Here is a 71,706-nt window from a genome sequence, read left to right as displayed (position 1 = left end):
AGCAGCTCCGGCTGAAGCAAAGTTCCCACTGCTCGTGGACCCCTTCCATCCGGTTATCTGCAAATGGTACCTCACTGCCCGGGAGACTGCTTCTATTCTGGGGTTACCTGAGAGGGTCTATCCACCTCCACAGCTCTAGCCTGATGACTTGAGGGTACTGTATCAGAATAAGGCATGAACCCCTTTTGAGATTTTACACAAAGTAACACTCTTAGAACCAGAGCTTAGCCCCTTAACACAGAAAGCACCACGGCCCACAAATGTTCCATTTGGTCTAACCGTAAGGTAACAAAGATAAAATATAATGAACTTATACACAGAATATTAGAGAAATAAATATCCAATACATACAATTTCATCAAGTTCCAGACCAAATTCAAAACATAGTTCATCAAATTCTTCGTCAGCTAGGAAAAAAAAAAAAGAGATTGCTAATTTTAATCTGTTCAGTACAAATGAAAATAGCATAGAAACTGCATTTTTTTAATCATCTTATACCAAGCATACTAAATATCAGGCATCAGATATCTCCATTTAAAAACAAAAAAAGCCTGACCAAAAAACATTTTTTAAGAAAACCAAAACTATTTTAAAAAGGGCTGATTCATCTAATATCAGCTACAGAATTAGCTTACCTGCACTAGGGAGTTTACACTTACTTGGAAGAAAAAAACTTGCTAAGCAGGGAGCCAATGTAAAGTAGGCTCCAAATCACAGATCCAACATAAAGGAATAACGTCATATAAATCCTATCATTTAAAATTCTCTGAGGTGGCCTGACAGTTGGCTTTGGAGCCAGATCCATCCAAGTTCGAATTCTGACTGTTCCACTTACCAGTGGAGAGCTTGGCACTTCATGTAAACTTTCTGATTCCTATGCCTCATCCATGAAGTAGCATTTTACAGCCCCTTATTTGTAGCATGCAACTGTTGGAAAGACTTAAATGAGTTCATGCAGATAATGGGCCCAGCATAGTGCCCTGAAACATAGTAGGTCTGCAACAATTAATAGTTCTCTTCCTTACTTTAAAGTTATATCCTACTTTGCTTTGCCACCTGATACAGCATTGTCAGGGTTTCCTTGTTACCAAAAACTGAACACAAACCATCATTACTAGTATATTCTAGTAAGAAGCTGATCTTAAGATTCCTGTTCCTGACATTAAACTTCAATTTAACAAACATTTATTGAGCACCTACTATGTGTCGGCACTGTACTAGGTGCCAGGGCTACAGAGATAAATAAAATACAATTCTTGCCTTAACTACTCTAGTAAACCAGATGTGTAAATACAGTTATGGTAAGTGCAAGGTACCGAGTTGGCACACAGAAAGCAATCAACTCCACTGACAGTCAGTGAAGGCTTCACAGAAAGGATGAATTTATTAGGCAGGGACTGTGGGGAATGAGACAACCGCATGGCAAATTTGGGACGTTCCATATGAATGAAGCGTGAGGTTCATGTCAGGAAGAGATATGATGAAAAAAGGAGAAAGAAGTCAGCTAATTAGGGCAGGAAATAACAGAGGCCCCCATGACCCCTGCCTCCTGGTACTCACACCGTTCACGTCTCAAACAACCACAAGAGTGAGCGGGGAAGCAAACTCCAGCTCAACCAAGCCGTGAGATGACTGCAGGCCCAGCTGACACAACAGCTTGACTGCAACCTGGAGGAAGACCCAGAGCCAGATCACCCAGCTATGCCACTCCTCCCTCAACTCCTCTCTCAGAAACTGTGTGCAATGATAAAGGCTTGCTGTTTTACCCTAAGTACTGGAGTAATTTGTTATGCAGCAACAGATAACTAACACAGACGTCAGTCCCTGGACGTAGAGTGCTGCCATAACAAAACACGGGAAAACATGGGGAAGGCTTTGGAATCAGGAGGAGGTGGGCTTTGAGAGTGTAAATGAAAACCTAAAGCGCCTTGACAAAGCTGTTAACAGAAGCCTCAGTCTCTGATAAGGATGCAGGTGAGGATATGAAGGAAAGTGAGGAAGTGTTACTGGAAACTGATAGAAGGGGTATCCTTTTTATGTAGAGGCAAAGTTTAGCAACACTGTTGCCTACAGTTATGGGGACTGGGGAAAAGGTACCTACTCAACCAGGTGACTTAACTAACGTTTCCAACCAGTGCTGAAAGTGTCGCCTGGTTTAGACTGTGAGAGAACAGATAAACTAAAGGAAAGACTATTAAACAAAAAGGAGCCAGGACCTAATGGTTTTAAGAATCCTCAGCCTCCCCAGATGTAAAAAAAAAAATGCTAAGAAATGGTTCTGAAGAACCTAGGGGGAGGACAGGAATAAAGAGGCAGATGTAGGTAATAGACTTGAGGATATGGTGGGGGGGAAGGGTAAGCTGGGACAAAGTGAGAGAGTGGCATGGACATATATACACTACCAAATGTAAAATAGATAGCTAGCGGGAAGCAGCCGCATAGCACAGGGAGATCAGCTTGGTGCTTTGTGACCACCTAGAGGGGTGGGATAGGGAGGGTGGGAGGGAGGCTCAAGAGGGAGGGGATATGGGGATACATGTATACGTATAGCTGATTCACTGTTATAAAGCAGAAACCAACACACCATTGTAAAGCAATTATACTCCAATAAAGATGTTAAAAAAAAATGACTTCTGATCAAAGAGCAAATCCAGAGCATTTCCAGGGAAACGTGGTCGAAAGATGAATCAAGGACATGATTGTAAAATCTTAAGACGCAGTAAAATCAAAGGCACTATTCATTCAGACAAAAGGCGCTACATATAAAGAAAATAAGGGCGTGCCTCACAAATTTATTCGGTCACACAGCTGAGCTTAAATAAGAGCCCTGTATCAGCAGAAGCCCAAGGTACAAAACAGCTTATTTCAGAGATCTGTGGGCGGTGTGTCTTTTGACTAATGAAGTGGAAACCAGCAAAACTGACCAAAGACCCAGAAAGTTTAACAACAACAACAAAAAACATATGCAGAAACATGGCAAGCTGGAGCTGAAAGGGACAGAGACGGGACAAAATGAAGTCTTTGAGCCCCCAAAATTCTCTCAGTGGAAAGTAGACCAAGAAAACTAATGAGCTGTAAAGCACGTGCTTTCTTTCACCAAAAAATAAAATAATGAGGATCACCCAGAGAGTGGAACCAAGAGCCTAGAAATTAGGGCAGAACCATGGACAGTGATCCCAGGCCTGGAGACCTGACCAAAACATGCAACACTTGCCAGCTCGGCTTCAGAACTGCCATAGACTAGTAACTCCTTCGGGTCTCCCATCTTCCCCATTCGAAGAAGAATGTCCTATGCCTGTGCCACCACTGTATGTTAGGTGCAGGTGGGGCAGATAACCTGTCTCTTTAGTCTCTCAGGCCAAGAGTAATTCTACTCAATCAGCTCTACTTAAGGAACTACACCCGAAGAGCCCCATCCACAACTGGACCCGATTTAGCTGATGAGGCTCTGGTTTCTGAGCTGCTTCTGTAATGGGATGACACTTCCGGGGGCCTTGGGAGGGCGTGTATGTGGCATGTGGGAGGAACATGAATCACTGGGGGCCAGGGGGCAGACTGCAGTAGTCAGTCCCCAAGATGGCCTCCAAGAACACCTGCCTCCTGGAGTTCACACCTTTGTAGTCTCCACCCGCACGGTGCCAGAGGTGGTCTGTGTGACCTAGAGAATACGGCAAGGGATGGTGTATCCCTTACGAGATTTAGTAAAAACTGGGGCTTCTATCTTGAACACTCTCTCAACTACCTGCTCTCTTGGACCTCTCACTCTGGGACAAACAAGCCGCCATGTTGCAAGCAGTCCTATGGAGAGGTCCAGGTGGGAGGCACTGAAATCCCTGACCAAAACTCAGCAAGGAACTCAAGCCTGCCAAAAAGCACTTGAGTGAACCTGGAATTGGACTCTCCAGCCCCAGTTAGGCCTTGAGATGACTAGAGTCCTGACACTTTTACTACAACCAGGTGAGAGGCAGAACCACCCAGCTAAGCCACTTCCCAATCCTTGGGCCTCAGAAACATATAACAAATGACTGTTGTTTTAAGCTGCTAAATTTGGGGGTAATTAATTATGCAGTAATACATAACTAAATGGTTACTTAACAAATCGTGCAGAATCATTAAAATACACTGAATCCTCTACTGAGTCCTAATTATCATACAATTTGTTTTATTCCTTTCAGCTGTATTTCATGCACTTAGACGAATCAACAATGAAATCGTGATCAATGATTCCCTCTAACAAAATGACACACCTAAGTAACTATATCTTCAAGGTTCATGATATACACAGGTGGCTCTGGCCGCATTGCCAGCAATTACACCAAGGCAGAACAGGGCCAGAATTGAAGAACAGTGAAAACAAACCAGTTAACAAAAAAACGAGTGGCAAGAGGAAACATCTGAGCAGAAAGGCAATAAAAAAGGTAGACTAAGGAGACAAAACTGCCCCAGAGGAGCAAAATGAACAGAATCAAAGCAGCCTGAAAAATATCCTTTGCTTATCTTTGATAAGCAAGTAAGTGGTGAAAGGCAATGACTGATGAAACAATGGAATTTAGGACAGACAAAAAGAAAGCCCTAGAGGGACTGAAAACAAAAGAGGGAATGGGGATAGAAAAGAGGGAATGAGACGTTACCTGAAAACAAGGAAAAAAGAGGAAGACAGAAAAGGGGGGAGGGGGTAAGAAACAAGGCGGATCCACATCGCTTGCAAACGGGATGCTTCGCCAAACATGTTTTTCCAACTTTGACCTCAACCTAATTTACATTTAAAAGATTTCAAGAAAGAACATGTGAAATATAAACTAATGATAAGTATTATCTCTGACCCATCTGAAGTACACCTCAACATCAATCTTCCTGACTGAAATTTTAATGAGTCAGTAGTCCACAGATAATTATGGGTAATCAAGCTTACCTGATCTCTCTCAATATGGAAAAGGGGAAAAGGCATCTAGAGAATATATTAAAACATCAGATGACAGTAAACAGGTTATAAATCATCCTTTTTTAAAACCTGACTTATTTCTTACTTTCCCAGATATGGATACACAGGTGGGAACTGATCACAGATGTACTGAACAAATTTTTGCTACACACCATCTTGTGTAATTCAGGTATATCATACACAATTAGTGAGAATATGGTTTAGAAGGATGGATAAGAAATATAAAAAAGCATAGTATGAAATAAAAAGTATAGGGAATCAGAGCCCTGTTTAGAGGACAAGAGTATTACCTCTATTTTCAGGGACTTAGGGCAGAACCCTAGGGAGAATAACACTTTAAGAATACAACTGACCCTTGAACAAGGCAGGGATCAGGGGTTCCCAGCCCTCCACCAAGTCCATAATCTCTGCAACTTACAGTTGGCCCTCCTGGGTTCCACATGGGAGGATTCAACAACCATGGATTATGCAGTACCTTAGTATTTACTGTTGAAAATAATTCCTTCTATAAATGGACCCACCCAGTTCAAACCTGGATTGTTCAAGGGTCAACTGCACATAGTATCTAAAAATGCACCTTAAGAAACGTTTTAAAAAGCTAATTTTATTTTCACAGTAATATCTTACTGTAGGAAGCAGTATCTGTTAAACCGACTAGGCCTTTGTTATATTGAGCCCTAAAACCAAAAACAGCTCTCACAAACCAATTATCACTGCTGTCACACAAGCTGATGATATGGGACATGGCAGATGTCACTTCAACTGCTACATGTATAGGGTAACTGATAATCGTACTTAATATTTCTCCCTTTTTTTTTTAATGGTAGTGTTTTTAAAACTGAAGAGATGAAGCGTAGCCTGAAGACTAAGCCCACCAAGTAAAGACTCCTTGTCACTCTGGGCTCAGCCCACGTTACCACCCTATCTAATGCTGTTCTTAGCACAATATCTTTTTTGTTTCCCTGCTAGCACTTAACATTATCCGAAATCATCTTATTAATATGCTGGTTTTATTATCTGCCTGCTTCATCAGAATGTGAACGTGGACCTTATGTACCCTGTGCACCGCTGTGTTCCCAAAGTACTTAGAACAGTGCCTGGCACATAACAGGCGCTCAGTAAACGTAAATAAAACTAGGAAAGAAGGCCGCCCCCCCCCCCCACACACACCCTGTTGCTCACAAATGGAGTTCCCACAGCGCTCTTCTTATTGCACTTAATGAACTACACTCGGGAGGCAACCCGGAGCTTCATTCCTGTTCTATCCCCTGGCATCAGACACGCAGCAGGCGCTCGATATCGCTGAATGAATGACACAGCGAGCCCAGCACGTGCCGGTGATGCAACGGCACCCGCGGAGACACCGGTTCCCAGAGGCTACATCGGCCCATCAGGGCCGCCGGGGACTCTGTGCCCTCTCTATCCAGAACTCGAACGCCCAAGGCCAAAACCTGCGGGGCAGTATGAACGTTGCCACGATGCCTTTTTGCAGGGGGTCCCAGCCTCTGAGGAGGGGCGCAGAGCCCAGGCTGTGGGACGTGTACTCACTGTAGGTCCGGCCCAGAGCTCGGAAGAGCAAATCGCGCTTCAGGCTGACAGTCGGCATGGCGAGTCCGGCCCACTGCGCTTGCGCGGCGAGCTGGCCTCGGCGCGGCGAGCTGGCGGGCGCTTGGCGACCGAGGTGTGTAGGACCCGGCCCCTTTGGTCGGGCTGTCTTGAGTAGCGCCAGTCTTCTTCCAAAAGCTCCGCCTCTCTTTTCTCACCTGAAAGCAGGTAAATTGCCACCACTAACCTCAGTAAATCTAGTTTTGTTGGGTGAATAAATTAGAGGCTGAAAAGGGAGACAGACTCGGATAAAATGGGCTAGGATTTGATGGGCAATAAAATGAACAGCCCGCGAAAGCCCTCACGCCTCCAACACACTACGGACGGAGGACGCCAAGCTAAGGGGGCGGGGCGAGGGGAGAGTGCGTATGGGTACGGGACCTCGTGGTGGAGAATCAATCCACCTGGGAGGGGGCGAGCCTGTGAGTAGGCGGGGTCTGAGGCGGCCTGGAGAGAAGGATGTGCAAAACCAAGTAGTGGGAGCGAGAGAAACTGTTAGTAGATCTGCTTTTATCTCATTCCTCGATCTCCTACACCCTGCTACGTGTTACAACTGTGCTTTTTTGAACCTTACAGCAGCACCATTAGGGAGGCTTCCTTAGAAACGTCTTTTTGAAAGAGGAAACAGACTGACATTTACTCGTTGTTCTGTACGGGCAGATGCTGGGCTCAATCCTCTGCCAGCCTTAGCAGATCTCCTTCTAACAACCCTCAGTGTAATAGGCAGAATAACAACCCACAAATATATCAAGCCCTAATCCCCAGAACCTGAAAATGTTACCTTAAATGGAAACAGTCTTTTCAGATTAAGTTAAAGATTTCCAGATGGAGCGACTCTTCTGGATTATCAAAATGGGCCACTAATATGTATAAAATGGATAACTAATAAGAACCTGCTGTATAAAATAAATAAAATTCAAAAAAATAAAAAATAAATAAAATTAAAAAAAATAAAAACTACCAATTCAAAAAAAGGGGGGGCCTAAATGCAATCACATGTATCTTTATAAGAGGAAGTTAGAGGGAGATTTGAGAAAAACAGAAGAGGGAAGGCAGCGTAACCACTGGAGCAGAGATTGGAGTGATGCAGCCACAAACCAAGGAATGCCATCAACCACCAGAAACTGCAGAGGCACGGAAGGATTCTCTCCTAGCCTTCTAGAGCAGTCCTGTCGTGTCTCTGGATACACTGACTTGAGCTCAGTGAAACTGATTTTGGACTTCTGACCCCAGGAGCTGTGAGAGAATAAATTTCTTTGTTTTAAGCCACCAAGTTCGTGGAAATGTTACAGCAGCCATGGGGGACTAATACACCAGGATAGGTGCTACCATTATTCTCATTTTACAAATGGTAAAACTGAGGCCCACTCTGAGTCACCCAACTCAGAAGGCAGAGCTGACACAGTTCCATGAGGGAGCGTTGCCCTTATCCTCTCTATACTGTACAGTCAGGGCCCCAAGGCCATTCAGGTGAGGGGACATAGCTGGGAGGGATTTAGGTCTCTCTGACTGCCATTCAAGCAGTTTTTTACTATATTAACTTCCCTCTATAGCTGCAGGCAATCCCTCCCCAGTATGCAACATAATAGACTGGCAGAGGCCACGTCAATGGCAAATATCTCCAATGCCAAATAAAATTCTCTGCTCTCAAACTGGTACTCAGTGAAAAATGAATCAATGAATAAAGGACTTCCTGAATTATTGCATGCTGACCTTCTCTCCTTTGGGCACCCCAAGATGTTCTGTGGGCTTTAACCTCAGTTTCCTTACCTGTAAAGTAGAGATGATAATAATGTACATCTTAGAGAATTATTGTAAGGATTAGAAATAATACTCATAAATGACAATCATAGTTCTTGTGTCTTAAGTCCTGGAAATTGGGCATTGTCATTATTGTTATCTTCCTAGTCAGTTTCTTGCTATTCTCAGACTACCCAGAGGCATTCTGTTCCCATCTCCCAAGTGCCACAACTCACCCATCCTGCTTTTTATCCTTGCTCACGCACAGGTACCCTGTGCCTTCTCTATGACTAGCTAAACTGTTAGGATAATCTAATGGAAAAGGGAAAACTAGGCCACAAGTACTCATCACAAATGGCACTGGCTGACAGATAAGGAAGATATTTGGAAAATGTTGAAATAGTATATCACAAAATGTAGATACGTGCTTCTCTTGTCTAATTTTAGAGCCAGCCTGAGAGCAGGAATGAGATGGCAGCATTTCCTAGAACTGAAAGACGGGCTGGCCAATAAACATGAAAAAAGCTCTCCATACATTAGAAATTAGGAAGATGCAAATTAAAATTATAATGAAATACATTTTTATACCCACCAGATTGGTAAAAATGTGAAAGTCTGACAAAACCAGATGTTGGCAAGAACTTGGGAGTATAAATTGATACAACCAATTTGGAAAATTATGGCCTTACCTATCTAGAAAGGCAGAGCGTGTGTGTACCCTACTACCCAGCAATTAGGAACCCAGGAATACTCCCCAGAGAAACTCTTACCCATGTGCACTGGAAGACCAAATAAGAATGTTCTGTTACAATGTTCATTATAACAAAAAAGTGGAAACATCCCAATGTCTATCAATACTAAAACATGTAAACAATTATAAATTCATACAGTGAAGCACCATACAGCTATGAGAATGAATGAACTACAGCTGCATGTATAAACTTGGACAAAAAAATAAATAAACCACAAAAGTATATATACAGTATGGTGCGATTTATATAAAAATGAAAAATAGGATAACCTAAAGAGTATATTATTTAGGCATACATAAATAGATGGTGAAACTAAAGGAAAAGGAATGAGAAACACAAAATCTGAGACTAGTCAGTTCTAAGTGGGATAGAAGGGACGAAGCCTAGGGAGTTGAGATACCCAAAGGGTTTCAAAAATATTGGTAGTGTTCTGCTTTATCTAGTATACCTTTAAGGAAGTTAAGATGAAGATTGAGGAACAAGAGATAAATGTGGCCCTCTTTTTGCGGGGTGAAGGAGACAAACGCTTGGTGGCCTATAGCTGAGTAGAAACACAATCGGAATACTTCACATTTGATTTTGTTTCAAGTTTTTTTTTTTCAGAAGGGGCATTTTTAAGAGTTTTATTTAAATTAGAGTCTAATTTATGATTGTTTTTCTTTATAGATCCTGGGTTTTATGTTATGTTTTAATAGGTCTTTCACCACGCCAAGTTATTATTTTTTTCAATCACATATACTTCTTAGAGGACTTGAATGGATTCTTTTTTTTTCTCTCCATTTAAATCTCAGATCATTCTGAAATTTGTTTTGGTTTTGAGAGATGGTGAATTAACCAGCTTTATTTTGTTTTCAAACAGCTCTCTAGTGAGCCCAACAAAATTTATAAAATAAACTTCTTTTTCCCCAGAGATTTGAAATACCTTCTTTAGCACATATTAAATTTCCATATATATTTGGGTATATTGCTGAACTATCTATTCCATTGATAGTACAAAGCTATTTTAATTATTATAGCTTTATAATACATTTTAATATTTGAAAGTGTTCAATGCTTTTTTTCAAAAATTTCCTGACTATTCTCTCATGTTACTCTTTCTACATGAGCTTTGAATTCTGTCAGGTTCTGAAAAACATTCTTTTGATGTTTTACTAGGAATCAAATGTAATTTATGGGTTAATTTAGGAATTTTTCTATCCAAGATCCGCAGCCTCCATGCAAGTTTTTGAACACGTCAGGCAGTGGTCCACCTTAGATCCAGCAGTTTCCTCTGTTACAATGTTTTTGCCCCCAGACTCCTGCAGGGCCAGCTCCAACAAGTCTTCTCAGAAAGAAGTATCCCTGACTATACTATTCATTATGGTTATTAGATATAAATGTCTTTCCCTGATAAAACATAAATGTCATAGAGCAGAGACTTTTGTGTGCTAATATACGCCAAGAGCCTTAAACAGTGACTGGCACAGAGCAGAACCTAGATAAATATTTGAAGTTTTCTTTTAATGATAGATATCATATATTTATATAATTAATAATATATTATTATATATTATATCTATTGTATTATCTTTTCTTTTTTAAAATAGATACTTCAATAGAAAAATATGGGCAAAGAATAGTAACAAACAATTCAACCAATAGAAACAAAAAACAAAAAGTGAGGAGGGGAGGAGAAATGCAAATTAAAACAGTGAAAGCAGGGATATTTTCTCCAAGGAGACTGGCAAAGATTAAAGAAATAAATGATCCGCCCTCGTGCTGGCAAAGATTTGGAAAGCTGCCACTCATAGGCACACCTGTCAGGAATATAAACAGTAGCTTGACAATAAGAATCAAACTTTTAGATATGTATCCTCTTTGATCCTGAAATTCCACTCTTGGGATTATTCTAAGGAAGTAATCAAGGAAGTATTCTGTTTGTAATACAGAAAATTTGGAAACAACCTAAATGTACAACAATGTGGGACTTGATTAAATAAATTCTGATACCTCCATACAATAGAATACCATGCAAAATTAAAAATGATACTAAAATTTTTAACATGAAGAAACGTCTACAACATATTACATGAAAATCAGTTACTAAACAATATACTTAAAATGATTTTTTTAAATGCATGTATGTATGTGAGTGTGAAAAAAACTAAAACGGCTAGTATGGTATACACCAAAGTGCTAAGTGGTTATCTTTGGGTGGTGAGATAATTTTTGTCATTGTACCTTTTGTATTTTACAGAATTGTAATTAACAGGATTATTTCTATTGTGAGGAAAAACCAATCGTGTTTGGTTCTTCTCCTTGCCTAATCAAACGTTGGTAGACAACCTCACTCTTTCATCACCACATAGGTTGTGTAGACCTGTGGGATCATGTTTGCTTTTGTCTGTAAAACATGTAACGTAACACAGAGAAAGTTTCTGAAATGATTGGGCCACTTTCCTGTAATGCTTGTGGGTTAGGCAACAGTTGAGAAAGAGATGTTGTCAGATCTGAAATTCTTCCTACATAGATCCGGAAAATACAATGCTGTGTTTGATGACATCTCACACTAGAGCAACAAATAGTGGCAGCCTGGTCCATCAACAGATGAATGGATAAAGAAGATGTGAGATTGAGATACACACACACACACACACACACACACACACACACACACACAATGGAATACTACTCAGCCATTAAAGCAATGAAATTTTGCCATTTGCAACAACACAGATGAACTTGGAAGGTATTATGCTGTCAGACAAAGACTGTATATCACTTACATGTGGAATCTAAAAATTAAAACAAGTGGGTAGACCTTCAAAATGGCGGGAGTAAGACATGTAGATCACATTCCTCCCCACAAATACATCAGAATACATCTACATGTGGCACAACTCCTACAGAACACGTACTGAACGCTGGCAGAAAACCTCAGGCCTCCCAAAAGGCTAGAAACTCCCCACATTCCTGGGTAGGGCAAAAGAAAAAAGAAAAAAACAGAGACAAAAGAGTAGGGACGGGACTTGCACCAGTGGGAGGGAGCCGTGAAGGAGGAAAGGTTTCCACACTAGGAGCCCCTTCGCGGACGGGGACTGCGGGTGGACGGAGACTGCGGGTGGCGGAGAGGGGAAAGCTTCGCAGCCACGGAGGAGAGCACAGCCACAGGGGTGCGGAGGGCAAGGCGGAGAGATTCCCGCACAGAGGATCGCTGCCGACCGGCACTCACCAGCCCGAGAGGCTTGTCTGCTCACCCAGGGCTGGGGGTTGAGGCTCGGGCTTCAGTCAGAGCGCAGAGAGAGAACTGGGGTTGCAGGCGTGAACACAGCCTGCAGGGGGTTAGGGCGCCGCGGCTAGCCGGGAGGGAGTCCGGGGGAAAAGTCTGGACCTGCCAAAGAGGCAAGAGACTTTGTCTTCCCTCTTTGTTTCCTGGTGCGCGAGGAGAGGGGATTCAGAGCGCAGCTTAAAGGAGCTCCAGAGACAGGCGCGAGCCGTGGCTAAAAGCGCGGACCCCAGAGACGGGCATGAGACGCTAAGGCTGCTGCTGCCGCCACCAAGAAGCCTGTGTGCGAGCACAGGTCACTGTCCACACCCCCCTTCCGGGGGGCCTGTGCAGCCCGCCACTGCCAGGGCCCCGGGATCCAGGGACCTTCCCCGGGAGAACGCACGGCGCGCCTCAGGCTAGTGCAACGTCACGCCGGCCTCTGCCGCCGCAGGCCCGCCCCGCACTCCATGCCCCTCCCTCCCCCCCGGCCTGAGTGAGCCAGAGCCCCCGAATCAGCGGCTCCTTTAACCCCGTCCTGTCTGAGCGAAGAACAGATGCCCTCCGCCGACCTACACGCAAAGGCGGGGCCAAATCCAAAGCTGAGCCCCTGGGAGCTGTGAGGACAAAGAAGAGAAAGGGAACTCTCCCCCAGCAGCCTCAGGAGCAGCGGATTAAATCTCCACAATCAACTTGAGGTACCCAGCATCTCTGGAGTACCTGAATAGACAACAAAGCATCCCAGAACTGAGGAGGTGGACTTTGGGAGCAAAGATATATTAATTTTTTCCTTTTTCTCTTTTTGTGAGTGTGTATGTGTACGCTTCTTTGTGAGATTTTGTCTGTATAGCTTTGCTTTTTACCACTTGTCCCAGGGTCCTGTCTGTCTGGTTTTTTTGGGTTTTTTTTTTGGTTTTTGGTGGTTTTGTTTTTTTGTATAGTTTGTAGCGCTTGTTATCATAGGCGGATTTGTTTGTTTTTTGGTTTGTTTGCTCTCTTCTTTCTTTTTAAATTACTTTTCAATTTTTAAAAATTTATTACATATTTTTTATTTTAATAACTTTATTTTATATTATTTTATTTTATTTATTTATTTTTTCTCCCTTTTCTTATGAGCCGTGTGGCTGACAGGGTCTTGGTGCTCCAGTCGGGTGTCAGGCCTATGCCTCTGAGGTGGAAGAACCCAGTTCAGGACATTGGTCCACCAGAGACCACCCAGCCCCACGTAATATCAAATAGCGAAAGCTTTCCCAGAGATTGCCATCTTAACACTAAGACCCAGCTCCACCCAATGACCAGCAAGCTACAGTGCTGGACACCCCATGGCAAACAACTAGCAAGACAGGAAGGAACACAACCCCACCCGTTAGCAGAGAGGCTGCCTAAAATCATAATAAGGTTATAGACACCCCAAAACACACCACCAGACGCGGTCCTACCCACCAGAAACACAAGATCCAGCCTCATCCACCAGAACACAGGCACTAGTCCTCTCCACCAGGAAGCCTACACAACCCACTGAACCAACCTTAGCCACTAGGGGCAGACACCAAAAACAATGGGAACTGTGAACCTGCAGCCTGCGAAAAGGAGACCCCAAACACAGTAAGTTAAGCAAAATGAGAAGACACAGCAACACACAGCAGATGAAGGAGCAAGGTAAAAACCCACCAGACCTAACAAATGAAGAGGAAAGAGGCAGTCTACCTGAAAAAGAATTCAGAGTAATGATAGTAAAGATGATCTGAAATCTTGGAAATTGAATGCAGAAAATACAAGAAATGTTTAACAAGGACCTAGAAGAACTAAAGAGCAAACAAACAAAGATGAACAACACAATAAATGAAATTAAAAATTCTCTAGAAGGAATCAATAGCAGAATAACTGAGACAGAAGAACGGATAAGTGACGTGGAAGATAAAAGAGTGGAAATAACTACCACAGAGCAGAATAAAGAAAAAAGAATGAAAAGAATTGAGGACAGTCTCAAAGACCTCTGGGACAACATTAAAATTATAATTATAATTCGAATTATAGGGGTCCCAGAAGAAGAAGAGAAAAAAAAGGACTGAGAAAATATTTGAAGAGATTATAGTTGAAAACTTCCCTTATATGGGAAAGGAAAGAGTCAATCAAGTCCGGGAAGCACAGAGAGTCCCATACAGGATAAATCCAAGCAGAAACATGCCAAGACACATATTAACCAAACTATCAAAAATTAAATACAAAGAAAAAATATTAAAAGCAGCAAGGGAAAAGCAGCAACTAACATACAAGGGAATCCCCATAAGGTTAACAGCTGATCATTCAGCAGAAGCTCTGCAAGCCAGAAGGGAGTGTCAGGACATATTTAAAGTAGTGAAAGGGAAAAACCTACAACCACGATTACTCTACCCAACAAGGATCTCATTCAGATTCGACAGAGAAATTAAAACTCTTACAGACAAGCAAAAGCTAAGAGAATTCAGCAGCACCAAACCAGCTTTACAACAAATGCTAAAGGAACTTCTCTAGGCAGGAAACACAAGAGAAGGAAAAGACCTACAATAACAAACCCAAAACAATTAAGAAAATGGTAAGAGGAACATTCATATCAATAATTACCTTAAATGTAAATGGATTAAATGCTCCAACCAAAAGACATAGACTGACTGAATGGATACAAAAACAAGACCCATATATATGCTGTCTACAAGAGACCCACTTCAGACCTAGGGACACATACAGACTGAAAGTGAGGGGATGGAAAAAGATATTCCATGCAAATGGAAATCAAAAGAAAGCTGGAATAGCAATTCTCATATCAGATAAAATAGACTTTAAAATAAAGACTATTACAAGAGACAAAGAGGACACTACATAATGATCAAGGTATCAATCCAAGAAGAAGATATAACAATGGTAAATACTTATGCACCCAACATGGGAGCACCTAAATACATAAGGCAAATACTAACTGCCATAAAAGGGGAAATCAACAGTAACACAATCATAGTACGGTACTTTAACACCCCACTTTCACCAATGGACAGATCATCCAAAATAAAAATAAATAAGGAAACGCAAGCTTTAAATGATACATTAAGCAAGATGGACTTAATTTATATTTATAGGACATTCCATCCAAAATAACAAAATATACTTTCTTCTCAAGTGCTCATGGAACATCCTCCAGGATAGATCATATCTTGGGTCACAAATCAACCCTTAGTAAATTTAAGAAAATTGAAATCATATCAAGTATCTTTTCCAACCACAACACTATAAGACTAGATATAAGTTACAGGAAAATGTGTAAAAAATTCAAACACATGGAAGCTAAACAATACAATATTAACCAAGAGATCACTAAAGAAATCAAAGAGGAAATCAAATAATACCTATAAACAAATGACAATGAAAACACGACGAACCAAAACCTATGGGATGCAGCAAAATACGTTCTAAGAGGGAAGTTTATAGCTATACAAACCTACCTCAAGAAATAAGAAACATCTCAAATAAACAACCTCACCTTACACCTAAAACAATTAGAGAAAGAAGAACAAAAAAACCCCAAAGTTAGCAGAAGGAAAGAAATCATAAAGATCAGATCAGAAACAAATGAGAAAGAAATGAACGAAACAATAGCAACGATCAATAAAACTAAAAGCTGGTTCTTTGAGAAGATAAACAAAATTGACAAACCATTAGCCAGACTCATCAAGAGAAAAAGGGAGAAGACTCAAATCAATAGAATTAGAAATGAAAAAGGAGAAGTAACAACTGACACTGCAGAAATATAAAGGATTATGAGAGATTACTACAAGCAACTATATACCAATAAAATGGACAACCTGGAAGAAATGGACAAATTCTTAGAAAAGCACAAACTTCTGAGAATAAACCAGGAAAAAATAGAAGATATAAACAGACCAATCACAAGCACTGAAAAGGAAGGATTAAAAACCTTCCAACAAACAAAAGCCCAGGGCCAGATGGCTTCACAGGAGAATTCTATCAAACATTTAGAGAAGAGCTAACACCCATCCTTCTCAAACTCTTCCAAAATATAGCAGAGGGAGGAACACTCCCAAACTCGTTCTGCGACACCACCATCACCCTGATAGCAAAACCAGGCAAAGATGTCACAAAGAAAGAAAACTACAGGCCAATATCACTGATGAACATAGATGCAAAAATCCTCAACAAAATAGTAGCAAACAGAATCCACCAGCACATTAAAAGGATCATACACCATGATCAAGTGGGATTTATCCCAGGAATGCAAGGATTCTTCAATATACACAAATCAATCAATGTGATACACCATATTAACAAACTGAGGAAGAAAAACCATATGATCATCTCAAAAGATGCAGAAAAAGCTTTCGACAAATTCAGCACCCATTTATGATAAAAACCCTCCAGAAAGTAGGCATAGAGGGAACATACCTCAACATAATAAAGGCCATGTGTGACAAACCCACAGCCAACGTTGTTCTCAATGGTGAAAACCTGAAACCATTTCCACTAAGATCAGGAACAAGACAAGGTTGCCCACTCTCACCACTAGTATTCAACATAGTTTTGGAAGTTTTAGCCACAGCAATCAGAGAAGAAAAAGAAATAAAAGGAATCCAAATCGGAAAAGAAGAAGTAAAGCTGTCACTGTTTGCAGATGACATGATACTATACATAGAGAATCCTAAAGATGCCACCAGAAAACTACTAGAGCTAATCAATGAATTTGGTAAAGTAGTGGGATACAAAATTAATGCACAGAAATCTCTTGCATTCCTACACACTAAGGATGAAAAATCTGAAAGAGTAATTAAGGAAACACTCCCACTTACCACTGCAAAAAAAGAATAAAATACCTAGGAATAAACCTACCTAAGGAGACAAAAGACCTGTATGCAGAAAACTATAGAACACTGATGAAAGAAATTAAAGATGATACAAACAGATGGATAGATATACCATGTTCTTGGATTGGAAGAAGCAACATTGTGAAAATGTCTATACTACCTAAAGCAATCTACAGATTCAATGCAATCCCTATCAAACTACCAATGGCATTTTCCACAGAACTAGAACAAAAAATTTCACAATTTGTATGGAAACACAAAAGACCCTGAATAGCCAAAGCAATCTGGAGAACGAAAAACGCAGCTGGAAGAATCAGGCTCCCAGACTTCAGACTATCATACAAAGCTACAGTAATCAAGACAGTATGGTACAGGTACAAAAACAGAAATACAGATCAATGGAACAGGATAGAAAGCCCAGAGATAAACCCACTCACATATGGCCACCTTATTTATTTTGTTGTTGTTGTTGTTTGTTTTTTTGCGGTACACGGGCCTCTCACTGTTGTGGCCTCTCCCGTTGCGGAGCACAGGCTCCGGATGCGCAGGCTCAGTGGCCATGGCTCACGGGCCCAGCCACTCCACAGCATGTGGGATCCTCCTGGACCGGGACACGAACCCGTGTCCCCTGCATCGGTAGGCGGACTCTCAACCACTGCGCCACCAGGGAAACCCTGGTCACCTTGTTTTTGATAAAGGAAGCAAGAATGTACAATGGAGAAAAGACAGCCTCTTCAATAAGTGGTGCTGTGAAAACTGGACAGCTACATGTAAAAGAATGAAATTAGAACACTCCCTAACACCGTACACAAAAATAAATTTAAACTGGATTACAGACGTAAATGTAAGGCAAGATACTTTAAAACTCTTAGAGGAAAACATAGGCAGAACACTCTAGACATAAATCACAGCAAGATCCTTTTTGACCCACATCCTAGAGAAATGGAAATAAAAACAAAAGTAAACAAATGGGATCTAATGAAACTTAAAAGCTTTTGCACAACAAAGGAAACCATAAACAAGATGAAAAGACAACCCTCAGAATGGGAGAAAATATTTGCAAATGAAGCAACTGACAAAGGATTAATCTCCGAAATTTATAAGCAGCTCATGCAGCTCAGTAACAAAAAAACAAACAACCCAATCCAAAAGTGGTCAGAAGACCTAAATAGATTTCTCCAAAGAAGATATACCGATTGACAACAAACACATGAAAGAATGCTCAACATCACTAATCATTAGAGAAATGCACATCAAAACTACAATGAGATATCACCTCACACCAGTCAGAATGGCCATCATCAAAATATCTACAAACAATAGGTGCTGGTCTAGAGGGTGTGTGAAAAAGGGAAGTCTCTTGCACTGTTGGTGGGAATGTAAATTGATACAGTCACTATGGAGAATAGTATGGAGGTTCCTTAAAAAACTAAAAATAGAACTACCATACGACCCAGCAATCCCACTACTGGGCATATACCCTGAGAAAACCGTAATTCAAAAAGAGTCATGTACCGCAATGTTCATTGCAGCACTATTTACAATAGCCAGGACATAAGCAACTTAAGTGTCCATCGACAGAAGAATGGATAAAGAAGATGTAGCATGTATATACAATGGAATATTACTCAGTCATAAAATAAACGAAATTGAGTTATTTGTAGTGAGGTGGATGGACCCAGAGACTGTCATACAGAGTGAAGTAAGTCAGAAAGAGCAAAACAGATACCATATGCTAACACATATATATGGAATCTAAAAAAAAAAAAAGTTATAAAGAATCTAGGGGCAGGACAGGAATAAAGACGTAGACATAGAGAATGGGCTTGAGGACATGGGGAGGGGGAAGTGTAAGCTGGTACGAAGTGAGAGAGTGGCATGGACTTATGTATACTACGAAATGTAGAATAGATACCTAGTGGGAAGCAGCCGCATAGCACAGGGAGATCAGCTCGGTGCTTTGTAACCACCTAGAGGGGTGAGATAGGGAGGGTGGGAGGGAGGTGCAAGAGGGAGGAGATATGGGAACATATGTATATGTATAACTGATTCACTTTGTTATAAAGCAGAAACTAACACACCATTGTAAAACAATTATACTCCAATAAAGCTGTTAAATAAATAAATAAAATAAAATGAGTGACTATAACAAAAAAGAGACAAACTCACAGACATAGAAAACAAATTAGCGGTTACCAGTGGGGAAGAGGGAACGGGGGGGGCAACATAGGGGTAGGGGATTAAGAGGTACAAACTATTATGTATAAAATAAATAAGCTACAAAGATATATTGTACAGCACAAGGAATATAGCCAATATTTTATAATAACTATAAATGGAGTATAACCTTTAAAAATTGTGAATCACTATGTTGTACATTGGAAACTTATATAACATTGTACATCAACTATACCTCGATAAAAATAGAAACATATGGGCTTCTCTGGTGGCGCAGTGGTTGAGAGTCCGCCTGCCGATGCAGGGGACACAGGTTCGTGCCCCAGTCCGGGAAGATCCCACACGCCGTGGAGCGGCTGGGCCCGTGAGCCATGGCCGCTGAGCCTGCGCGTCTGGAGCCTGTGCTCCGCAACGGGAGAGGCCACAACAGTGAGAGGCCAGCATACCGCAAAAAAAAAAAAAAAAAAAGAAACATATGCAAAAATTCTGATTAGGGAAAAAAGAATAAAGTGGTAAGCTTTTATGTCTGTAATTTCTTCTCCTAAAACAAACATTGTCCACTTCCTCATCCATAAAGTGAGGGTAGGACCTCTCTGGATGGTTTGGGGATAAAGTATGTGGAAACAATTTGAAACACGCTAAGTACTTTTGAATATTAGACATTTATATTCCAGGTAACAATCCAAGTGATCGGAGACTATTAATTCGCTCTAGTATTAAGCTTAGTAAAAGTGGGGTTGCTGTTGCAAACTGAGGTGATAGATGATACAATTTACAATAACTGACTTTGTTGTAATTGCTATGTATCCAAAACGAGTTCTGTTCTGGCTGAAATCTTTTATGCGTTTCCTGTAAGTCTCCTGGGGCATTCTAATCCCTTTGTAGATTACCCTGAAATTTTTAGGACTACATTAGAGTTTGGACTTTATCTTAAAAAAGATTTTAAGCAGAGAAATGACACGATTGACTTGGTATTTTGGAAAGGTCACTTTGGGTACATTGTGGAGAAGGGATTAGGGGTGGTAGTTCAAGGGGCAAAACTCAAGGCACAGAAATCACTTAGGAGGTTGCAATAATCCAGAGGAGAAATGATAGCAGCCAGGCTGGGGAAATGGCATCTGTTGGGGAAAAAAGTAATAATAATAGATCCGAGGAATCAACAGGTCATATACCAAGTAACCATAAACAACCAGAAAGATACAAACGTGAGTGAAAGCCCGTCCATTGGATTGGACCTTCTTGGAAACTGGAAGTAAATGATGGAGCCTGCTTTGCCACGCCTCCAAGGACACTGCTGTTTGAGTTGCTGAGTGCTTCATTCAAGAGCCTGTCCTGGACCCAGGTTGGTTGCAGTAGGCATTCCCAGTCACTTTCCCCTAGTTTTTCCCTTGTTTGGGTTGCTGGGGCCCCAGGTAGGTTCCCAGGCTGGGTGCAAACAAAAGGGGAGAGAGGTTCATGGGAAGGGAAAGGACATTTCATAAATATTAGTGATTACCGTAATAATTTCTCAGAGTAATTGTTCATAGTATTATAATTGTTTAAAAGAGCAGCTATGGAAGCACCTGTTTTGTAGAGCAAATAACAAATATTAACGTTAACTAATGGAAAGGTAAAAATTGAACCTCAATGAAGCTTTCAAAGGAGAATGTGAAAAGAAAGCATAGTATATAGAGTCTGAGAACTTGTATGTGCCTATAGCAACAAGAAAACACAGAGGAAAGGTAAACTTCGGACCATTATCATGGTGGCTACAAAGTCTCACTCTCTTGGGAAAGACTCCTGAAACTTTGCCCAGAACAAACATACTCCAGCCCTGTCAGATTGATAACATAGTTCATTGAGAAGAAAGTAAGAAAACAGAGGGGCCTGGGCAAATTTCTTGAACTTTGTTCAGAAGAGCCTTGAGAATAGAATTGCGTGAAGGACATTCCATCAAAATTACCATAGTGATGGTCCTCTATTTGACTTTAACCCGAGCCAGTCACTCTCAATGAATTATGGTAACTGTGATGGTTGGGTTCACAGTTTATGTGGTGTGTGTGTGAATGAGAGAGAAATATTATCTTTATGACTAATGCATCTTATGAAAACCAGAACAGTGACCTTTGTCCTAAACTGTCCCCTTTAAGGCCTCTCAATCTAGAGAGAATGCTGTTTCCTTTTAAACTTAACGATAGGAACATTGTAACTTAAACTACAGTAAAATAGAAAAACGTCATCTTCTTGTTAGTAGGAGTTAGCTATGGTAAAATGCACAGGAAACAAAATAAAAAGAGGAAGTGATTTTTAGTTATTCATTTCCAAGGATAGGCTTTTGTAATCTATAAGGCAATCTAAACTATCACCTTCTCATTCCTTAATTAGAGCTGAGAAGTGGAAAGAGGAACCACATTCGATCGCCGGAATCTCAGATCTTCAAGCCGGACAGTGTTGATTTCCTATCACCATGGCCACTTCAGGACTTAACCATGGCAGAGGTGATTTATAAATTTTTGTCGAATTATTGAAAAGTTATGCATGTTTTATTCACTCATATGTACCCAAAGCCAAGCACATAGTATATGACTGGTAAATATCGATATTTGTTGACTGAATGAATACCTAACCCCAACGCAAACCATGACAAAGTTGGTCCTCTGCATTCTTCTACCAGAGGTTCAGTGACCGGTTCCTCTGTTTCAATATCCCCTTCCTCCCTCGTGGTATCATTTGAGGAAGAGCTTAGTACGGCAGTTACTTGCTCAGGCTCTGGAAACAGACAAGCCTATTTTTAAAAAACAGAAACTTAGTTTTACTACCTACTAGGTGAACAATTAACTTGACCTCTAGCCTCACTATCTTTACTGGTAAAGGAATAATAGTACCTACCCTGGAGAGTTGCTGTGAGGCTTAAATCAAACACAGCACAGAAAGCATGTAGCCCAGTACCTGGTAGATGGTAAGCACTGAGTAAAGCGTATATATCACATATAGTTTTTTAACTGCAACCCTGTTTAAACTTTGTATTTCTCCAAATATTAGCCTACCCACCACCACCAAAAAAAAAAAAAAAAAAAAAAAGTGGTTTCCAACCTGGGTTTTGCTGATCCCTCAGAGGTTCTGTAACTGTTTGATATCAGTTTCACTTTGCTAAAGATACACCTTGGGAAGGAGGAAGATACTGAGAAGGTGGGAGTCAGGATCCCCATTCATTTCCAACAAGAGCAGTTTCACTTTGATTTCTTTTATAAATTGGAGTTATTTGAAGATTTAAAAAAAAATCCCCCTGCTAAAGTCAAAGTTTGAAACCATGATCCTACACGACATTGCTTCTGCTCATCTGTTTTAGTAGAGTTGTAAAGAGATCTAGGTCTACTCCTTGCCAGTAACTGGCTGGGGTACCTTGGGCAAATCCCTCATCTTCTCTGCTGTAAGCTCCCTATTCCACAAAATGTGTAGTTTGGAAAGAAAACGTGTAAGGTTCATGTTTTCCTATTAGTTTTATTTCTAGAGATCAACAAAACTCCTACAGAAAAGTTGTTTTGAATAGCTTGTTGAATTAAAATTTTCTCACCATTTACCTCCAATAACCTGGTACACAAGTAAACATATGTTGACTGTTAAACAAATGAGTGAATGATTTAGTTGTTCATTAAAATGGTGATGGACCCTCATGGGTCCCTGCTTTGCTTAAAGGAGCTATGATGGGGTATGACAGGTCTTTTCTACCTGCTGAGGGCCCGGGGAAGATGACAAGAGCATGAATCAGACGAGTTAGCTCCAAGTGACTAGGAGAAGGAGCTCCGGGTATGCTGCTCTTCTTATCTCCTAATAGATTGTGAATCCAATTAATCAATCAGTCCTGCCATTCACATCTCCCAGGCTTATGTCAAATCCATCTCTATTCTCCTTTGCTAACACAGTAGACCAAGCCACCATCCTCTACTCTCGCCCTACAACAGCCTCCTTAGGGTCTCCCCACTTCCACTCTTGTTACCGCCAGTCTCTTCTAATTAGGTGCTCATTCTCTATCACTGGAACTTGCATGTTTCTTTCGGGGCACTAGCACACATTTGGTTTATTTTCTGTTTCTCTCACTAGACCGTGAACCCCACGAGGACAGAGACCTTTCTTACTCATCCCATCTTATTCAGCCCATCTCCACTCCTCACCTAGTGCTTAGCACATACCAGCCTTTCCATAGATAATCAATGAATGAATGCGTGGGAATTCTCAAAGGCTCAGAGACCCTGTCTTAATTCACCTTTGTGCTATCGGCACGCAGGGCAATGCCCGGTGCAAAGCAGGCATTCCCTACATACTTGTTCCACGTGTGGGTCAACTGATGAAGGGATGACTCCTTTCCAGGTTTTAGACGACAAAACCGTATTTGAATCTTCACTCTGCCAGCTGTGTGACTTTGAGCCTGGCCTTCATTAACTGCCGAATGAGCTAACAGTTATTTCGCGGGGTTGCTCCAGGATAAGCTCAGGCTGGTGAAGGGCCCTGCACAATGTCTGACACGGTGTGTACTCAACGCATCACCACTACCAGTGGGGTAAGGTGCAGGGAAGAAATCTAGAAGAATCTAGAAGAGAAGAGGGAGGGGCGGGGCGAGAAGCTCCTTGCCGATACTGCGTTCTACGGCCGCGCGCTGGCTGGCCCTCCCGGCTCGCCGTCCGCCCCTCCCCCTCCCGCCGCCGTCACCCGGGAAACGGGACGCTATCGCCAGCCCGCCGACCTAAGCGAGTTTCATGGCAGCCACGAAGAAAGCAGTTTTGGGGCAGTTGGTGGGAGCAGTGGACCAGAGCACAAGCTCGACGCGCTTTTTGGTTTTCAATCCCAAAACAGCCGAACTACTTAGTTATCATCAAGTGGAAATAAAACAAGAGTTTCCAAAAGAAGGATGGGTAGAACAAGACCCTAAGGAAATCCTGCAGTCCGTCTGTGAGTGTATAGAGAAAACGTGTGAGAAACTTGGACAGCTCAATACTTCTAACATAAAAGCTATTGGTATCAGTAACCAGAGGGAGACCACTGTGGTCTGGGACAAGTTAACTGGAGAACCTCTTTACAATGCTGTGGTGTGGCTTGATCTAAGAACCCAATCTACCGTTGAGAGTCTTCGTAAAAGCATTCCAGTAAATAATAACTTTGTCAAGACCAAGACAGGCCTTCCACTTAGCACCTACTTCAGTGCAGTGAAACTTCGTTGGCTCCTTGCCAACGTGAGAAAAGTTCAAAAGGCAGTTGAAGAAGATAGAGCCCTTTTTGGGACCATTGATTCATGGCTTATTTGGAGCTTGACAGGAGGAGCCAGTGGAGGCGTCCATTGTACGGATGTAACGAATGCAAGCAGGACGATGCTTTTCAACATTCATTCTTTGGAATGGGATAAAGAGCTCTGTGAATTTTTTCAAGTTCCAATGAAAATTCTTCCAAATGTCCGGAGTTCTTCTGAGATCTATGGCCTAATGAAAGCTGGGGCCTTGGAAGGTGTGCCAATATCTGGGTGTTTGGGGGACCAATCTGCTGCATTGGTGGGACAACAGTGCTTCCAGGATGGACAAGCCAAAAACACGTATGGAACAGGCTGTTTCTTACTATGTAATACAGGCCATAAGTGTATATTTTCTGAACATGGCCTTCTGACCACAGTGGCTTACAAACTCGGAAGAGACAAACCAGTACATTATGCATTAGAAGGTTCGGTAGCTATAGCCGGTGCTGCTGTTCGCTGGCTCAGAGACAATCTTGGAATTATAAAGACCTCAGAGGAAATTGAAAAACTTGCTAAAGAAGTAGGTTCCTCTTGTGGCTGCTGTTTTGTCCCAGCCTTTTCAGGGCTATATGCACCTTATTGGGAGCCCAGTGCAAGAGGGATCATCTGTGGGCTCACCCAATTCACCAATAAATGCCATATTGCTTTTGCTTCATTAGAAGCTGTTTGTTTCCAAACCCGAGAGGTTTTGGATGCCATGAACCGGGACTGTGGAATTGCACTCAGCCATTTGCAGGTAGACGGAGGAATGAGCAACAACAAAATTCTTATGCAGCTACAAGCAGACATTCTGTATATCCCAGTAGTGAAGCCCTTGATGCCTGAAACAACTGCCCTGGGAGCTGCCATGGCAGCCGGGGCTGCAGAAGGGGTTGGCGTTTGGAGTCTCGAGCCTGAGGATTTGTCAGCTGTCACGATGGAGCGGTTTGAACCTCAGATCAACGCCAAGGAAAGTGAAATTCGTTATTCTACATGGAAGAAAGCTGTGATGAAGTCCATGGGTTGGGTTAGCACTCAGTCTTCGGAAAATGGTGACCCTAGCATCTTCAGTAGTTTACCCTTGGGCTTTTTTATAGTGAGTAGCATGGTAATGTTAATCGGAGCAAGGTACCTCTCAGGTGTGCCATAAATAATACCAAGTCATGGATTCCAAAGATGTGAGCTCTTTACCTGACAAGAAAATTCAGTGGTTCTGTCTTTTAATGTGCTGACACTATTCATAGACTCTGATTTTATTTGTAAGCCACTTGCTGCATGACCCTCCAAGTAGACCTGTGGCTTGAAATAAAGAAAATGCGGCACACACAAAACAGTGATTTCTCAATTAGGAACCAAAAAAAAACAACCGCAAGTTTTGCATACAAAAAGTCACAAACAGCTCCCCTGAACTACCCAGTGGTTGTTATTTTTAATCTAACTTTCTATTAAAACGTTGAAGGAGAAAGGGGCATGGTGGGGGGATGGGTAGTCAACTCTGTTGTTTTGCCCTCTTCCAGATCCCTTCTAGCAATGACTTGACAGCTACCTGCCACTTGGTGTTGGTCAACTATACAGGAAGATTTACAAAGAAAATGTAGTGGGCACTCACAGCATGAGGCACAATTTAGAATCCATCCATTTATTTAACACATAATTGAAACCCTTCACTGGCAAATCTTAGGGTAAAGACTTGAACCCTAAACACAGCCTGCAAGGATCTGGTCCTTGGCTACCATTTTTGACTCATTTCACTCCATTCTCCTCCTTGTTCCCTGAGCTCCCACTATTTTGGTCTTCTTTGACTTTCAGCCACAGGACCTTTGCACATGTGCTTCCCTTTGCTTGAATTAGATTCACCGTTATAATTAAAGTCAAGGTCACTTCTTCTGAGACTGACCTTCCAGTCTAAGTCCTAGAACCTTCTCATTCACTCATAGTAGCATTTTACTTTGCAATTACACACCCAACTGTGTGGTTATTTTCCTTATGTTCCCCCCCCCATAATTTGTACCCTCTGGGAATCGATGAATGACTTGGTTACTGAGTGTATCCCCAGCGCCCAGAATGGTTCCCGGCACGTGGGAGGTATTCAATAAATGTCCTTTGAATGAATAAGCGAAAGTTTTCCAGGATTCGTATAGGAATCTGAGACACAAAGATGAGGAGGCCCCAGAGTTTGGGGGTGGTGTTGGGAACACAGACCAACAAACAGATAGGTACCAAGCTCCAGAGAACCTAACTCCTGCGCCTTCCTCCAGCTGGTGGGAGATCCTAACCCTTTCCCAGCTGCAGACACCCTCGGAGGAAGAGGTGGGTTTAAAGGCGCTGAAGCCTCGCGCACAGTAATCCACCAGTTGAATCAACCAGCCCGGTGGAGATCCCAGGTCTTGGGCGAAGTTGCAGGAGCCCGCGTCGCCGAGCTCTGGCAGGCTGCCAGGTGACCCCTCTCGTCCACCCTTGTGCCCAATGCGGCGCGCCAGCCAATGCGCCCCGGGCGCCGCTGCTGCTCCCGAGCCCGGGCGCGTGATTGGCAGCCTCCAGCCTCAGCCCCGGCGCGCCCTCCCACCCAAGACTAAGTCCAGTCCGCGCCCACTCCGGGGCGGTCGCCGCCTCCTCTGCGCCGGGGTGCCGGGCGCTGGGCCGGCAGGCAGCGCACACCCGGCAGGCGCCGCGGAGCAGCGAGGTCCCAGGCGGCAGCGCTCGGCGCAGTCCTCGCTCCGGCCGGGCCATGAAGGTCGAGTTTGCGCCGCTCAACATCCCGCTGGCGCGGCGGCTGCAGACGGCGGCGGTGCTGCAGTGGGTCCTGTCCTTCCTTCTGCTCGGTAAGGACTCCCGGCCACGCAAGATCCGGGCGAAACACCGCGGTGCCTGGGGCTCCGTCTCCCCCCTCCCGGACATCACTAATTCCCTTGTAAGCCAGAGCAGGCAGGTCACAGAGGGCATTTGTAACTAATTTAGGACTCCCCTCTTTGATTCATCTTTCCACGTGAACCTTGTAGCAAGCCACTGATTGGCAACTTTATTTTCCCCTGTGCTGTTTTTAAAACTCGAGGTGTACTTTACCCACAGTAAAAGGCACAGATTTTAACTCGATGAGTTTTGACAAATGTATACAGCCAAGTGTAACCACGACCCAATCGAGCTATAGGACGTTGCACTTAAGCCCCTCAAAAGTCGATAAACTCGTTTCTTGAATTATCGATTCATAAATGGAAAAACAATGCCCAAGGATTTGAAACCTGATTCCTTCCTTATCCTCCCCCCCCCATAACAAATATCTGCGTTAGCTTTCCCGTGTTTAAGATTTTCCGGATGCAGAAAGCTACCTTGCTGCAAAGAAGACTGCACCACACGTTAGGTTGGGTTGGATGGCCTCTCTCTGTAAATAATTCGACCCAGGAGAGTGTGTTCTAGCCAGTTGCCAAATTAAGCCCAGGTAGAAATGCGCAGGAGCCAGTCACTAGATGGGGCAGGGGGCTTATCTGGAAGCTTTTCCTCTGGATGTTTATTCTGCCCTTGAGGGGGGTGGGGGCATGGGGAGGGGCAGGGAAAAGGAGGGGGTGTAAGAGGACAGGAATTACTGGGAACTTAAACTCTTCAGAAGGCCCAAGTCATTTGTGTGCTATAAGATCATGGGTTGTACACTGTCCAGGTCACAGTAATAATAAATTCATTACACTGTAGAGGTTTACAATTTTGAAACCATTTTACATTTTGAATGCCTGGATCAGTGGTTCTCAACCCTGGCTGCACATTAAGGTCACTGGAGGAATTTCTAAAAAATAAGATACCCAGGCTCTATCCCTAGAATTTTGAATTCATTTGTTTCAGAAAGGAACCTGCACATCAGGATTTTTTTTTTTAATAAACTCTCCAAGTACAGCTAGAGTTTACTAAAAAAGGAAATTCATATAATTAACTCATTAAGTCCTCCTAGGCCAAACTGTTGAGACAGCATTACACTTTGTTTTGCTCTAGGCCAAAGTACCATTGAGGTAACAGCTACACTTATCGCGGGCCTTGTGTGTGTCAGGTACTGTTCTGCCAGCTACAGCTTGGCACTTGCCATCTACCTCTACAGTTCTAAGCACGATACACTATTAACCATGTAATCTTCACAACAGCCCTGTGAGGTAAGGACTGTGTCTTCCTGTGCTCATTGTACGGCTGAGGGAACTAAGAGGTGAAGTGAACTGTTCAAGGTCACACAGTTAGTAAGAGGTGGAGGGGCTGGGTGCAAACCCAAATATTCTACCCAGAGTTCCTGCTTTAACCACTGTGCTGTCCAATTTAATGCCTTGAAACTGGAGACTGACTTTCTTGCTCATCAGCCAGCACATCTCTGATAGCCCACTGTCTTTTCCTTCCATGGCCCTTATCATTGCTTGTATTTGTGTATGTCTGTGGTTACTTGAGAAAGGTCTCTATGGCCATCTGTAGGAGAGCAGAATTTGCCAGCCCCAAGTATGTTTCTTTGGTATATTAATTATTTTAAGCTGGTTATTTTCTAAGAAGCAGCAGACATGGGAAAAACTCTGAAAACCTAGTGGGAGTTACCCTTTTGTAAGAAACATTTACATTTATAAGGGAAATCTCCATTTGTAAGGGTGTCTCCCTTGCTGTACCAGGAAGAGGATGATGACCAAATCTCTAGAAACCTACCAATGAAGAAGGCAGGGACTTAAATTTGAATAAAACCTTACCCTTCCTTACTGTGCTTTTCCTCATAACCTCCCATAACTGACTCAACCCACCTTCAATATCCTTTTTTGTCTTTAGCTGAGGATGGTTTTTTTTTTTTTTTTTTTGCGGTACGCGGGCCTCTCCCATTGCGGAGCACAGGCTCCAGACGCGCAGGCTCAGCGGCCATGGGTCACAGGCCCAGCCGCTCCGCGGCATGTGGGATCTTCCCGGACCGGGGCATGAACCGGCGTCCCCCGCAGCGGCAGGCAGACTCCCAACCACTGCGCCACCAGGGAAGTCCTGAGGATGGTATTTAAGGGGAGGGTTTTGGCCATTTTGGCAAGTTACTCAGTTTTCCTGGGTCTCCTCCAGGCATACATATTATTAAAATTTTGTTTGATTTTCTCCCATTAATCTGTCTCACGTCAATTTAATTCTTAGATCAGCCAGAGGAACGTAGGATGGTAGAGGAAAATTTCTTCCTCCCTGATACATCCTAGTTCACAGGCTCAGTGAGGGAGTACCCAGCCCGTGCCTGGCTCATGGAAGGCACACAATAAGTACTGGTTGAATGTCTTCACTCTGTCACCCAAAAGGGAAGTGGTCCACCCCACATGTCGCTATTTGTATCAACTCATGTATGTAAATCCCCACAGTGACCCTAGAGGTAGGGGCTAACCCCTGTACTCATTTTCCAAAGATAGAGCTTGGAGGTGTAGTAACTGCTCAAGGTCACAAGGTGGGTGGTAGAGCCTTATGTGTCACACGTGAATGGACTAATGACTTTAGACATGGCCCACCAGTCCTAATTTGAATCAAACTACAGTGGCTTGACAGACAATTCATTTAAATGCTCTTATTGCATGCATTTGACATTCGTGTTACTAGGAGCATATTATTTTGTATTATCATATATTTTGGAAATTTTATTATGAAAAATTCCAAACATACAGAAAAGTAGAGAAGGGTATAAACTCCCATATACCCATTACTTGGATTTATAATTATTTTAACAATTTGCTATATTAGTTTTACCTATTTTGCAAAAATATTTTAAAGCAAATCACATTGCATTTTAATCCCAAGTACTTTAGTATGCCTATTATAAAATTATTTTACAAAATTATAGTAACATTGTCCCATGTAGCATAATTAACATTAATTGCTTAAAATCATCTAAACCAAGTCAATATTCATATTTCCTAAAATTGAGCCCCAAATACACTTTTATGTGTGACTTACTTGAATCAGGATCCAAAAAAGCCCCCTGGGTTGCATTTAGTTTTTAATTTAGAACAGTTTCCCCCCCATTTGTTTTCTTGTCAATGAAGCATTGAAGAAGCCGGGTTATCTGTCCTGCAAGATGTGTCTTCAGTTCTCTGATTGCTATTTTGTAGGATTAACATGTTCCTCAATTCCCTGTATTTCTTCTAAAATGGAAGTTGGAGCTAAAGGTTTGATTAGATTTAGGTGAAACCTTTTTGCAAGTCCTTTGCCGAGGTGCTGCCGTGTGCTCATGTTGCATTATGTCAGAATGCACATAGTGCCTAGCTGTCCCTTATGAGAGTGGTCAGTGGGTACAGGTAGGAAGTAATGTGAAGGGTGGTAATTGACATGCTGCAAATAAAAGTTCCCTATTGACCGTTGACCTTTCACCTAGTCTCCATTAATGATCCTTGACCAAATTAACTGTTTTATTTGAGACTACAAAATGGTAATTTTCATATTCTATCATTCATTCTTCACATATTAACTAGAACTTATGCCAGGAATAATTTTTCCTCATCATCTAGGGCCATTGATTACCCTACAATTCAATTCTTATGGTAAAGGCAGTATAAACGCTTACCTATTTCTTTCCATTTTAATTATTTTAAAGTAAGGAGTTCGTGTAGTATCTCCTTCCAATGGTGATAAGAGAAGTTTTATTAACTATGTATTTTAAAGTCTCTAAATCAAAATCTTGGAATGCATTTTTCTTTCCACCATCAGGAAATGAGTTTAAGCTATTAGCACTTGGGATATATATATATTTTTTTAAAAAAGCAAAATGTTTCATTTAGTCATGAAATCAAATACTGTTTCCTTGAGATAAATGTTAAGTGCCTGTCTTCCAATCTTATAACATTGTATTATTTTTAGGTGTGCAACATAATAATTTGATATATGTCTATTGCAAAATGATTTCCACAGTAAGTTTAGTTAAAATCCATTACCACACATTTTTTTTCTCTTATGTTGAGATCTTTAAGATTTACTCTCAGCAACTTTCAAATATGCAATACAGTATTGTTAACTGTAGTCACCATGCTGTACATTACATGCCCAGGACTTATTTATCTTATAAGTGAAAGTTTTTACGTTTTGATCAATTTTACTCATTTTACCTCCCCCGGCCCCCCGCATACCTCCACCTTTGGCAACCACCAATCTGTTCTCTGTATCTATGAGCTTGTTCTTTTGTTTTGTTTGTTTGTCCACACATGTAAGATTATGTATTTGTCCTTCTCTGCCTCACTGATTCCACTTAGCATAAAGGTCTATCCATGTTGTCACTAATGGCAGGATTTCCTTTCCATGGCTGAATAATATTCTATTTCATATATGTAGTATATATCACATTTTCGGTATCCATTCGTCTGTTGATGGACACTAGTTGTTTCCACGTCTTGACTATTGTAAATAATGCTGCCGTGAACATGACGGGGTGCAGATATCTTTTCCAGATAGTGATTTCATTTCCTTCAGTAAATGCTGGGAAGTGGAATTGCTGGATCACCTATCTTCCAATCTTAATATTCAAGAAACGGAAACATTACTTACTAGCTTGTGTGCTACCAACCTGCTAACTGAAAAGTGGAAAACTGAAAAAGAGAGAGCCAACATTTATTGACCATCTTCTATCTACAACTCCTTGTGGCAGGGATTATTAGATTTATTTTTTTTAGGTGAGAAAACTGAAGCTCAAGAGGTATGTATCTTACCTAAGACCATGTGGTGAGACTGTGATCTTTTACTGAATGGGTCTATTTATTTACTTATTTATTTAAGCAGCCTTATTGTGATACTGTCAAACAGTTAACTGCACATATTTATTTTATTTTATTTTTTGACTCTGCCGTGCAGCTTGTGGGATCTTAGACCCCCAACCAGGGATTGAACAAGGGCCTTTGGCAGTGAAAGCTCAGAGTCCTAACCACTGGACTGTCAGGGAATTCCCACTGCACATATTTAATGTGTACAGTTTAAGTTGTCACATATGCACACCTGAAAAAAATACTGCCACAATTAAGATAGTAAATATAGCCATCATCCCCAAAGGTTTCTCATATCCATTTTGTAACCCTTCCTTCTCCCATCTACAAGCATCCACTTAATGTGGTTGCTGTCATTCATAATACTAGTTTGCATTTTCTAGTGTTTTATATAAATGGAGACACAGCATATGTACTCTTTTTTTTTTTTTTTTGGTCTGGCTTCTTTCACTGAATATAATTATTTTGAGATTCATTCTTTTTGTATGTGTATTAAGTAGTTCATAGCTTTTCTGTTTCAGAGTGGTATTCTAGTGAGTGAATATATTGCAATTTGTTTGTTCATTCATGTATTCATGAATATTTGCGTTGTAGCTATTATCAGTAATACTGCCGTGAACTTCTACCCACAAGTCTTTTTTTTTTTTTTTTTTTTTTTTTTTTTTTGCGGTTCTCGGGCCTCTCTCACCGTTGTGGCCTCTCCTGTTGTGGAGCACAGGCTCCGGACGCGCAGGCTTAGCGGCCATGGCTCACGGGCCCAGCCACTCCGCGGCATGTTGGATTCCCGGACCGGGGCACGAACCCGCGTCCCCTCATCGGCAGGTGGACTGTCAACCACTGCGCCACCAGGGAAGCCCTACCTACAAGTCTTAACGAATGTATACTTTCTTTATTCTTGGGTAAACCTAGGAATGGAACGGTTGATCATGTTATGGTAGGAGCAGGTTTAACTTTTTCAGAAATCGCCAAACTTTCTTCCCGAGTTGTTGTACCAGTTTACATTCCCACCAGCACCGTATGAGAGTTCCAGTTGCTCCATATCCTTGCCATCATTTGATATAGGCAGTCCTTTTAATCTTTGCAACTTTAACAGGTGTGTAGTGGTGTCTCTCATTGTAGCTTTCGTTCACATTTCCCTGGTGTCTAATGATGTTGAACATCTTTTCATGTGCTTGTTTGCCATTTGTATGTTTTCTTTTTTTAATAATGTTTTAATTTAGTCTTATTTCATTTTTTTAATATAAATTTATTTGTTTTATTTATTTTTGGCTGTGTTGGGTATTCTTTGCTGCGCATGGCATTTCTCTAGTTGTGGTGAGAGGGAGCTACTCTTTGTTGTGGTGTGCAGCCTTCTCATTGCGGTGGCTTCTCTTGTTGCGGAGCATGGCCTCTAGGCAGGCAGGCTTCAGTAGTTGTGGCACACGGGCTCAGGAGTTGTGGCTCATGGGCTTAGTTGCTCTGCGGCATGTAGGATCTTGCCAGAGCAGGGCTTGAACCCGTGTCCCCTGCATTGGCAGGCAGATTCCTAACCACTGTGCCACCAGGGAAGTCCCTGTATGTTTTCTTGGTTGAAGTACCTGTTTAAATCTTTTGCGCATTTTTGATTGGGTTGCTTGCTTTCCTATTATTGAGTTTTGAGAGTTTGTGTTCTTCGGGATACACGTCCTTTATCAGGCATACACTTTGCATAGATTTTTTTCTTCCAGTCTATGGGTTATCTTTTGTGTATCTGAAGAGCAGAAATTTTAAATTTTGGTGAAGTCTAACGTATCCATATTTTCTCTATGGATTGTGTTTTTGGTGTTATAGCTAAGAAATCTTTGCTTAATCCCAGTTCACAAAGATTTTCTGCGTTTTCTTCAAGTTTTATAGTTTTAGGTTTTACATATAGATCTATGATCCATTTTGGGTTCATTTTTGTATATAGTACAAGGTCCAAGTTCATTTTTTTGGCATATGTTTAATTGTTGCAGCTCTGTTGTTCAAAAGAAAAGAAAAGCTGTTTTTTCTTTACTGCATTGGGCTTGTGCTTTTGTCAAAAATCAGTTGTCCATATATGTGTGGATTTATTTCTGGATTATTCTGTACTATTAATCTGTTTATCTATCTTGATGCCATTACCATGTTGTTTTGATTACTGTGACTTTATAATAATTCATGAAATCAGGTAGTGTTAGCCCTCAAGCTTTGTTCTTTTCTTCAGAGCTGTTTTGACTATTATAGGTTCTTTACATTTTCATATGCATTTTAGAATTGGTTTGTCCGTTTATACTAAAAAGCCTGCTGGGTTTTCATTGGAATTGCTTTTTGATTGAGATTAGTTTATAGTTTAATTTGGAGAAAATTGACGTCAAAAAATGCTGTCTTCCACTGTTGATTTTATTTATATCAGAAGTTTTCAACTTTAGAGTATATCTAAGAATCACCTGGGGACTTGTTAAAATGCAAATTCCCCAGAGATTTTGGTTCTGTAGGTGTCAGGGCCCTTAAAATTGTTTTCACTTTTTATTTTGAAGTAACTTCAAAAATAATAACTGTAAGTTTTTTGGTAATTTTCTATATTTCTTCATCACATTCCCCAAATGTTAACATTTTACCATGTTTCCTTTATCTTTCTCTCTCACACATGTATATCATCACCATCATCATCTGAACTCTTTAAGTTGCAGACATGGTCTGCCTTTATCCTTAAGCACTTCCGCACATATTTCCTAATATATATCTCTTACATAACCACAGTACAATTATCCAAATCAGAAAAATAACAGTGTTGCTGTACTATGACCTAATCCAGAGGCGCTATTCATATTTCAGCGATTGTCCCGCTGATGTCCTTTATCGCAAAGGAATCCACATGTTGTATGTAGTTACATCTTTTTAGTCTCCCTTAATCTGGAAAATTTTGAGGGAGCACATTTTAACATTCACTCTAGTGATTCATGCTAGATTCCTGGACTTGCATAAACACTACTGTGCCTCTTTTATCATGGATTATTTATGTGGTTTTCAGTTTGTAGGTATACAAAGTATTTGTGCTTCTTTTGTCCTTCAGCTTGTAAAGCTTTCTGAAATAGTATGAAAATGGGACTGGTTTCAACTGGATCCTTGTTATAATTTATTTGACTTCATTAGGCAAAGAAATAGGTCCAGTAATGAATTCACTTTTAAACAAGAAAAATGCAGATCCTTGTATGGCAATAATTTTTAAAGGCGATATGGAGCAGACCCACATATGAGGGATACTAGGCTGAAAAATTCTGCAAAGTGTTCTGAGATTTGTCTTTTAGCCCCATCCTCATCCTAAGAAACTCTGGAAGGCAAGTTTTCTTAAAGCAGGAATTTTAAAAATTAGAGGAATGTTATACTTACATTCTTATACTCAGCAGATGACACCGATTGATGTTTTGAAATACAATGCCTCAGGAATAAAAAGGAAAAGAATGTGACGTGCTAAAGGATTTTGCTTGCCTCTCAGTTGTTTTCTTTCTCCATACTATGTTAAATGGCTAAAATAAGTATAGAAACAGTTTTCCTAGGGGGAAAAATGAAAACTTCTTGGATACAAGTGGAACGGATACACATACAAGTTAAATATTTTAAATTATTTCTTAATTGGTCACTTGTCGCTACTTAACGCAAGTAAGTAAACTTCCACTAGTTTTCACAATGTGTTTCTGATGGCGTTGGCTCATCAGATTTAATAGAATCATGTTAAAGATGAGAATATTCTTACATAAGTAGATTTGTTCTGCAGTGTTTAGTTTCTTTTTTTTCTCTTTAGTGGAACCATTTTATTTATCTTTTTAAAATAAATTTTGATTATAAGGTAGTTCATGCTAGTTATTAGAAAAGTTGGAAACTGTAGAAGAGCTTTTAGAAGAGACTAGAAAAAAGTCCATATTCCCATCCAGAGATAACTATTGTCAATGTTTTGGCATATTCCTTTCCTCTTGTTTACCTATTTAAAAAAATTATTAAAATAATATATGCGCTAGAAAATAATACATTGGATTGAGCCATATGAAACTGGTGTTTTTAAAGGTCTCAAGCAGTCAGTGACGGCTGATAGCTAACATTTATTGAGTTTCCTGTATGCCATTGTTACCAAACCGAGGTTCAGCTGCTCGCTGCTCGTAAGCCGATAATTCAAGAGGCAAGTGTCTGTAGAAAGGAAAGGTGTTTTTATCAGAAAAGCCGGCAATCTGGGGAGAAGGTGGACTCATGTCCAGAGACCAGCTCTGAAGATTCTGCTCAGCCATGATAGTCTTTAAAAGGAAAAATGGGAGAGGGAGGACGAATCTCAGTGAATCATCAAGGCAGGAGGTTGGGTTCTGCATCGTTCTCCATTGAGTGCAGATAGGCTGACTCTCTTCAGATGTTATATTGCCTGTGTGATCTGTCTGCAGGATTGCTTAGGGGGGCTGTTGGGGGTAGAGAGCTAGTCATTTTTTAACTGCTTAATTCTTCATTTTTACTTCTTTTTATCTAGGAAAACAATCAGCAGGTTGGGCAAAGCATGGTATGCATTCAGGAGAGCAAAAGTCAGGAGTTAGTTTCAATTGCTTAGTGATCTCATTCCTATAATTAGGTTCTTGTAAGGTTAGAGGGGAACAGAAATGGGCAAACAGGAAAGGAGCAGAAGAGCTGCTTCCACCATCATACCATCATTGTTTTTGTTTTTGTTTTTGTTTTTAAGTGTTCTCCTTTTATTTATTTATTTGGCCACACTGCGTGGCTGGCGGGATCGAACTTGAGCCCTTGGCAGTGAAAGCGTGGAGTCCCAGCCACTGGACTGCCAGGGAATTCCTGCACCATCATTGTTCTGATGGCTTTCTGTGTGTTATTTTATTTAAGTTTCACTAACCAATTATTTTTCCATATTATAAATAATACTTTATTAAATTTTAAAAAAACTGATAAAGAAGGGAAACTAAAACCTAGAACTTAAAAGAAATTTTCAACTTATATACATCAGGTCTTTGATTGAAGAAATGCCAAAGGCAAAGCGTGTTGTTAGGATTCATTTACTTTTCAAATTCTGCTATCATCTATGGAACATTTGCCGTGGGTCAAACACTACAATACATTTTCATTTGTATTCTCTTGTATTTTAAGTATCCAGGTTGAATCCCTTGAAGCCAGAACGGATGGAGACAGCAGAGGTAGGAAAAGTCCACGTAAGCACTGAAGGACTTTCCACCACCCAAAAGCTGTCGACCTGGCCACCACTCCTTGCCAAAAGTCTTTAGTTCATGAAAAAAGGAAATGTATATCCCTGATTTTGCTGGAACACTTCTTTCTATAAAGCTAGGGATACCTGAAGGCAGCTTTGAAGCTAAAAGTGGGTCATTGGATCGATCGTTCCCTCTGTATGTATGAGATTGGAGATGAAGACTTTGCTGCAGATGTAGGGCTCTCTGTGAGGTGCCAACTTGTTCCCAGTCAAATAGCAGTGCTTCACTTATTATGCATTATTATCAATTACATGTATAATTCATACATTTACCCATCTTTTTTTTCCTTTATTTTATTTTTTAAAATATTTTTAATTTATTTTTTGGCTGCATTGGGTCTTCGTTCCTGCGCATGGGCTTTCTCTAGTTGCAGCGAGCGGGGGCTACTCTTCGTTACAGTGCACGGGCTTCTCATTGCGGTGGCTTCTCTTGTTGTGGAGCATGGGCTCTAGGCGCGTGGGCTTCAGTAGTTGTGGCACGCGGGCTCTACAGCGCAGGCTCAGTAGTTGTGGCACGTGGGCTTAGTAGTTGCGGTGCACGGGCTTAGTTGCTCCACGGCATGTGGGATCTTCCCAGACCAGGGATCGTACCCATGTCCCCTGCATTGGCAGGGGGATTCTTAACCACTGGGCCACCAGGGAAGCCCCCTCCCCCGTCTTTTAATTTTGGAAATTTAGAAGTATTTAAAGAATAGCTCAGTATACATTCTTTTTACCTCGAGTCACCAACTCTTAGGATTTTTCAGTGTTTGTTTTCTCTGTTTCTGTAGACACACACACAGTTTGTTGTTACTGTTGCTTTTTTTTTTTTTTTTTTTTTTGCCGTACGCGGGCCTCTCAATGTTGTGGCCTCTCCCGTTGCGGAGCACAGGCTCCGGACGCGCAGGCTCAGCGGCCATGGCTCACGGGCCCAGCTGCTCCGCGGCATGTGGGATATTCCCGGACCGGGGCACGAACCCGTGTGCCCTGCATTGGCAGGCGGACTCTCAACCACTGCACCACCAGGGAAGCTCTGTTACTGTTGCTTTTGAACCATTTGAAAGTAAGAAATTAAGTTGTAAAAATCATTGCACTTCATTCCTCAATACTGTAGAATGTGTTTCCTGAAAACAAGGATTTTGTACATAATTGCAATTCCATTATCACACCCAAGAAATGTTATCATTGAAACAATAATCTTACTTAATACATGGCTCATATTCAAATTTCCCTAATTGTCTTCAAATTTTCCTTTAAAACTAGACCTGTTCCTATACTTTTTATTTGTTTTTTCATCTTTTATGACACTGATATTTTTAAAACAGCCCCAGCTAATTATCTTGTAGGATGTCCCCTAGTCTGGACTTGCCTAAATATGTTCTCATGATTAGAGTCAGGTTAGACATTTTTGGCAACAAGGTCACAAAGGTGATGGGGTGTATTTCCCATTTGATCATAAGAAGAGGCAAATGTCACTTTGTCCCTTTACTGATGATGGTAAACTTAGTGACGATGCATAAACTTCAGCTGAGCCTTTCTGACTTTCAGTACTGTTAAAGGAGAGGGGCATTGCTGCACTATTCACAGTAGCCAGAAGGTGGAGACAACCCACATGTGCATCAAACAGATAAACAAATGGATAAACAAGTTGTGATCTATCCATACATGGGAATATTGTTCAGCCATAAAAGGGCATGAAGTACTGATACATGTTACAGCATGGCTGAATCTCAAAAACTTGATGGTAAGTGAAAGCCTACAAAAGGTTACATATTGGATCATTGCATTTATATGAAATATCTAGAATAGGTAAATCCATCAAAAAAGAATGCAGATTGGTGCTTGCCAGGGACAGGGGAAAGGGAAATAGGGAGTAACTGTTTAATGGGTACAGAGTTTTATTTCAGAATGATCCAAGTGTTTAGGACCTAGATAAAAGTGGGAGTTGCACAACAATGTCAATGTACTAAATGCAACTGGATTGTTTTCTTTAAAATGGCTAATTTATGTTATGTGAATTTCACCTCAAAAAAAAAAAAATAGCGGGAGGCAGCTTCCTCAGTGATGTAGAGAAAGTAGAATCTATGGCAATTAAGTAAAAATAGAGTATAAGTGATTGAGGGCTGACTTGTGGTTTCTTATCCAGAATGTACCCAAGTCAAGGAAGCTGAAATTTAGGGGAATTCCCTGGCGGTCCAGTGGCGAGGACTCTGCGCTTCCACTGCAGGGGGCATGGTTGCATCCCCAGTCGGGGAACTAAGATTCCCACATGCTGTGATGCAGCCAAAGGAAAAAAAAAAAAGGAGAGCTGTTCCTGGGTGGTGCGTGGGGCTGGCAGCCGACAGCTGCCCCTGCCGCCACCAACATGGAGAGTTTGTACCGCGTCCCGTTCTTAGTGCTCGAATGTCCCAACCTGAAGCTGAAGAAGCTGCCCTGGGTGCACATGCCGTCGGCCATGACGATGTATGCTCTGGTGGTGGTGTCTTACTTCCTCATCGCCGGAGGAATCATTTATGATGTTACTGTCGAACCTCCAAGTGTCGGCTCCATGACTGATGAACATGGGCATCAGAGACCAGTAGCTTTCTTGGCCTACAGAGTAAATGGACAAGATATTATGGAAGGACTCCCATCCAGCTTCTTGTTTACAATGGGAGGTTTAGGTTTCATAATCCTGGACCGATCCAGTGCACCAAACATTCCCAAGCTCAATAGATTTCTCCTTCTATTCATTGGATTCGTCTGTGTCCTATTGAGTTTTTTCATGGCTAGAGTATTCATGAGAATGAAACTGCCGGGCTATCTGATGGGTTAGAGGGCCTTTTGAGAAGAAATCGGTGGATACTGAATTTGCTCCTGTTAATGAAGTTTTCAAGGCTGTATCAGTCCTCTGATATGAAATATGGAAAAGGATGAAAAACAGCAGAAAAGAAACATCTGGTGAACACATAGGAAGCGTATTATAGCTTGGACTAGAATGCGTTCTTGGTATCAAAGAGACAAGCTTATCAGCATTTTTTCCTGCTGGCCTGTACTGACACACCAACGATGTTAAGTGGCATTTTCTTCTTTTTTTTATTTCTTAAAGAAAATATACTTCATTTCTACAACTATAATATTGAATAAAATGATTATTTTTTACAAACCCCTTGACATTTTTTGGAGATGACATTTCTGACCTTCAGAAATTAACGTAAAATCAGGAAGTGAGATCCCATAAGCTGAGAACTCTGGACAGCCGATCAGCTTTACCTGTGGTGCTTTGCCTTTAAACAGAGTGTGTGACAGTACATCATTTCAGATATGTGTGTAAGACTGTTTCCTGAACAATAAGATGTATGAAAGGAGAAGAAAGAAATAATTTTTCTAATAAAAAAAAAGGCAGTTGAAATTTTGGCCTTCAGTGCAACTTGGTTTGTGAATCTAAACAATTTTTTTTAAAGTATCAACATTAGTTTTGAGAGCTGCACAATGTTTTGGAGTAAATCTTTTTAACTTTCTCTTCTGTTTGACCTCCAGTTTAGGAGAATCGTGTTACCTTGGATTGCTTAGTGGGATAAAAATAGAAAATAGAGGTGATCTAGTCACCTAGTTTTTATAGTGTTTTCTGCTTTCAATCCAATTTAGGATCAAGGGATTAAAAAACTATTTTGGTGCTGTTTATGATATGAAATAGAATCTTTATGCGAGATTATGTTATTAGAGAAAAGTTGTTAGAAGCCCAAATATTCAAAAACAAAAGAATTTGAATTAGTACTGACAACCAATGGAATGTTGCACAGTCATTAAAAATAACACTTATGGAGAGGTTTTAATGCCAAATTTATAATACCAAGCAGCTAAGATGAGATAATCGTAAGTGATCAAATACAGAATAAAAAATATGTGTGATCAACTGTGTTAAAAAAACATAACCTGTTTGACGGAGAAAAAAAAAAGATGGGAAAATTTAACAGTAGTTTTTGTTGGGTGACAGGAATATGAGTTACCTTGTCTGCTTCTACTGTTTGCATTCTCCAAATGTATCCTAGTAAACACAGATATTATAAAAATGGCTCCCATTTGTCAAGCGCTTGCTCTGTGCCAGGCAGTGTAACATCTCTCTGTTCATTCCCCCAACAGTCCTTGGAGAGTGGTGCTGTTATTAGCCCAATTTCACAGGTTAAGGAATCGAGGCTTAAGAAGTAAAGGACCTCACCCCAGGTCAGGAAGCTGGTTGGTGGCACATTCCAACATAAGGAGTCCAATTTCCCATCCATGTCTTAACCACTGTACATGCAAAACACATAATGAATGTTAGAGATATGCAGTGTGTATTCACCTAGAGGAATGTGGTTGGGTGAGTGGACCGTTGAATTAGTAGCTGGGGGACTTTGTGTCTGGACCTACTCTTGACTCACTCTGTGATTGAAATTAAGTCAATTTGCTTTTGCTCTTAGTTTCTCCACCTTTATAGTAAAGAAAATAAAACATTTCATGTGCCTGATTCTTTATGCTTATGAACCTGCTTATGTACTTGTAATAAACACATGTTTATGGTGTTATGACCATTAGCTGGGGATAGTTTGGTTTTCTAAAAAAAAAAAGTACCTGGGTTTAAGGATTAGGCAGATCCAGGTTCAAGTCCTTTAGACACTCAAACTCCCTGAGCCTCAGTTTCCACAACTGCAAAATGGGGACAGAACTCTGGACCTTGAGGGTTCCAAGGAGGAGTAAATAAGGTTGCCCATGCGAGACAGTTACTGCTCAGTACCTATGCCCTCCCTCCCTTGCTCCATCATAGCTCACCTGATCCAGCTTGGGGTAGAGAATAATGAGACCTATTTATGTTTCTTGTAAATGTTTTGCACATTTTAATACAATAAAATTAATTAACAGGGGTACATTGTCAGCGCACAGACCTGGGTAGAGGGAAGCAGGTAAATCAAAATAGAGTGATCTTGGTAGGAATGAGGGCAGAGGACACTCTTTTGGTCTCACTTCTAGACTCGTGGAAACTTCCAGAATGCAAGAAGACACCCCACTGAACGGTGGAGGGCACATGCTTCCTTAACCTTTCACACACTTTTAACCTTTAACCCACCCTGGAGAGAGCAAGTCAGTCCTCTGATGGGTTCAATTCAGTATGTAGGTTAAATCTGTACTGGGAAATTTATTGATTTATATATTTCTAGAAATATAAACATGTGTTCTGTTTTTGCAAAAAAACCCCCAAATCTATACCTACATCTATAACTATAAAACAATAATAGATCAAAGGTGCTCATGTCAGATACCATGATGGATTGTTTGGGGACAAAGCTCTTTTTAATAAAGTTGAGAATGGATAGGAGCTTGGGAGACCAAAGTTAGTTCTAGATTAGAGACTGTAGCACATAATAAAGAAGAAAGAGGTAATGGCACACCTTAAACCAACAGTAATAGCTGGCATTTGTTGAGCACCTACTCTGTGCCAGGCTTTAAGTCTTTTTTTTTTTTTTTTTCGGTACGCGGGCCTCTCACTGTTGCGGTCTCTCCCGTTGCGGAGCACAGGCTCCGGACGCGCAGGCTCAGCGGCCATGGCTCACAGGTCCAGCCGCTCCGCGGCATGTGGGATCTTCCTGGACCGGGGCACGAACCCGCGTCCCCTGCATCAGCAGGCGGACTCTCAACCACTGCGCCATCAGGGAAGCCGCAGGCTTTAAGTCTTTGTGCTCCTCCCCATTGATATATTTTTCTTTTCATAAATATTTTTTAGTATAACCATAGCACAGACATAAAAAGAAAATGTCTAGCTTAGCTTAATGTATTACTTTAAGGCAAATATTCTTGTCCCTACTGCCCAGGTCAAGTTTTATCAATTCCTGCTTCATCTCTTTGAAGCTACAGCATTAGGTGCACAAACAGTTAGGATTGCTCTGTTGTTATGAAATGTCAGGAGAAGTGGTAGATGAAATGTCAAGAGAAGTGGTAGGTGAGCTAAGGCGTAGAGTCCCTCCTGTGCCATATCTATCTCTGGCAATAGACTTCCGGGAAATGAAGTTTGTCATTGGAATGTGCCCTCTTCATGGGCACATGCGTAATAGCTGCTCAATCAAGTCGAACACTTGTAGTAGGAATTCCTCTGCATTCCTCCTGTCAGCGACAGTTCCTCCATGTATCACGTCGGGGAGATGGTGTAGGGCCATGGGCTTTGAGAATGGACCTTGAATTTAGACAGGTCAGCCACTTCCCCGTGTAGTTTGGGCAATTCACTTAACCTCCCTAAGCTGCTATCTTCCCTCTTATAAAAAGAATGTTAGGAGTGCTAGGACTGCTTCATTGATGCTGTGGCTATATGAGGATTAAATTTAAAAATATTTTGGTGGAATCCACAATACAGTACTTGGTATATACTAAACATCCAAGAAATGGTAGGTCATACTGTACCATTGCTGTCTAGTTACATCACCTCACTTGAACCAAGGTTCAGTTAACACACTTTGTATATATTAGATCCCCCCTACCTTGGGCCAATGATTGTACAGTACAGTGAGTAGATGCTAACTGACCCTGATTCCTGAGGTCTTCCCCTTTCTTACAGCACAGGTGTGCCTTGGAGTCATTGTGTTCCTGATCATATACAACTACTGGTTCCTCTACATCCCTTATTTGACATGGCTTTACTTTGACTGGCAAACCCCAGAGCAAGGAGGCAGGAGATCTGACTGGGTCAGAAGCTGGACCATTTGGAGGTACTTTAAGGACTATTTTCCAATTCATGTGAGTAGAATTGTTTTATATGGTATGGTTTTAAGCTGGGAAAAAAATTCAAATGTGTTATCACATATTTTTCAAGTTTTCCCTTTTTAGAGGGAGAGAGCCTGCAATTCAGCCCAAGTTACTAAATGGAGTCTAACCTAAATTGACAAAAGTTAGAAGGCTGTGTATGAGGGGGGCTCTGGGTTCAGGAAACAGTTTAAAAATTTGGAAACAGCTCTACCCCAGGAAACGAAAATGAGTCGTGTTCTTCATTTCCTCTTGAACACAGAACTAATTCTGAGTCCTTCTGTTTCTTACTGGAAACTAATCAGGGAACATTTTATTTTTTTATGTCAATATAAATGCACTGTAGCTCATCAAAACTTGGGATTTGAATCCAAGTCACAACTACATATTTGGGTTTCACCCCCATGGAGTGCTTGTTGCTGGAGCCTTTGGAAACTTTTGTACAAATTATTCAAACTTCAAGGAGCTGTTTCCTGGCCTCACTGCGTATCTTCACGTGCTTCCATTTTGGTTCCGGTGTCCGCTCTTCCGAGAATATCTGATGAGTAGTGGTAAGTGAAGGCAGATCATTGTTTCTCTAGGGTTCTGGGTGGGCAGGACCACATAGAATGTCCCCTCCCAAACCAGCTGGGTTTACAATTTCTTAGAGTAAAACTCTAAGAAGATGGATTTGGGAGAACTCAGCACACATAAGTGGGGTTTGAATCCATGTGCCACGTGTAGAGATAAGGTTAAAGACAACAGGGACAGAAAAGGAGCCTGTCTTAGTTCAGCTCCTATAAGAGAATACCATAGACTGGGTAGCTTGAACAATAGAAATTTATTTCGCACAGTCTGAAGGCTGGGAAGATCTGGTGTCTGGTGATGGCCCACTTGCTGGCTTGCAGATGGCCATCTTCTCATTGTATCTTCACATGGTAGAAAGAGAGAACATGCTAGCTCTGTCCCTTTTCCTATAAGAACATTCACGCCGTTCCTGGGGGCTCCACTCTCATGACCTAATTACCTCCCAAAGGCCCCACCTCCTAATACCATCCTATTGGGGGTTAGGTTTCAACATATGAATTTTGGAGGAACGTAAACATTTAGTCCCTAACAGCCCTGAGAAATAGCAGCATTTAAGCATGGCCTGAAGAAGGGAAGCCTCAGGAGGAAACTGAGAAGTGTCCAGAGGCAAGTGAGGACTGCCAGGTGTCTGGAAATCCATGAGGCCCTCTTTCCAGTGGAAGCAATGCCTCCAGCTCTGCACGCAGAGCAGAATGGCCGTGGCTTTGAACTCAGTGAAAGCTCACACCTATTTGGGCTCAGGTTCTCTACCCTCTAACCTACCCCCCTCTGCCTCTTCTCTTCAGAGAGTCGCTGATCATTCAGAATCCTGTCCTAATTTTATTCTCCCCCAGTAATAGGAACCCACAGTAAAATGAGCATGTAATTTCCTTCAAGAGACGAAGGGCCGTGTCCTGATAAAACTAACACATTCTTTTTTTTTTTTTTGACATACAGGGTAGCCCATTCTCAAGGCTCTGACCTTTATTTATTTATTTAATAAAATATTTATTTATTTTTGGCTGCCTTGGGTCTTCGTTGCTGTGCACGGGCTTCCTATAGCTGCGGCGAGCGCGGGCTACTCTTCGTTGCGGTGCGCGGGCTTCTCATTGCGGTGGCTTCTCTAGTACGGAGCACGGGCTCTAGGTGCGCGGGCTTCAGTAGTTGTGGCACGCAGGCTCAGTAGTTGTGGCGCTTGGGCTCTAAAGCACAGGCTCAGTAGTTGTGGCACACAGGCTTAGTTGCTCCATGGCATGTGGGATCTTCCTGGACCAGGGCTCGAACCCGTGTTCCCTGCATTGACAGGCGGATTCTTAACCACTGCGCCACCAGGGAAGCCCCACATTCTTTTATGACTAAAAAAAGAAAACGGATAAAATCAAGAATGGAAGGAAACAATAAGACATTAAAAAGTGGTTGTCTCTGAAATATGGGTCACAAGTTGTTTGTGTTTTCATTGTTACTGTTTTCCTCCAAGAGTTCATAGTGTTTTCCTCCAAGAGTACGTAGTCCATTTAAAATCTGAAAAGGAGTCTTTAAAGTTATGTTTACATGGGAAAGGCTGATATAAAGGCTGAACAATTATGTAACTTTCGTCTTAAATAAACAGTTTACCAAAGTCAAACTAGACATTTGGGAATCACGCACAGATTTAGCAATTGATGTAGGTTATTTGTCAGATGTCTGAATTTTTGAACCCATTTACATTATACATCCATGTCTGAGAAATAAGAATCCATAAAGAATACCTGAAAACAGACCATTGTGTGTTCAAAAGATCCAGGCCAACCTCTTGGAGGTTATGCTGTTTGGTTCTGAGCAAGGATCTGCCAGGATAACGATCAAGATTACCGCATACAGCTGTGCAGGGTTGTGCACTGAACAACTCCAGGGGGCACCTTTTACTTATAATGCAATATGAATGGAATCTGTAGAAATGAGCAGTACACAACCTACCTGAACAAGTGATAGACCTAGTAATAAGCAAGTGACATTTTAAAGACCTAACCCTGTCCCCTGCCAGAATGTTAGATCTTATTAATGGAATCTATTACCCAAGAGTCAGCTATGAAAAAATTATAAACCTGCAAACTGCTCCAAATGTAAGCAGTCTAGGAAATTCTGTGAAGTATTTGCTGGTGCCGTAGACTATTATGATAGGAGTGTAAAAGGGCAGTTAGTTAACACCTTTTGTTTTATTCACTAAGGGCCAGTCTCAGTTTCCAGGAGAAGCGTGTCTCACGTGCTAAGCAAGGAAGGAGGTGGAAACATCTCAGTCATTGTGCTTGGGGGTGCAGAGGAATCACTGGATGCCCATCCTGGAAAGTTCACTCTGTTCATCCGCCAGCGGAAGGGATTTGTGAAAATTGCTTTGACCCATGGGTAAGTGGCTTTTCATTTCAGGCAACTGGGTCAGGGTAGTTAACACATTATTAAATGAACACAAAGAAGTGAAGTAATTTTTCTGGCCCGTAAAGGCGGAGCTCCTAATCGGCTTCCCAATGAAAGCAGGTGTGGATGTTTATGGGGAATGAAATACAACCTTCCCACTAAGGTAACTCAATGTCATGGCATCCAGCAATTCAACTTGTCTGTAAGAGGAAAACCAAAAAACACAAAATTTTGTAGGCACAGTATAAATTCCCAGCCAAATGAACAAATGAACCATGGCCAAAACCACAGATGACAAAGAAGCTTCCTGGAACCTTGATTTTCTATAGAATAAAATTCCACAAACCACTAAGGCTGCTGAGGTACCTCCCCAAAGGACCTCAGGTATAAGTCAGTTTCAATGTGTGGAACATGAACTTAGCGCTATAGGGAGGCTTGGGAACGTTAAAGGATTGTTAGGACTCTTGTAAAAGTCAGCTGGGCTAAATGAAATATTTAAATCCTTTTCATTGAAAATGCTTATTCTTCCTCCTTGTTATTTGCAGTGCTTATTTGGTGCCAGTTTTTTCTTTTGGTGAAAATGAACTGTTTAAACAAGTTAGCAACCCTGAAGGCTCATGGCTTCGAGCTGTGCAGGAGAAGCTACAGAAGATCATGGGATTTGCTTTGCCACTGTTCCACGCCAGAGGAGTTTTTCAATACAATTTTGGCCTAATGCCCTATAGGAAGCCCATCCACACTGTTGGTATGTACATCAAAGACTCGAGGCTTGTTAAACTGAGTAAAAAGGATTACCTTGCTCTGAGCGATGTTTATTGTTACTGAGATAGCTTTGAGTAAGACCTTCCTAAAATAATTATCCTATAGGTGTTATTTGAGCTTCAGTTACAGTCTGCCTTTTATTTACGAAATGACTATGTTTTCCATTTGAATGGGAATCAATTATTTTAAAAATATTGCTGTTGAACTACAAATAGAATTCAATTTTAGAAATAGAATTTCTAATACTCTAGGATGAATCTATTTCTCTGTACTAGCAGATTACAACATAGCAGTTCTTTGAACATGTTACATCAGAGTCTATTAATATGTGGACATTTCTGTGTAATAGATGTCTTCGTCATGTTCAGTTCACATAGGCATCAGTTCATACAGCAAAAGCATTTTTTCCCCAACTAGATACATGTATCCTAATATAGACTGATTTTATCTTTAAAAATGGCACGTGTGGGAGGATTAAAATGGGGGAGGATGATGACGACGACATTAACCCCAAACACCTCATTTATCCCTCCCCCCGTCCTTTGCCCTTTGGTAACCATAAGTCTGTGGTCTATTTCTGTTTTGTAAATAAGTTCATTTGTATCTTTTTTTTTTTTAGATTCCACATATAAGCGATATAGTATGGTATTTGTCTGTCTCTGTCGGGCTCACCTCACTTAGTATGATCATCTCTAGGTCCTTCCGTGTTTATAGCTCTGGTTTTTACTTAATGCCTGTCATTAAGTAAATGCATTAAGTAATGCATTAAGTAATGCATCTCTTTTTTTTTTTTTTTGTGGTACGCGGGCCTCTCGCTGTTGTGGCCTCTCCCGTTGCGGAGCACAGGCTCCGGACGCGCAGGCTCAGCGGCCACGGCTCACGGGCCCAGCCTCCTCCCGGACCGGGGCACGAACCCGCGTGCCCTGCATCGGCAGGTGGACTCTCAACCACTGCGCCACCAGGGAAGCGCAAGCATGCATCTCTTAAAGACTCAGAACAAAAGAAAATTGCTTCAGTGCATCCTTCCACTTACCCCCCGAACGATTACATCAGAAACACCAATTCTAGTCTCTAGCATCCTCAGAATCCTGCTATTATGTGAAGCCTTTTAAAAACCAAGCTAAGGATATGCATGTTGCATAAAGACTCAGCTGCATGCTCTTATGGTGATCAGGTGGGAGCCAGATGGCTGAGAGCAGCCTGGTTTGTGTGAACCAGACCCTCAGACAATGTGTATTTAAAGACTTTTATTTACTTGGAGAAACACAAGTTAGGGCTAAGTTATTTACAGTTCCATAAACAAAAGCAAAAGTTATGTATCATTCACATGCGCCAGAGAATAAAACACAATATGATATTGAAACCATGATCTAAGTTGCTATGCTCATTTCTGTTTTAAATCAGTGCACTTCAAACCCAGAGCTGTTTCTCTGCTGACTCCCTGACACACCCCAAGCAGAATTCAGGCAGCGTCCAGAGTGGCAAGTTGTTTTGGGGTCCTTCTGCTCCCCCTGCTACTTAATTAAGAGTTTGTTAACTCCACCTTGCATCACAAGAACTCACTAAATATTAGTTGAATTCACCCTAAATCATTACTGCATCTATAATCCTCTCACTCCCAGGTGTCCAGAGATGCTCTGATTCTCCATCCTGTAAATAGTTTTCCCCCATGTCTCTCAGACCCCACTTCATCAGCAACTTCAACCAGAGCATTCATTTTTTTAAAATAGATTTATTTATTTTATTTATTTTTGGCTGCGTTGGGTCTTTGTTGCTGTGCCCGGGCTTTCTCTAGTTTAGGCGAGTGGGGGGGCCCCTCTTCATTGCAGTGTGTGGGCTTCTCACTGCGGTGGCTTCTCTTGTTGCAGAGCGTGGGCTCTAGAGCACGGGCTTCAGTAGTTGTGGCGCACGGGCTTAGTTGCTCCGCGGCATGTGGGATCTTCCCGGACCAGGGCTCGAACCCGTGTCCCCTGCATTGGCAGGCGGATTCTTAACCACTGCGCCACCAGGGAAGTCCCCAGAGCATTCCTTGTAGTGTGAGCAAGATTCACTAAGATTCACTAGGACTGAAATGATTTTGTCTGTTAATGTCCTGTTAGTTAAAATCCCTTTAAAAATGTGCTCTGGCTAATTCTAAGATGCCATCATCAGTCTCTGCATATTTCTTACACCAGACTTTGCTAAACCATCAGGTTTCTCTGCCTCTTCCATCAAGACCTTCTTTCCTCTTTCCTGAGGGTCATTCTCAATGGACATAATTTATAAAGAAGCTACCATATATTTTCTTTATGTGTCACAAATAGTATGTCATTTATATATTTTCTCCGGGTTATTATCAGTTTATCCAAGTACAATAAAGTGTTCACATAGATTATATTTTATTACATAATAATGGAGAGAAACTGATTTCAATGTCACATCCATCATGACAACTGGGAGAGAAAAAGGAAATGAGTTTAGACTCTAAGAACAGTGTGTACAGGGTCCAGTTCCTTGCAAGAATGTTGCAAGGAACTAACTAAAGACTAATTTGTTGCTTCACAAATGTGTCTTGAGCTCCTACCCTGTGGGCACTGAGAATATAGCAGAGAACAAATAAGGCAAAATCCCTGCCCTCCTGGAGGTCTGTGATGCAGAAACAAACAAACAAAAGCAACATTCTTGCAAGGAACTGTGGCTCTTTACACACTGTTCTTAAAGTCTAGTCTTTAGTTAGGCCTGTCTGATTATAATTCTTATGTTTTCAGAAATAGAACAAGTACATATTAAAATTTTTTAAGATGAATTTACTATTAAGTTCAAGTTGTAGAGCCAGTACAGGTGGTATGACAGAAAGTTGTTTGGGTAAGAAAGTAAAATACAAGGGAAACTTGCTGTTTAAAGGAGGAAATTTCATGTGTCCTAGTATGTGTTGGATTTAAGTTTTAAAATGTCATGTTGAAAAATTTCAAATGTTCAGAAAAGTCTCACGAGTAGTAAAACGAACTCCTGTGTGCCTTTCTCCTAGACTCACCGGTTAACATTTTTGCTACGGTTTTTCTCTCTCTCTAATGGTATCATAAATACACCTTTTACTGTTGTTATTGCTGAACTGTTTAAGTGCAAACAACGTGACCATTTGTTCCTAATTACTTTTATGCCTATCTCTTAAGAACAAGATTATTCTCTTTTATAATGTCAGTAAAATTCAGGAAATTGAACATGAAATGCTATTAACTAGTGTACATGCCGTACTCAAATTTCATCAGTTGCCACAATAACATTCTTTTTAGCTATGTGTTTTGGTGGGGGGCAGTTTTTTTTCCCATAGCAGGATCATGCATTGCATTTAATTTTCACTTTCTTTAGCCTACTTTAAGCTGGAATAGGTTTTCAACTTCGTCTTTATAGCATGAGCAGTTTTAAGGCAGATAGCATGATCGAATCAATGATGTCTACAACTTACTCTCAAATGGTTCTACGAAAATAAAAATAATAATACATGTGTATATCTGTATACATATTGTGTGTGTGTGCACAAAATGTTTAAAACTGGTGAGTCTAGAGGAAGAGCATGCAAGTGCTCATTGTGTTATTTTTTTCTATAGGTTTGAATTTTTTTTTTTTTTTGATAAAAAAGTTAGGGAAGGGAATGTACCTTATTTAAATAAAACTGGTTTGGAACCACTTGAGGACAAAAGTAGTCCATTTTGTTTCAAGTCATTATTCTATCCTAATGGGAAAAAAAGCAGGCTAATGGATTTTCTGAAATAGAAAGGAAGGAAGGAGATCCTAATTTAAATTTTAATTGTAAAGTAGGGATTAAAGGAGGTAATGATAAAGGAATTAGTATGGTGCCCAGTACAGTGTATTAAGTGCTCAGTAAATGTTCATGAGTGTGTGTGTGTGCATATGTATACACACTTATATACACACATACTTACATTGGGCGTCTTCTGAGACTCCATCATAAGCCAGAGGTTTACTTGAACCCAGGTTTTGACTCTTCCCAAATCCCACTCCGCCCAGCTCTGTGCCTGGTCTCTCTCTTGTGTATGGCTATGTAGCATCTAAAGAAAGAGCAATTCCTATGTGAGACCATTAGAGAGAGAAAACTGCAAAATGTTCACAATTACAGAGAAATAGAAAAAAGGCTCCTTATTGAGAAATACCAACTCTTTGCCTCAATGAGAAGAAAATAACTCCCATCTCCAAGCTCTTCTCCAGCTGCAAATACAATAGCTCGTGAAGCTGCTTATTCTCCATCTAGGTAAATACAGCACAGCATCACAGGAGTTAGAGCAAGCCTGCTGTGTAAGGCAATAAAGACATAACTAATCCTGAATTGTTGGATGGAATTGAAAAGGGAACAAAGGAGCATGCCAGCTATAAAAAGCACCGAAACATAAACAAGAGCTAAGATTCCTGACTCTGCCACAGGTAGATGTTAGCTGATTTTTCCAGGGCAAGGAGTTCTACCTCCAGAGCAACCTAATGCAGCTGGTTTTTCCTTTGTGTTATAAAAAGGGAGTCAGGCAGCAGCCTGCAACTAACCCAGTCTTATGTGGAAAACAGCTTTCTTCTCCTTGATAGTAAAAATCGCCTTTTTGTGGAGAGAGGGAACTCTGGTCTTCTAGGGCTCCGGGGACCCTTCTCAGACTTGCAAGTTTTTGTTTTGTTACCTCTGTCTGTATCCCTAAAAAGTAATTGAGAAAGGTTCTTACTCTCTAATCCAATTTTGGGTTAGTTTAGTAAGGAGAGGCAGAAGTGCTGGGTTTAAATCTTCATTTCCTTTGGTTTTTGTTTGTTTTTGTGTATGTGTATGTATAGTTCAGAAATTTTCAGCATCTCAGTTTCTTTGTGGGTAAATAAGAGAAAGACAAGTATGACTGTGTTTGTCTCACAGTTTAAAGGGAAAAATCTAATGATGCTAAATTCAATTTATAGGAGCGTGTTTGAGCTCTCTGGAAGAGCTATCTGAAATATAATAAAACTATTAACAGGTAAAGAACAGGATTGGAATTAACTGTAGGATATCTCAGGAAATAAGACTCAATAATTCAGAATTCACAAGGCCTAATTGAAGTAAGCTGGGAACAACACTCTTCATCTTCTTAGACCACTGTATCTCTTTATAAATCCCCCTTCCCACCCAGAATAGTTGCACTTAACCTCTCTCCTTGGGATAATTTCACTAAGAAAACAGAAGCTATTTCTGTAACACCACAAATTTGCTAGTAGATTTGCAGGTAGATTTCTCAATGAGCACGTAAATTTCTCAGTTTCTTTCCTCAGACAACAACAAAGATCAGAGCTGGATGGACGCTTCAAGGTTGCCTACGCTTTTATTCCATACATGTGAAAATTAAGGCCAGAGAAGAAGTTACTTACTAGCTCCGTGTACCTGCTGGTGAGCTAGCACTGGATCTGGTCTAGCCTGGTGCTTCTTGTGCAACACCAACCCCCAGTTCCACCCCATCATTTCAGCCTCTCCTAGTCTGTATCTCAACCACAAATGACATGAGAGTTCCCTGGCCATTCTGTGGTTAGAACTCAGTGCTTTCACTGCCTTGCGCCTGGGTTCAATCCCTGGTCGGGGAACTGAGACCCTGCAAGCTGTGTGGCAACAACAAAAAAAAGTCAACCACACTGACAGTGAGATAGTTATGTTAAATTCCAAAGGACTGATGTCTACTATGTATGTTTGACATCCAAGCTTTCAAGGAAAACTGTATAGGAGCTTCTTGAGGCTATATATAGTTAAAAACATAGCAATTTGAGAATACTAATGTTGTGTAAGGAGATTATATATCTATACGTAGGATATATAGATTATGTATAACATTGTATATAAATATAGATAGATATAGATAGATATCTTCTTAATATATAATATATTATGATATATGTGTGTGTGTCTGTGTGTATACATTCCCTTCTCTGTGCTCCCTTACCTCCCATACTGTTGTCACACTTCCTTCTACTGTTATTTATCACTTCCTTCTTTCTCTGGTACCTTCTTAACTAATCACCTTTTGTTACTAACATGGATCGAACCTTGGATGTAGCATGGGGAGACTCCGGGTGGGCAAAGGAGGCCCTGCGAGTGCCATTCTGTTACCTACAGCCCCATTTGACCTCATGCCCAAGCTAATCAAATGTAGTAAGCAGTTTGCCGTTCATTGAACATCCTGTACATTTTCAACTCTTGGCGTCGGTAGCAGCATCAGGCCAGCAGAGGTCGCAATGAGTAGCAGAGAGGACTGAGGGCAGCGGGAGGTGGGGCCACGTATATCTAGTCTCTCAAAATCTGACACAAGTGAGATAAAGGTTATTTATTAAATAAATGCCTTAAAATACATGTAGAAATTGCTAGGTTTTAAAAATTAATTAGTTCATTTTTAATTACACAGATAACACCAATGCCTTCTCGTTGTAGAAAATTCATACAATACAGATAAAATGTAAATTCCCCCAGCGCTACCTCCCTCCCTCCAGGTAAGGGCTATCAGTGTAGATTTGCTTAGTGCACTAAAAGCTTATAATGCACCTAGATAGAGACATTTTTAATAAATAGGATCATACTATGTTATTTTACAACTTTTCCCCACCTACAACATGTTAGACATCTCTGTGTGTGTACACACATATATTTCATTTTTTAAATTGAGATATTATTGCATATAACAGTTAGCTTCAAGTGTTGATTTGATATTTGTATATATTGTAAAATGATCTCCACAATAAGTCACCATACACAGTTACAAAAATATCATTTAGTTTTTGAAAAAATTGCTGCCTAGGATTCCACTGAATGAATGGTCTGTGGTTTATTTAATGTTTTTTTCTATTAATACTTTTGGTTGGTTTTGTTTTCCACCATTACAGACAGTGGAATCCTTGTGATTATGTATGTTTTCTGGTACAGATACTTAGCAGTGAAGATATATATTCTTTTCATTTTTTTAGGATGACATTAAACAGAGCCAGAATAGAGGGCTGCTGCCTCATGAGCTAAGATTTCCCAGGCAGTGATAATAGAGCACTGTGGTCTGGCTGTCAGCTGTACCAGAGGAGCGAGCTGCTGACGTGCACACACAGCAATGTCCTCTTATCTCCCAGCTGCAGCCAGCACAGTAGTTCATTTGACTCAAAGTCAAAACCACAAGCGTCCTGACAATCCAGCGTCTGCTGAGAAGGAAAGCTCTTTATTTGCTACCAAAAGAGATGGTGTGACTACGGCAGGCAGCCAGTAAAAGGAAAAAGGGATGGGAGCTGGCAGGCCTGACAGATTCTGATTGGGAGATCTTTCTAGGGCTGTCCATTAGAGGTGGTAGTTTGTGGTGGAGTGGTTTTGATTTCTTATGTATGATGTATTCTCTGTTTTTGCAGTTGGCCGCCCAATCCCTGTTCGTCAGACCCTGCACCCAACCCCAGAGCAGATTGAGGAGTTGCATCAGACCTATATGGACGAGCTAAGGAAATTATTTGAGGAGCACAAAGGGAAGTATGGTATTCCAGAAAATGAAAGTCTCATTTTTAGATAACCCTCCTCTTCGAAGGCATGCAAGAGGGCGAGAGAATATCCCATTGAAAGAACAAATATTTTAAATAAATTAAATTTTTTCTTTGATGAAGGAATCAGATTTGCAACTGAGAAGTATTATGTATGGTGACAGATGTTGATGTTTATCTATGGTAACTAAAAATCCAGTGGGTGACTATAGGGCAAGGTTGGAGATGATTATCAGCCTTTTAATCGTCTTCCTCATTTAGGAAGGTACAAATTATTTTACAGGTTAAGAAAAGGTTTAGAATTATTCACGTGCGGGACTTCCCTGGTGGCACAGTGGTTAGGGATACACCTGCCAATGCAGGGGACTCGAGTTCCAGCCCTGGCCTGGGAAGATCCCAGATGCCACAGAGCAACTAAACCTGTGCGCCACAACTACTGAGCCTGTGCTCTAGAGCCCACGAGCCACAACTACTGAGCCCGTGAGCCACAACTACTAAAGCTTGCATGCCTAGATCCCATGCTCCGCAACAAGAGAAGCCACTGCAATGAGAAGCCCACGCACCACAGCAAAGAGTAGCCCCTGCTCGCCACAACTAGAGAAGGCCTGTGCGCAGCAATGAAGACTGAACGCAGCCAAAAAAAACCCCAAAATTATTCATGTGCTTAAAAAAAATGACAGCTTCAAAAAAAATAATTAGACCCCTTTACTAAATATTACAATAACTTAATGTGGCGTTTTCACTGAATATGACAGCTGTTGTTCAGCACAGCTGGAACATTTATGAGACAGTGTGTAAAATAACTTGCCATGTAGAACTGGAGGATATCATTTTTTTTTCTGCTTGAACAGACCATTTATTAGTGAATAATGTTACTTTTAAGACTTAGATAATTTGATCCTTTAGGTCATATCAACCAACGCATTTTTATACAATATTGCAGAATTTTAATGCCATTTTGGAAACGGGATGAATCTACCATATGGAAACGCATGTGGATGACAGCATGTCTTCTCTTTTCTAATTATGCTTAGAAATATTCATTGTTGCCATTTGCTTAGAAATATGTTCATTTGCTACCGGTAAGGAGGTCTTTTGGAAGACATGCTTTGGACGGGTTTTAAGGCATTGAAATTCCAAAAGGTTTTCACAGTAAAAGGAGGGGTTTTAATTGTCTTCCAATATGGCCTCTTCGAGTAAGATGAGCTCTGAGAGACAGCGCCCTCTGGAGAGATGGGACCAGTTCACCGTTGACTCGGGTTATATGATTCTCCCTAAACCAGAATGTCAGGTCCGGGAGGGCGGGATCCTTGTCCTTCCTGTTCATGGATGTCTCCTTAGCGCCTGGGTCAGCTCATGATACGTAGTAGGCATGAAATAAGTACTTGTTGAATGGGCGTATTTCTAGGTGAACACACAAACCTTGCCATAGGTAAAGAATTTTTTTAAGCTGTACCATAGTATGAAACCTATTCTAAGAAAAGACGTACTTTCCGAAGGAGGTAATTTATGTGTGATTGTCCCGTGCCAGTAATTGACAGTATCGCAGACTGGTTTGTAAAGAGCAGGTTGAGGAGGGTTTCTGAGAATTAGTCACTAAGCATTAAGCAATTATCCAATAAGTAAGAAGAATATCTAGTTTCCAAGTGATCTCCACTGCCACATGTCTTTCTATACCTCCTCCACTCTCAGTATTTGGGGGCAACTTTACTGAGTTGTTCTAACTTACTGTTAATATGTGTTAAAACCCCTAATTTTTTAAACATCAGGCCCTGGGCTAGAGCCTGGATTGGGTGTAGCAACAGCAAAACACAATCATGCTGGGTAATGCCGTGAGTAGAAAAGCATTTCACACACGAAAAAGGGAACCTTCTCAGTTGTTCTATAGAAGACTTTTAGGCCAGCATCCCTTTGGCTTCATATGGTTGAGCAGTCCAGGAGGCCACTGACCCAAGGCCTTAAAATTAGATCAGTTCTTTCGTCAAAGCAGGGAATAGGGCACATCCTATTTTATCCTCTCTCTCTCTCTCTTTTTTTTTTTTTCTGGCCTCTCCTTATGGCTTGCGGGATCTTAGCTCCCCGACCAAGGGGTTGAACCTGGCCTCTGGCAGTGAAAATGCCAAGTCCTAACCGCTGGACCTCCAGGGAATTCCCAGGACACATCCTGTTTTAATAGATGCGGATAATTTGACGATAAATCCTTTTTGGTGTTATTCAATACCAAACAAATGTAACAGGAGCGCCATTTACATAAAACTATGCCCTAGCTGGTCAGGGGTAAGTCTTTCTGACAGAGCTATGAGGCCCAAGTAACCACAACAACTAAAGGCCTTTAAGTTTTATAAAATCCATGAACTTCATTCCTTTGGAGAAGTTGATGAAAATCTCATGACACAGTCTTTTGTGATCTCACAAGGTATGAATTTTAATCTCACACTCAGTAGTGAGGGGGCCAAGATGACCACCAACCTCCACTGGATTGTGTAGGAAGCAGTTAAAGCCCATGTGTGGAAAGCAGAGGCCCTGAAAACTGGGAAAAGTTCTGCTCTGATGAATTTATTTAGAATTATGCCATTTAAAAAATCTAGACATCGGCAACTTTAATTTTGGCATACATAAAATCTTATTTTCAGGTACGTATTAGGGAGTTGATCTCCAGAGGTCTTAATCCAGCAAAGCCAGAAGTCCTTTCATAAACTCAAAGCATAGTTGTAAGTTCCATACAGTCCTACAGACTGCAAATGAATATATGTGTATTTTTAAAATAAATAAATTTATTTATTTATTTTTGGCTGTGTTGGGTCCTTGTTGCTGCGTGGGCTTCTCATTGCAGTGGCTTCTCTTGTTGTGGAGCACGGGCTCTAGGCGCGTGGGCTCAGTAGTTGTGGCTCCCGGGCTTAGTTGCTCTGCGACATGTGGGATCTTCCCGGGCCAGGGCTCGAACCCGTGTCCCCTGCATTGGCAGGCGGATTCTTAATCACTGCGCCACCAGGGAAGCCTGCAGATAAATATTTTTATAGGAATTTTTGCTACAACACAAATGTGAGCCATATATTGTATTCACTAGTATGGTTGGATGGAGATCTCCTCAACTTTAAAGCTTCTCATCTAATATATAATTGCATGTAAAATTTAAACAGCAAAACAAATTAACAAGAACAACAACAACAACATAAATAACCCCAGAACACCGGAAGAGAAACTGGGCAGATTGCCTTAAGAAAATGTGCATTTATGCTATTTGATTTGGACATCTCTTTCTCCTGTTTCCTTTGCACACCAGGTGCAGGCTGAGTCATTTCCTTTGTCTTGCAGCTAGAAGTATTGAAATTGTCCCTACCCAGCTAGGTCTGTGACGTTCACAATGAGGTTTGCAGCTTTGGTGCTTATGAAAGCCAACCAGTTTTGCTCTGTCTCAAGGGGAACCGGGGCAAGGGATGCTGCGTGATTTATGCAAACCCTTCACCGGGACTGTGAAAACAGTCAAAGTCTGTATAAGTCAGGGGTGATGAGTGAGCCTTTAATATTTGTGTAGGGTTAAAAGTAAAATCCCTACTTCCAGTAGAAGGTATATTTCTGTCAAGGGAAGCACAGGAGGTGGAATCTAGATTCAGTGCCCTTACTTCTGTAACTTTGCGTCTCTTCCAAACTACCTCACTGGTGCAGACTGCCGAACTGGTGATAAATCTGAGAACATGTTTGTGGTGCGTTATCTTCATCTTCTTTTCCTCTGAAACAGGAGAAAATGTGGATGGGATCTGTCAGCTGGTTGGTTTTCTCCAATAGCCCAAGTTTGCTAGTTCTCATATATATATATATATTTTTTCTAAGCTAGGTGATCAAATGTCTATTTGTGGGGCTGGGAGAGTTCCTTCTAGTAGAATTTGTATATCTTTTTAAAGGAGAAAAACAAGGCAGTGTCGAAATAACCAAGTCGTTGCTCCTGTTTCTCTAGGATGGTAAACACAGAAGCAGTTCTTTATATTTAAAACAGAGGGATTTCTCTAATGCCTTGTATTGGGTTGACCAAAAAGTTTGTTCTAGATTTCAATGTTACGAAAACCCGAACGAACTTTTTGGCCAACCCGATATTTTAGTTATTTGAATTACTCCTTCCCAAACACCATCAGCTTAGTGCCTTAATAATCTTCTATGAGAAGAAGAAATTTTATCTCAATCCATAGTTAACCCATGGGGTGATGAGTGCCTCGGTGGCAGAAACTGTGCCTTGCGTGTGTTTCGATCCTGGCCCAAAGAGAGCAGACTTCTGCCATATCTCCGTGAATGCTTGAGGCATCGACCAGGAAGTTTGATGGGTGGTGCCGTGGAAGCCCAGTTTTAGAGCTAGAAGGGACTTCATAGTCTGTCAGATATTCCTTCTGCAGATGAAGCAGTTGAACCCCAGTGAGGTTTAATACGCATTGGAACTGACCCCACATTCCAGATTGAACAGGAGGTACTGCTATTCTGTGACTGTAGATTAGTAAACCCAGGAATCCTCCTATAACGCAAAAGTGTCAAAGAAGTAGAGTACGATTAAAAATACACTTAAGGCAAGGAATTTAACTCTGCAGCAAGCTCTGTCTTATTGGTATTAAGAACGTTTTCCTTTCTTGAGATCAGTACACTGCATTGTTGACTTTTCCTTTTTGTAAGAGCTATTTTGGTGATGTGTCCTGGGCAAAGCCCAAGTTTCCAACAACAGGCTTAGCCACTGGAGCCTTATATATTAGAGCAGCAGGATGGGGCAAGCTGCCTCAGGCCCAGGGCGGGTGACAGAACCTCAGACAGGGGAGCAAGCAGAGTTTCTGTCACCTCACAGTCTGCTCCAAGCCCCAGTCCATTTTGGCCTCAGCCTCCTCCAGCTGGCTTGTCACAGCTGCTTTTTTTTTTTTTTTAATAGCTCTTAGATTCTGGTTATGAATTATCTTAGGCTCTCTTGAGAATAAAGATAAATCCGACCTTCCTTGTATTCCCGAAGGCATTGGGAATTGGCGTGATTCTCTCCTGTTCCATTTCCAAACCAACTTGGAGCTTAAGGTCTTGCTGGTTGGATTTCAATCCCTCTTTTATGGGGATGCAGTCATGTTGAGACAACCAGAGAAAGTAACTATCCCATTCTTTTCTGCTCTCCAGGCTTCTAGTTCAAATCGTCCTTTAGCCTCTGGCCTTCCACTAACTGGCTGTGTGACGTGGGCTCGGTGGCTTCCTATGTAAATAGAGTTAGGAGTGAATGATCTCCGAGGTTCCTTCTGGCTCTATCTCTGTGGTCTCTCCCTGGCCTTTTTTCTGTCTTTGTGATGACATCTAGTTGGAGATGCAGATTTATGTGATGACTTTTCCTTTTCCTGTACCATCCTCATTTGATTGTGTTCCTCCAAGACATGTAGTGAGTTCAAACGATTGTCTCCCTTTCTTGTTATTTATAAAACACAGATTGCTACTGAAATTTCTTCACAGTGACCTTTCATCATGGTGTTTTTAAGAAATAATTTAAATCTCTAAGTAAAAATCAGAGAAATTTATCTATGAGGCTTCCTCCTTTATATCATTCAAAACTAGGGCATAACAGTTTATTACTTGTTAAACTCTTTATAGGAGATGGTGAATTTTTATATTTTCATTATTGGGTGTGTGGCTGTGTGCTTTTTAAAAGCTCTCGGTTTGTAAAGTTTTGACCAATAAATGGGTTTTCTGCTCAAGTTATAATTGTGTGGGTGTGGTGTTTCACTTGGACTTGGGGATGAATACAAGCAAGGGAAATGCAGTGAAAAGGTGAGCATTGCAAATTCTCCTACTGAAGAGTCAGTCCTTTAAATTCACGTGATGGGATAAAAGTCAAGACAGAAAGCAGGGGCAGGGCTAACGAAAAAGTGCAGGTGTGCAGGGTGAAGCATGAGCAGAGGGCAGTGAGAGGAAACAAGTCAGGAAATTGCTGTGGTCTCATGTGGTTGGAATAAGTGTGAAACCTCTCAGATCCAGAAATATTAAAAAGCCGGTCAAAAAATGTACAGGTTCTCAATCAAGTGAATCACTTCTAGTGGGCACTGGGTTTCTTTTGGATGATGAAAGTGTTCTAAAATTAGATTGTGGTGATGGTTGCCCAACTCTGTGAATATTCTAAAAACCCCTAAACTCTGCACTTTAAATGGGTGAATTTTATGGTATGTGAATTATGTCTCAATAAGGACGTTCCCTAAACTCAAGTCAATCAGACACTTGCCGGAATAAAGGAAGAAGTTTAAAAATTCTTTTGTTTAATGTGTCAAAAATGAAATGGCCTCCCTTTGATGCCAGCGCTTTGAATGATAAAGTTTATACCTTGATTTTTGAGACCTGTGGGTGTTTCTGCTGTTTCTTTTCAAAATAGGTGTTTTCAGTACTCTTTTAAAGTATTTTATTGGCTAAAGAACACGCCGTTTTATTATGGTGTAAAATACTGTTTGACTCTCATTTTTCCCAGTATTTTATTAATACTATAGCTGAAGACTAAGTAAATATGATCATGTAAAGATAACCGTCAACATTTATTGGCCGCCTACAATGTGCCAGATGCAGGGCTAAGTACTTTGAGTTATGGCATTTAGCTCTTAAAATAGCCCTATGGATTGGTACTACTTCTATCCCATAGGAAACCGGGGCTCAGAGCAGCTAAGAGCCCTAGTGGGAGCAACCCCGATGGCGGACATGATGCCAGGCCCTCTGGCCGGGGCCAATGCTTTGGGTGTAGGGCTCAGGAGCCCTGGGGTGTGTGTCATCTCTTTCAGTAACTGGCTGCGTGACTCTGGGTAAGCGACCTTGTATCGTTTACCTATCAAATGAGAAGGTGGGACGTGATTGTGAAGATTCCTTATAGGTCCACCTAGACGTGATTCTATTCTAAAACGTCTACATTTCCAGCCACTCCCCAAACCCAGTGGGCATGGCAGCCATTCTCAGCGCCGAGAACAACTCTGGGGACCCATTGTGAGATGGAAAAATGTTGTGTTTGCCATTAGAAGGACAGAGTGAGGAAGTTTCATCAGTGGACTAATATTTGTTGTCAAAGTTTAAAATGTTATATGAAGAATACTTGTTTAATTAAAAGTCTTGATTTTGGGGGGAAACTGTTACTACATAGAGCATTAGTGGGGGAAAGATCATTTTTTCAAACTGTATTTTATTTTATTATTTTTTTAAATTGAAGTATAGTTGATTTATAGTTAGTTTCAGGTGTACAGCAAAGTGATTCAGTCATATACATATTCTTTTTCAGATTCTTTCTTTATTTTTTTGCGGTACGCGGGCCTCTCACTGTTGTGGCCTCTCCCGTCCGGAGCCCAGGCTCCGGACGCGCAGGCTCAGCGACCATGGCTCACGGGCCCAGCCGCTCCGCGGCATGTGGGATCTTCCCGGACCGGGGCACGAACCCGTGTCCCCCGCATTGGCAGGCGGACTCTCAACCACTGCGCCACCAGGGAAGCCCCAGATTCTTTTCCCTTATAGGTTATTAGAAACTATTGAGTATAGTTCCCTGTGCTATACAGTAGGTCCTTGTTGGTTATCTATTTTATACGTAATAGTATGTGTATGTTAAGCCCAAACTCCTAATTTAGCCCTTCCCCCCTTCCAAACCGTATTTTAAAATTCATTTTCTTTATCACATGTGTGTATGTATACGTGTGTTCCTAAGTACCTTTTAAAATTTTTCTCCATACAATTGCCGCATGTTCCACATTTAAGAAGAAATGTCTCCTGTTTGACGTCTCCTTCCCTGTCTTCTCCAGCTCACCACAACATCTTTAAAAATTCAACATGGAGGGCTTCCCTGGTGGCGCAGTGGTTGAGAGTCCGCCTGCCGATGCAGGGGACACGGGTTCGTGCCCCGGTCCGGGAAGATCCCACATGCCGCGGAGCGGCTGGGCCCGTGAACCATGGCCGCTGAGCCTGCACGTCCGGAGCCTGTGCTCTGCAAAGGGAGAGGCCGCAACAGTGAGAGGCTCGTGTACCGCAAAAAAAAAAAAAAAAAAAAAAATTCAAGATGGAGAGGAAGTTTGATCTTTAGTTTGACCTGATACTGGCATTTTACATGTGATGCTGAAATAAAGGAATGCTGTGATCTATCTTAGATTGGTTAACTCTATAAAAGCAGATCACATAATTTGTAATTTCAAATTCGCTTAAGTTTAAAATAACATTGAATCCATGCATATGGAATGTAAGTCATATTAAATAATTTTAGTGAGATTTGCAGAAGGGCTTATATATTCTATAGCTATAGATACAGGCATTGATGTATAGCTATATATATATATTCATTACTGTTACTGAAATAATATCCAGACAAAGGAAATTTTAAATCACTCAGAAGAAAAGTAAATGTGATTCATTTGGGAACTAACTCTACTTTTAAAGGTGGATTTGATTTATGGTATTTTGAATAATATATAGTTGATTGAACTTAGTGTGGTTATTATTACCAGTAAACATAGGAGGTATGGCATAGTGACACTACAGTGTTTCCAGAAGTTGCAACACAGTGTACTGTTTCAAACCAGGACACAAGCATATTTGTACCTGAAAAGCACTGCAGCTCCAGAGGGAGGGGTGACCTTCCCAACCAGGGAAGACCTTGATCAGACATCCCACCCACACTCCTCCCCTTTTCTATCTTCTGTTATTCAGGTTTTTTTCAAAACATTGGCTTCTACTTTGTCTATAATCCAGGAAAAAGAAAAATAAGAGGAAGTGAAGGGGTAAGTTAAATTGCAAGAAGCAGGGTTTCCCTGGTAGCGCAGTGGTTGAGAGTCCGCCTGCCAATGCGGGGGACGTGGGTTCGTGCCCCAGTCCAGGAAGATTCCACATGCCGCGGAGCGGCTGGGCCCATGAGCCATGACCGCTGAGCCTGCGCGTCCGGAAGAACAAACAAACAAACAAAAAAATTGCAAGAAACTTACTTTTTGCCAGTGGTCAGGTCAAGGACCATGAAAGTAAGGAAGAGTTAATAAGAAAGCAATGGGGCTGCACGAGGAGGAGGCCATCTCACGATTCTACGTTTTACGTTAAAGGACTGTTCACATTCTGTTCCATGGTGTGTCCTTGTCCTGGAGGACTTTCGTTTCAGTAACAGGTGACAAGAACACATCTGGTGCTGCCTGAGTGAAATGGCATCTCAGAAATGGTGCCCCAGTGAAGGAAGGTCTATCTTTTTCTTGGCCCTTTCCTGGTAACGTGAAGGAGTGAATCCTACGTTAGTAGTTCACATTTTCTTAGCTCTACCAGACCACTATGATAAGGATCTTTGCTATTTACCTGATGACTGTTAGGAATCCACTATCTCTTACCTAGACGTCTGGACAGTTGAAAATCTTAGCTGAAAGAATTTTTTTTCCCCAATACTGTGCCTGGTTGACAGATGATATTAGCAACTAGCCCAAAGATCAAATAGTCAAGTGAAAACAGAATAGTAAAATGGTGTTTAAATCTGCCTAGGCAATGTGACCATTAGAACTATGTATTTGCATGGTTACTGTTAAGAGTTCGGTGAAACAAACCATCAGGATAATTTGGCTAAGGGTAATTTGCTGAGTTTAGATGTTTAGATGACAGAGCTTATGCAAAGCAGTGTGCCTGAGGGGTCATTTGTGGCCAGGGAAACCCCTTTTCATAAGGAACTATTGGTACTGAACTTTTGAATTGCTCTGAAGCTGTTACCACATCATTTTGGCCTGACTTTATTGCAGGTATTATTTTCCTTTCCACATCTTGATAGGCTTAGAAACTGCCCCAGGGCCATTATTTCAAAGGAGGAATTTCTCTTCCATCCTGTCTGTGATGTCTCTTTGCTCAGGGCTCTAGTTTTTGTGAAACAGAGGCATGCAGTAACTTCAGTCTGATCCTCTCTCTGAGGTATATAATGTGTTTTCTCCTAATTCACTGAGTTCCATCAGGGTTGTTTCCTGCCAGAATTATTTGGCAAGAATCCGCTGAAGAATTATTTTCAGATTTGTTTGTAGTTACTAGATTCAATCGCAATTTCCTGCCTCTCCTGGCAAATCAAAGATTTTCTTGGAGGGGCCAAGGCCCGAGCTGCAAGGTGTATTTCTACAAGTAAATGCAAGAAGTCTGGGCACAGCATGGAGGAAGATGCTTGGGGTCCAGTTCTGAACATCTGCCCAGTCAATTTGACAATGTTGATCCAGCACTGACTCAGTGAAAAGAACCAAGGCACCAGACATGTGTTCTGCCCTCTACGGGGCCATAATTAGAAAGTGTGTTACAGGAGAGAGAGGGAAGCAGCTGTACAGGATCAGTACCAGCCCAGAGCTTTGGCCATGTAGAGAGATGAGTTATGGCTGGGGGATCCGGGAGGAGTCATGGAGGGAATGGAATCGACTTGGGCTTGCAAAGCTGAGGAAGACCTCGGTGAGCACAAAGGAGAATCTCAGGCAGAGGAGTCAGGATAGGGTGGCCAACTTGTCACAGTTTTCCTAGCACTTTCCCAGTTTTAGCAGTGAAAGCTCCCATCCTAGGAACCCCTCAATCCCAAGCAAAGTGGGATGGTCAGCCACCCTAGGCAGGAAGGCAGAGCGAGTGGCTACCTCAACCTGTAGGAGGGATGGCAGGGAGGCTTTTTTTTTTTTTTTAATGTATTAACAGCTTTTAAACCAATCTTTGGAAAAATGAATAATTCCAGCTTAGCTATATAGCCTATAATACTCTGAAATTTCCCATCTACTGGGAATTCAGTGTGAATGATGGGCTTAAGGCTCTGGAAGGTCACCATACATTTGAGTGAGATTTTGTCATGAGTTCCCCTTAATGCCCTCTTTTGTCCAAGTGGCCTCAAAATTAATGGCAGTGAGTATTCCCCAAGAGTCTGGGTCCTGTGGAGAGAGTTATTCTGTGACTGTGACCATCTTTTCTGAGCTTCATTTTCTCTCTCTACAAGGAAAAATCATTTTCTCCTATAATGGATTTCTAAGATATTTTAAATGAATGGGTGCCTAGACCCTGGGACTTTTGAAACTCCAGGTATACTTAGAGGTCTGAAATATTAGAAAATGCCCTAATCTTTATATAGCATTTACTCCGAGTTTTTATTTTGTTTTGTTCTGCCTTATACATGTTAAATATAAATCTATTATTTATAAATTTATATTTAACAATATATTTCATTTAAAATAAATAAATATATATATATATATCATTCAAATAAATCTTTTTTTTAAGATTTTGATGTGGACCACTTTTTTTTTTTTTTTTTGTGATACGCGGGCCTCTCACCGTTGTGGCCTCTCCCGTTGTGGGGCACAGGCTCCGGACGCGCAGGCTCAGCGGCCATGGCTCATGGGCCCAGCCGCTCCGCGGCATGTGGGATCTTCCCGGACCGGGGCACGAACCCGTGTCCCCTGCATCAGCAAGCGGACTCTCAACCACTGCGCCACCAGGGAAGCCCATGATGTGGACCACTTTTAAAGACTTTATTGAATTTGTTACAATATTGCTTCTGTTTTATGTTTTGTTTTTTTCGGCCGTGAGGCATGTGGGGATCTCAGCTCCTTGACCAGGGATCGAACCTGCACCTCCTGCATTGGAAGGTGAAGTCTTAACCACTGGACTGCCAGGGAAGTCCTCCCTTGCTCCCAGAAGGACTATAGATGGAATAGCTCTGCTAGAGATTTCATGATCTAAACGGTCACCTATGAAACTTAATAAAAAGGAGAATTGAATATAAGAATACCAAATTGCAGCTGAGTATTTACTTACAATAATAAAATTATCTCTCTTTTATAGAAGATTCACTGAGTAGTAGGAACTAGCAGTGGTTGATGCTTTTACATCTTTGCCACAGTTAAATGAGCACATTTCATTTTGGAACGCAGCTTCTTAAACGTTTTATATCCTTCCCACCCCAAGTACCTTGGCAGATTTAACTCGGGCTAAAGTTGAACTCCCCTCAGTTGGAGCCTGGGGTTACGTGACCACAATCAAATTCCTAAAGAAATGGAAAGTTTCCCATGGGAAGCATCTGTCTAAGTTATTCTTTCCCCAGTGACCATTGTTTAGACTAGGTTTAGAAAAACTATAGACTGCTTCAAATCAATTCCAACGCCAGAGACCGAAGAAAGCATTAGATCTTTGAACAAAAAAGTAATATATCAAATAAAAATGCAGTCAACCTTGTGCTTGTTTCATCGTGGTCACAAAAATGTCACCACAGCTCCAGACATCACATCTGTGTTTAAGGCAGGAAGAAGGAGAGAGGAGTCTACTCTCTTCTTTTACTTTATTAGGATCTGCACTATCTTTTCTACCATCCCTCTTACAAACTTTCCTTGACATTTTATTGGTCAGAACTGGGTCACATGGTTTTCCCCTCCTCTTACAAATATCTCTGGGAAAGTGAGCATTGACTTTCCATTCTCTGTAGCAGGGGTCAGCAAACTTGAAGACTGAGACAGTAAATATGCTAGGTTTTGCAGGCCATTTGGAACCACTACTCACCTCTGCCGTGTGATGCAAAAGCAGCCATAGATGATGTGTACGTGAATTAATGTGACTGTGTTCCAATACAGCTTTAGTTGTGAGCAATGAATTTTGAATTTCATGTAATATTCATGAAGTATTATTCTTCTTTTGATCTTTCTTCCACCATTTAGAAGTGTGGAAATCATCCTTGGCTCCTGGGCTGTACAAACACAGAACCCCAGTCCTCTGTGTGAGAGAAGGGTGTGAATGGCTTTGGAAGGCCCACCACGTGCTGCAGCAAATAGGCCCTATACCTTGAATACAGATTATTGAAAAGTGCTGACGTGTTCGATCTATCAAGCAGACATTAATTTTCCTGAGATCAACAAAAAGCACCTGCTTCCCAGTCATGTTCCTTGTCATGAACACAGTGACGTTTACCAGATTCATTTAACTCAGGAAATCTGTACTGCTGATTTCCTGGGTCAGGAAGCCTTATATATTTTACATATTTTGTTTTAAGTTGCCCTGTAGTGACTGCAAAACTGGATCAGACTCTACATGAGAAAACTCTAGAACAGTCTAGAACTGTAACCAGAAAATTATTGATACTATAACAAAAGCATTTGCATAATCCCTCAAAGGTCTGTTTGCATCAACTTCATAAAAATTCAGAGACAAAATTACCCTAGATACTAGTTAAAACAGGAGAGTGATGTGTTAGATACACTGATCTAATGATTATTCTCTTTGAAAGTATCTCTAAAATGTTACATGTTCATTTTCTATTTTGAACTTCATAGTTAATTTTATAATTATGTTGCGTATTTCTATATAAATATTTAAATATATACGTATCATTTTAATATGAAATAATCCTAATATATATACTATGGATAATATATGGATGTATAATATATACATATCTATGTAATCTGATGCTTCCTTCTTATAAAAAGAAATGTATTGAGTCATGTAGCTGCAGAGTCTAGGGCTTCAGGCACGATTCCAGATGCTCAAGTGATATCATCAGAACTAGTCTTGCATCATCTCTCCTCTCTTCTCTCCACTGTGCTGACTTCATGCTCAGACTCCCTCAGTGGTGGTAAGATGGGCACCTACAGCTGCAGGCATACATCCTACCAGCTTAGCATTCCCAGAGGAAAAAGACCTGTTCTTTTCCCTAGGATTGGGTCTCACTGAACTGACTTGGATCATGTGTTCACCCCTGAACACATCACTGTGGTCAAGAGGTTGGAATATGCCGACTGGCCTGGCTTGGGCTGTGTGGTTGAGTGTCCCTCCCTAGAGCCAGCGATGTTATGGAGCTGGCTGGTTTGCCTGAACCACATGGTCAGAGAATTGAGGATAAGCGCGTCCCCAAAGGAAAATCAGAGCGAATGGATTCTGGAAAGACAAACAACTATACAATAACATTGGCATTTTACATTAAAAAAAATAATATTAATTAATTAATTTTTGCTGTGTTGGGTCTTCGTTTCTGTGCGAGGGCTTTCTCTAGTTGTGGCAAGCGGGGGCCACTCTTCACCGCGGTGCGCGGGCCTCTCACTATCGCGGCCTCTTCTTGTTGCGGAGCACAAACTCCAGACGCGCAGGCTCAGTAGTTGTGGCACACGGGCTTAGTTGCTCCGCGGCATGTGGGATCTTCCCAGACCAGGGCTCGAACCCGTGTCCCCTGCATCGGCAGGCGGACTCTCAACCACTGAACCACCAGGGAAGCCCCTTGCATTAATCTTTACTCTTTCATGAAACCCTACTGACATGAGAATAAAGAGATAAAAATAGTGAACAGTTGAAAAGTCAAAGAGAACAGGGGAGGAACAAGAGGAGAAAGTGATGTCAACCCTATTTTGCAAAGTGGAAAACAGGTGAACAAGTGGTAACTGACTAGGCAGAACAGAAAAAACAGAAACTTAATGCCAGAGAGAGTTGAGGGGGAATGTCCCGTGAGAAGCAAGCTGATTCCCATTGCAGATTCTCGGAAAGGCCAAACGATGGAAGGCACCACCTATCAAAATTTGGGTGAGGGGAATTCCCTGGAGGGCCAGTGGCTAGGACTCGGCACTTTCACTGCCGTGGCCCAGGTTCAGTCCCTGGTCGGGGAACTAAGATCCTGCAAGCCACACGGCACAGCCAAAAACCAACCAAACAAACAAAAAACAACAAAAAAGTTGGCTGTGGAGGGGACTAAAAACAGAGTGTAGTCGAAGTTCTCTTGAAGAAGCAGCTCCCAGACTCCCTGCCCTAGCTTCTGCAGCCTGTCCATCGCCTACCTGAATATAGCACAAGAGATTTGCTCTTGGAAATTCTAGAGGAACTCTGAGCTCTGGGGCGCCAAGCTCAGTGGAGGGGAATGGGAGGCGCCTTTAAAGCAGATTGAGTGACAATCTTCATATTGAACGGTAATTCCCACAGCCTCCTTCTCACGCTAGGTTCCCATGATCCCGGGCAGCCGGTTTTCTATTACCCCCAAAGGGAGACTGGAGAATTCCTCTTTGGGGAAGGCAACCAACCCAAGAGAGAAGATGTATAAATTCCAGTCCTTGTGGGTCCCCATCTGCCACAATATAATGATGCCGACCAATGAATAAACTCTATTTACACAGAGCTGCTGGTCAGCTTTTTAGTGGCAGTAATGGACATCCAAGAATCAACCGACATTTCAAGGAAGGCTTCAACGGGAGCAAATATAACAGATGAGGAACGTGGGAGAGATGGAGACAGCGGAAGAAAACTTACGATAATTTATACCTTTAGAGAGATAAGAGAAAATTTTGCAACAATAAAACAAGAACAGAATACTATGTAAAAAAGAGGATTAAGAAAAAAGATAGTGACATAACCATACAGGGATGATGGGAGGAGGAGAAAAATAGGTGCGGGAATGTATGTATGAGGAAGTCAGATTCTCCTATTGTGTAGAATAGAGCCAACAGATGGAGTCTAAATTAAAAGGCAAGAAATAGCAATTTAAGCATGTAATTTAGAATATAGATATACATATAAACACATAAAGAAAGCCAAATGAGTAGAAAATTATTGATTGGAAGTGGGAACTGAGGGTGGTGAAGGTGAGACAGGAGACTGCAGCTTTTTATTATAAGCCAATACTTACTTGATTTACAAAACCGTGCATGTAACATTAAAATGTGTTTTAACATTTTTATTAGTTTTAATATTATTCTAAAATATTTTATATATACTTTAAAATAGCAAAAATGTTAATATCTCATTTCTTGAAGACTGCTTCCAGGCTTCCCTGGTGGCACAGTGGTTGAGAGTCCGCCTGCCGATGCAGGGGACACGGGTTCGTGCCCCGGTCCGGGAATATCCCACGTGCCGCGGAGCGGCTGAGCCCGTGAGCCATGGCCGCTGAGCCTGCGCGTCCGGAGCCTGTGCTGTGCAACGGGAGAGGCCGCAACAGTGAGAGGCCCGCGTACCGCAAAAAAAAAAAAAAAAAAAAAAAAAAAAAGACTGCTTCCCAATAAGATGTTGAGCTATAAATGTACCTGAAGTCTCTGTGTGAAGTAATTAGTGAGAAGAGCAGCACGGTGGACCGGGGGAAGAAGCAGTTTACAAGGGAGCTCACGGGCTTAAGATCTGAAGGCATTTGAAAGAATCCTGAAACTTTCAGGAGGAAAAGTGGGAATTCCTGTTTTAAGAAATCTGAGCAGATCATTATGGACCAAGCTGCCGAATGTCAACAGGGTTGGCAGGTGCTGCAGAAACTACAGACGCTCTGTTACTAAACCTTTTCGTTTGTATATTTTAATAATGGGAAGTCTCTTCAGATAATATTGGGGAATGAAGACTTG

General features: G+C 41.4%; 4 protein-coding genes and 1 long non-coding RNA gene across 11 annotated transcripts in view; 4 read left to right on the top strand and 1 right to left on the bottom strand.

The window, feature by feature from the left end:
• The window catches only part of FARSB (phenylalanyl-tRNA synthetase subunit beta), a 66,892-nt gene extending 60,305 nt beyond the window's left edge, over positions 1-6,587 (bottom strand). For 4 of the 7 annotated variants that reach the window (XR_009541046.1, XR_009541047.1, XM_060151990.1 and 1 more), the window contains exons 1-2: positions 6,491-6,587; positions 352-407 (exon numbers count right to left, since the gene is read on the bottom strand). Coding sequence is in view for 4 of the 7 variants with exons in the window: in XM_060151990.1 (XP_060007973.1) it covers positions 352-407; positions 6,491-6,548 (114 nt within the window). In the remaining 3 variants the exon portion in view is untranslated. The remainder of the gene's footprint in view (positions 1-351; positions 408-6,490) is intronic. The other 3 variants (XM_060151991.1, XM_060151992.1, XM_060151993.1) reach the window with 3 other exon arrangements.
• A 17,457-nt stretch (positions 6,588-24,044) lies between these two features.
• LOC132521626 (glycerol kinase-like) lies at positions 24,045-25,700 on the top strand. The gene has a single exon (XM_060151264.1). The coding sequence runs from the start codon at positions 24,045-24,047 to the stop codon at positions 25,698-25,700; it is 1,656 nt and encodes a 551-aa protein (XP_060007247.1).
• A 1,443-nt stretch (positions 25,701-27,143) lies between these two features.
• MOGAT1 (monoacylglycerol O-acyltransferase 1) lies at positions 27,144-55,538 on the top strand. Its single transcript, XM_060151987.1, has 6 exons — positions 27,144-27,372; positions 44,043-44,221; positions 44,574-44,778; positions 46,981-47,155; positions 47,710-47,909; positions 55,298-55,538. The coding sequence occupies exons 1-6, from the start codon at positions 27,279-27,281 to the stop codon at positions 55,450-55,452; spliced, it is 1,008 nt and encodes a 335-aa protein (XP_060007970.1). The 5' UTR covers positions 27,144-27,278; the 3' UTR covers positions 55,453-55,538.
• Positions 39,840-40,423, top strand: LOC132522053 (oligosaccharyltransferase complex subunit OSTC-like). Its single transcript, XM_060151988.1, has one exon. It carries the CDS (start codon positions 39,846-39,848, stop codon positions 40,293-40,295), a length of 450 nt encoding a protein of 149 aa, XP_060007971.1. The 5' UTR covers positions 39,840-39,845; the 3' UTR covers positions 40,296-40,423.
• A 6,376-nt stretch (positions 55,539-61,914) lies between the features above and the next one.
• LOC132521627 (uncharacterized) lies at positions 61,915-63,522 on the top strand. The gene is made up of 2 exons (XR_009540925.1): positions 61,915-62,208; positions 63,187-63,522. It is a non-coding gene; the product is annotated as an uncharacterized LOC132521627 (long non-coding RNA).
• The last annotated feature ends 8,184 nt before the right edge of the window (positions 63,523-71,706 follow it).

The sequence above is a fragment of the Lagenorhynchus albirostris genome, chromosome 6 (assembly GCF_949774975.1).
Source record: "Lagenorhynchus albirostris chromosome 6, mLagAlb1.1, whole genome shotgun sequence".
Taxonomy (NCBI): Eukaryota; Metazoa; Chordata; class Mammalia; order Artiodactyla; family Delphinidae; genus Lagenorhynchus; species Lagenorhynchus albirostris.
This window is presented reverse-complemented; position numbering and strand designations above follow the sequence as displayed.

Bases quoted from the DNA above. Each gene is read 5' to 3' on its own strand.
- MOGAT1 (XM_060151987.1), top strand. From the start codon at position 27,279: ATGAAGGTCGAGTTTGCGCCGCTCAACATCCCGCTGGCGCGGCGGCTG. The intron at 44,222-44,573 runs GTGAGTAGAATT...AATGCACTGTAG, and splicing joins AGGACTATTTTCCAATTCAT to CTCATCAAAACTTGGGATTT. The intron at 47,156-47,709 runs GTAAGTGGCTTT...TGTTATTTGCAG, and splicing joins AAAATTGCTTTGACCCATGG to TGCTTATTTGGTGCCAGTTT.
- LOC132521626 (XM_060151264.1), top strand. From the start codon at position 24,045: ATGGCAGCCACGAAGAAAGCAGTTTTGGGGCAGTTGGTGGGAGCAGTG.
- LOC132522053 (XM_060151988.1), top strand. From the start codon at position 39,846: ATGGAGAGTTTGTACCGCGTCCCGTTCTTAGTGCTCGAATGTCCCAAC.